The sequence below is a fragment of the Canis aureus genome, chromosome 10, assembly GCF_053574225.1.
Source record: "Canis aureus isolate CA01 chromosome 10, VMU_Caureus_v.1.0, whole genome shotgun sequence".
NCBI lineage: Eukaryota > Metazoa > Chordata > Mammalia > Carnivora > Canidae > Canis > Canis aureus.
Window position 1 is genome coordinate 444,550 of NC_135620.1, and position 71,494 is coordinate 516,043.

The following is a 71,494-nucleotide window of genomic DNA, read 5'->3' on the forward strand; positions in this document are numbered from 1 at the left end:
CAAGCTCAATCCAGCGATTTCCCAGTAATTCCTGGGGTAGACTGGTGCTACATACTAAGTTCCATAGGTGAGAAGGTAGCTGAACGCCTTGTCCAAAATCATCTTACTGCTGAGAGTTGAGCTCACCCTCAGTCCCTCACAGTTCCACACTGCCTGCAGAGTAGGTTTCCCACGTCTTCACCAGAGACTTTTGCCAGAGGCTTCTGAGACGCAAGTTAACAATGCAGACCTGGAGGGTATCTCCAGGTGCAGTAGAGTGGTAATCTGGGAACCTCCTTACTCAGAATACTGCTACCTTCACACTGTCATAAGAATGTAGCTAGTTGAGAGCTGGCTTCTAGGCATGCTTCCCTGTGAGAGCTGAGGACAGGGCAGAACCCTCCCGCACCCTGCCTGACTGTAGACGTACCTGCTAACCTCCTTATGTTAGTGGCTGGGATAGGTTGTGGGAAAAGCATGTGTAAGCATTGGGCCTGAACTCCCGTGTATCTGAGTTGAATACAGCGATTTCCAACATCCTTCTTCAATAAGAGTGTAGCTAGGTTCCAACTCCCATGTCCGAGTGGGTAGCAGATATCTGCCTCCCATGCATACACACTTCTGAGAGTTGAGCTTATGGCCTGTAACCCTACATCCTGCCTGCCACTACCTTTCGCTTCCAAAAGGCCTAGGCTCGCTGCTTGACGCAAGTGTTGGGAGAGGTAACTGGAATCTCCCGGCACACAAGACGAGTGCCTCCAAGCTCAATCAAGCGATTTCCTAGTAATTCCTGGGGTAGACTTGTGCTACGTACTAAGTTCCATACGTGAGTAGGTAGTTGAACGCCTTGTCCAAAAACATCTTACTTCTGAGAGTTGAGCTCACCCTCAGTCCCTCACAGTTCCACACTGCCTGCAGAGTGAGTTTCGCACGTCTTCACCAGAGGCGTTTGCCAGAGGCTTCTGAGACGAAAGTTAACAATGCAGACCTGGAGGGTATCTCCAGGTCAGTCGAGTGGTAATCTGGGAACCTCCTGTCTCAGAATACTGCTACCTTCACCCTGCCATAAGAATGCAGCTAGTTGACAGCTGGCTTCAAGGCATGCTTCCCTGTGAGAGCTAAGGACAGGGCACAACCCTCCCGCATCCTGCTTGACTGTAGAAGGAGCTGCTAACGTCCTCATGTTAGTGGCAGGGAAAGGTTGTGCGAAAAGCATGTGGAATCGTTGTGCCTGAACCCACGTGTGTCTGAGTTGAATACAGCGATTTCCAAAGTCCTTCTTCATCAGAGTGTAGCTAGGTTCCCACTAGCATGTACGAGTGGGTAGCAGACATCTGCCTCCCATGCATACCCACTTCTGAGAGTTGAGCTTATGGCCTGTAACCCTACCTCCTGCCTGCAGCTACCTTTCGCTTCCAAAAGGCCTAGGCTCGCTGCTTCACCGAAGTGTTGGGAGAGGTAACTGGAATCTCCCGGCACACAAGACGAGTGCCTCCAAGCTCAATCCAGCGATTTCCCAGTAATTCCTGGGGTAGACTGGTGCTACATACTAAGTTCCATATGTGAGAAGGTAGCTGAACGCCTTGTCCAAAATCATCTTACTGCTGAGAGTTGAGCTCACCCTCAGTCCCTCACAGTTCCACACTGCCTGCAGAGTAGGTTTCCCACGTCTTCACCAGAGACTTTTGCCAGAGGCTTCTGAGACGCAAGTTAACAATGCAGACCTGGAGGGTATCTCCAGATGCAGTAGAGTGGTAATCTGGGAACCTCCTTACTCAGAATATTGTAACCTTCACACTGTCATAAGAATGCAGCTAGTTGAGAGCTGGCTTCTAGGCATGATTCCCTGTGAGAGCTGAGGACAGGGCAGAACCTTCCCGCACCCTGCCTGACTGTAGACGTACCTGCTAACCTCCTTATGATAGTGGCTGGGATAGGTTGTGGGAAAAGCATGTGTAAGCATTGGGCCTGAACTCCCGTGTATCTGAGTTGAATACAGCGATTTCCAACATCCTTCTTCAATAGGAGTGTAGCTAGGTTCCAACTCCCATTTCCGAGTGGGTAGCAGATATTTGCCTCGCATGCATACACACTTCTGAAGGTTGAGCTTATGGCCTGTAACCCTACATCCTGCCTGCCGCTACCTTTCGCTTCCAAAAGGCCTAGGCTCGCTGCTTGACGCAAGTGTTGGGAGAGGTAACTGGAATCTCCCGGCACACAAGACAAGTGCCTCCAAGCTCAATCAAGCGATTTCCTAGTAATTCCTGGGGTAGACTGGTGCTACGTACTAAGTTCCATACGTGAGTAGGTAGTTGAACGCCTTGTCCAAAAACATCTTACTTCTGAGAGTTGAGCTCACCCTCAGTCCCTCACAGTTCCACACTGCCTGCAGAGTGAGTTTCGCACGTCTTCACCAGAGGCGTTTGCCAGAGGCTTCTGAGACGAAAGTTAACAATGCAGACCTGGAGGGTATCTCCAGGTCAGTCGAGTGGTAATCTGGGAACCTCCTGTCTCAGAATACTGCTACCTTCACCCTGCCATAAGAATGCAGCTAGTTGACAGCTGGCTTCAAGGCATGCTTCCCTGTGAGAGCTAAGGACAGGGCACAACCCTCCCGCATCCTGCTTGACTGTAGAAGGAGCTGCTAATGTCCTCATGTTACTGGCAGGGAAAGGTTGTGCGAAAAGCATGTGGAATCGTTGTGCCTGAACCCACGTGTGTCTGAGTTGAATACAGCGATTTCCAAAGTCCTTCTTCATCAGAGTGTAGCTAGGTTCCCACTCGCATGTACGAGTGGGTAGCAGACATCTGCCTCCCATGCATACCCACTTCTGAGAGTTGAGCTTATGGCCTATAACCCTACCTCCTGCCTGCAGCTACCTTTCGCTTCCAAAAGGCCTAGGCTCGCTGCTTCACCGAAGTGTTGGGAGAGGTAACTGGAATCTCCCGGCACACAAGACGAGTGCCTCCAAGCTCAATCCAGCGATTTCCCAGTAATTCCTGGGGTAGACTGGTGCTACATACTAAGTTCCATAGGTGAGAAGGTAGCTGAACGCCTTGTCCAAAATCATCTTACTGCTGAGAGTTGAGCTCACCCTCAGTCCCTCACAGTTCCACACTGCCTGCAGAGTAGGTTTCCCACGTCTTCACCAGAGACTTTTGCCAGAGGCTTCTGAGACGCAAGTTAACAATGCAGACCTGGAGGGTATCTCCAGGTGCAGTAGAGTGGTAATCTGGGAACCTCCTTACTCAGAATACTGCTACCTTCACACTGTCATAAGAATGTAGCTAGTTGAGAGCTGGCTTCTAGGCATGCTTCCCTGTGAGAGCTGAGGACAGGGCAGAACCCTCCCGCACCCTGCCTGACTGTAGACGTACCTGCTAACCTCCTTATGTTAGTGGCTGGGATAGGTTGTGGGAAAAGCATGTGTAAGCATTGGGCCTGAACTCCCGTGTATCTGAGTTGAATACAGCGATTTCCAACATCCTTCTTCAATAAGAGTGTAGCTAGGTTCCAACTCCCATGTCCGAGTGGGTAGCAGATATCTGCCTCCCATGCATACACACTTCTGAGAGTTGAGCTTATGGCCTGTAACCCTACATCCTGCCTGCCACTACCTTTCGCTTCCAAAAGGCCTAGGCTCGCTGCTTGACGCAAGTGTTGGGAGAGGTAACTGGAATCTCCCGGCACACAAGACGAGTGCCTCCAAGCTCAATCAAGCGATTTCCTAGTAATTCCTGGGGTAGACTTGTGCTACGTACTAAGTTCCATACGTGAGTAGGTAGTTGAACGCCTTGTCCAAAAACATCTTACTTCTGAGAGTTGAGCTCACCCTCAGTCCCTCACAGTTCCACACTGCCTGCAGAGTGAGTTTCGCACGTCTTCACCAGAGGCGTTTGCCAGAGGCTTCTGAGACGAAAGTTAACAATGCAGACCTGGAGGGTATCTCCAGGTCAGTCGAGTGGTAATCTGGGAACCTCCTGTCTCAGAATACTGCTACCTTCACCCTGCCATAAGAATGCAGCTAGTTGACAGCTGGCTTCAAGGCATGCTTCCCTGTGAGAGCTAAGGACAGGGCACAACCCTCCCGCATCCTGCTTGACTGTAGAAGGAGCTGCTAACGTCCTCATGTTAGTGGCAGGGAAAGGTTGTGCGAAAAGCATGTGGAATCGTTGTGCCTGAACCCACGTGTGTCTGAGTTGAATACAGCGATTTCCAAAGTCCTTCTTCATCAGAGTGTAGCTAGGTTCCCACTAGCATGTACGAGTGGGTAGCAGACATCTGCCTCCCATGCATACCCACTTCTGAGAGTTGAGCTTATGGCCTGTAACCCTACCTCCTGCCTGCAGCTACCTTTCGCTTCCAAAAGGCCTAGGCTCGCTGCTTCACCGAAGTGTTGGGAGAGGTAACTGGAATCTCCCGGCACACAAGACGAGTGCCTCCAAGCTCAATCCAGCGATTTCCCAGTAATTCCTGGGGTAGACTGGTGCTACATACTAAGTTCCATATGTGAGAAGGTAGCTGAACGCCTTGTCCAAAATCATCTTACTGCTGAGAGTTGAGCTCACCCTCAGTCCCTCACAGTTCCACACTGCCTGCAGAGTAGGTTTCCCACGTCTTCACCAGAGACTTTTGCCAGAGGCTTCTGAGACGCAAGTTAACAATGCAGACCTGGAGGGTATCTCCAGATGCAGTAGAGTGGTAATCTGGGAACCTCCTTACTCAGAATACTGTAACCTTCACACTGTCATAAGAATGCAGCTAGTTGAGAGCTGGCTTCTAGGCATGCTTCCCTGTGAGAGCTGAGGACAGGGCAGAACCTTCCCGCACCCTGCCTGACTGTAGACGTACCTGCTAACCTCCTTATGATAGTGGCTGGGATAGGTTGTGGGAAAAGCATGTGTAAGCATTGGGCCTGAACTCCCGTGTATCTGAGTTGAATACAGCGATTTCCAACATCCTTCTTCAATAGGAGTGTAGCTAGGTTCCAACTCCCATTTCCGAGTGGGTAGCAGATATTTGCCTCGCATGCATACACACTTCTGAGAGTTGAGCTTATGGCCTGTAACCCTACATCCTGCCTGCCGCTACCTTTCGCTTCCAAAAGGCCTAGGCTCGCTGCTTGACGCAAGTGTTGGGAGAGGTAACTGGAATCTCCCGGCACACAAGACAAGTGCCTCCAAGCTCAATCAAGCGATTTCCTAGTAATTCCTGGGGTAGACTGGTGCTACGTACTAAGTTCCATACGTGAGTAGGTAGTTGAACGCCTTGTCCAAAAACATCTTACTTCTGAGAGTTGAGCTCACCCTCAGTCCCTCACAGTTCCACACTGCCTGCAGAGTGAGTTTCGCACGTCTTCACCAGAGGCGTTTGCCAGAGGCTTCTGAGACGAAAGTTAACAATGCAGACCTGGAGGGTATCTCCAGGTCAGTCGAGTGGTAATCTGGGAACCTCCTGTCTCAGAATACTGCTACCTTCACCCTGCCATAAGAATGCAGCTAGTTGACAGCTGGCTTCAAGGCATGCTTCCCTGTGAGAGCTAAGGACAGGGCACAACCCTCCCGCATCCTGCTTGACTGTAGAAGGAGCTGCTAACGTCCTCATGTTACTGGCAGGGAAAGGTTGTGCGAAAAGCATGTGGAATCGTTGTGCCTGAACCCACGTGTGTCTGAGTTGAATACAGCGATTTCCAAAGTCCTTCTTCATCAGAGTGTAGCTAGGTTCCCACTAGCATGTACGAGTGGGTAGCAGACATCTGCCTCCCATGCATACCCACTTCTGAGAGTTGAGCTTATGGCCTGTAACCCTACCTCCTGCCTGCAGCTACCTTTCGCTTCCAAAAGGCCTAGGCTCGCTGCTTCACCGAAGTGTTGGGAGAGGTAACTGGAATCTCCCGGCACACAAGACGAGTGCCTCCAAGCTCAATCCAGCGATTTCCCAGTAATTCCTGGGGTAGACTGGTGCTACATACTAAGTTCCATATGTGAGAAGGTAGCTGAACGCCTTGTCCAAAATCATCTTACTGCTGAGAGTTGAGCTCACCCTCAGTCCCTCACAGTTCCACACTGCCTGCAGAGTAGGTTTCCCACGTCTTCACCAGAGACTTTTGCCAGAGGCTTCTGAGACGCAAGTTAACAATGCAGACCTGGAGGGTATCTCCAGATGCAGTAGAGTGGTAATCTGGGAACCTCCTTACTCAGAATACTGTAACCTTCACACTGTCATAAGAATGCAGCTAGTTGAGAGCTGGCTTCTAGGCATGCTTCCCTGTGAGAGCTGAGGACAGGGCAGAACCTTCCCGCACCCTGCCTGACTGTAGACGTACCTGCTAACCTCCTTATGATAGTGGCTGGGATAGGTTGTGGGAAAAGCATGTGTAAGCATTGGGCCTGAACTCCCGTGTATCTGAGTTGAATACAGCGATTTCCAACATCCTTCTTCAATAGGAGTGTAGCTAGGTTCCAACTCCCATTTCCGAGTGGGTAGCAGATATTTGCCTCGCATGCATACACACTTCTGAGAGTTGAGCTTATGGCCTGTAACCCTACATCCTGCCTGCCGCTACCTTTCGCTTCCAAAAGGCCTAGGCTCGCTGCTTGACGCAAGTGTTGGGAGAGGTAACTGGAATCTCCCGGCACACAAGACAAGTGCCTCCAAGCTCAATCAAGCGATTTCCTAGTAATTCCTGGGGTAGACTGGTGCTACGTACTAAGTTCCATACGTGAGTAGCTAGTTGAACGCCTTGTCCAAAAACATCTTACTTCTGAGAGTTGAGCTCACCCTCAGTCCCTCACAGTTCCACACTGCCTGCAGAGTGAGTTTCGCACGTCTTCACCAGAGACGTTTGCCAGAGGCTTCTGAGACGCAAGTTAACAATGCAGACCTGGAGGGTATCTCCAGGTGCAGTAGAGTGGTAATCTGGGAACCTCCTGTCTCAGAATACTGCTACCTTCACCCTGCCATAAGAATGCAGCTAGTTGACAGCTGGCTTCAAGGCATGCTTCCCTGTGAGAGCTAAGGACAGGGCACAACCCTCCCGCATCCTGCTTGACTGTAGAAGGAGCTGCTAACGTCCTCATGTTACTGGCAGGGAAAGGTTGTGCGAAAAGCATGTGGAATCGTTGTGCCTGAACCCACGTGTGTCTGAGTTGAATACAGCGATTTCCAAAGTCCTTCTTCATCAGAGTGTAGCTAGGTTCCCACTCGCATGTACGAGTGGGTAGCAGACATCTGCCTCCCATGCATACCCACTTCTGAGAGTTGAGCTTATGGCCTATAACCCTACCTCCTGCCTGCAGCTACCTTTCGCTTCCAAAAGGCCTAGGCTCGCTGCTTCACCGAAGTGTTGGGAGAGGTAACTGGAATCTCCCGGCACACAAGACGAGTGCCTCCAAGCTCAATCCAGCGATTTCCCAGTAATTCCTGGGGTAGACTGGTGCTACATACTAAGTTCCATATGTGAGAAGGTAGCTGAACGCCTTGTCCAAAATCGTCTTACTGCTGAGAGTTGAGCTCACCCTCAGTCCCTCACAGTTCCACACTGCCTGCAGAGTAGGTTTCCCACGTCTTCACCAGAGACTTTTGCCAGAGGCTTCTGAGACGCAAGTTAACAATGCAGACCTGGAGGGTATCTCCAGGGGCAGTAGAGTGGTAATCTGGGAACCTCCTTACTCAGAATACTGCTACCTTCACACTGTCATAAGAATGCAGCTAGTTGAGAGCTGGCTTCTAGGCATGCTTCCCTGTGAGAGCTGAGGACAGGGCAGAACCCTCCCACACCCTGCCTGACTGTAGACGTACCTGCTAACCTCCTTATGTTAGTGGCTGGGATAGGTTGTGGGAAAAGCATGTGTAAGCATTGGGCCTGAACTCCCGTGTATCTGAGTTGAATACAGCGATTTCCAACATCCTTCTTCAATAGGAGTGTAGCTAGGTTCCAACTCCCATGTCCGAGTGGGTAGCAGATATCTGCCTCCCATGCATACACACTTCTGAGAGTTGAGCTTATGGCCTGTAACCCTACATCCTGCCTGCCGCTACCTTTCGCTTCCAAAAGGCCTAGGCTCGCTGCTTGACGCAAGTGTTGGGAGAGGTAACTGGAATCTCCCGGCACACAAGACGAGTGCCTCCAAGCTCAATCAAGCGATTTCCTAGTAATTCCTGGGGTAGACTAGTGCTACGTACTAAGTTCCATACGTGAGTAGGTAGTTGAACGCCTTGTCCAAAAACATCTTACTTCTGAGAGTTGAGCTCACCCTCAGTCCCTCACAGTTCCACACTGCCTGCAGAGTGAGTTTCGCACGTCTTCACCAGAGACGTTTGCCAGAGGCTTCTGAGACGCAAGTTAACAATGCAGACCTGGAGGGTATCTCCAGGTGCAGTAGAGTGGTAATCTGGGAACCTCCTGTCTCAGAATACTGCTACCTTCACACTGTCATAAGAATGCAGCTAGTTGAGAGCTGGCTTCTAGGCATGCTTCCCTGTGAGAGCTGAGGACAGGGCAGAACCCTCCCGCACCCTGCCTGATTGTAGACGTACCTGCTACCCTCCTTATGTTAGTGGCTGGGATAGGTTGTGGGAAAAGCATGTGTAAGCATTGGGCCTGAACTCCCGTGTATCTGAGTTGAATACAGCGATTTCCAACATCCTTCTTCAATAGGAGTGTAGCTAGGTTCCAACTCCCATGTCCGAGTGGGTAGCAGATATCTGCCTCCCATGCATACACACTTCTGAGAGTTGAGCTTATGGCCTGTAACCCTATATCCTGCCTGCCGCTACCTTTCGCTTCCAAAAGGCCTAGGCTCGCTGCTTGACGCAAGTGTTGGGAGAGGTAACTGGAATCTCCCGGCACACAAGACGAGTGCCTCCGAGCTCAATCAAGCGATTTCCTAGTAATTCCTGGGGTAGACTGGTGCTACTTACTAAGTTCCATACTTGAGTAGGTAGTTGAACGCCTTGTCCAAAAACATCTTACTTCTGAGAGTTGAGCTCACCCTCAGTCCCTCACAGTTCCACACTGCCTGCAGAGTGAGTTTCGCACGTCTTCACCAGAGACGTTTGCCAGAGGCTTCTGAGACGAAAGTTAACAATGCAGACCTGGAAGGTATCTCCAGGTGCAGTAGAGTGGTAATCAAGGAACCTCCTGTCTCAGAATACTGCTACCTTCACCCTGCCATAAGAATGCAGCTAGTTGACAGCTGGCTTCAAGGCATGCTTCCCTGTGAGAGCTAAGGACAGGGCACAACCCTCCCGCATCCTGCTTGACTGTAGAAGGAGCTGCTAACGTCCTCATGTTAGTGGCAGGGAAAGGTTGTGAGAAAAGCATGTGGAATCGTTGTGCCTGAACCCACGTGTGTCTGAGTTGAATACAGCGATTTCCAAAGTCCTTCTTCATCAGAGTGTAGCTAGGTTCCCACTCGCATGTACGAGTGGGTAGCAGACATCTGCCTCCCATGCATACCCAATTCTGAGAGTTGAGCTTATGGCCTGTAACCCTACCTCCTGCTTGCAGCTACCTTTCGCTTCCAAAAGGCCTAGGCTCGCTGCTTCACCGAAGTGTTGGGAGAGGTAACTGGAATCTCCCGTCACACAAGACGAGTGCCTCCAAGCTCAATCCAGCGATTTCCCAGTAATTCCTGGGGTAGACTGGTGCTACATACTAAGTTCCATATGTGAGAAGGTAGCTGAACGCCTTGTCCAAAATCATCTTACTGCTGAGAGTTGAGCTCACCCGCAGTCCCTCACAGTTCCACACTGCCTGCAGAGTAGGTTTCCCACGTCTTCACCAGAGACTTTTGCCAGAGGCTTCTGAGACGCAAGTTAACAATGCAGACATGGAGGGTATCTCCAGGTGCAGTAGAGTGGTAATCTGGGAACCTCCTTACTCAGAATACTGCTACCTTCACACTGTCATAAGAATGCAGCTAGTTGAGAGCTGGCTTCTAGGCATGCTTCCCTGTGAGAGCTGAGGACAGGGCAGAACCCTCCCGCACCCTGCCTGACTGTAGACGTACCTGCTAACCTCCTTATGTTAGTGGCTGGGATAGGTTGTGGGAAAAGCATGTGTAAGCATTGGGCCTGAACTCCCGTGTATCTGAGTTGAATACAGCGATTTCCAACATCCTTCTTCAATAAGAGTGTAGCTAGGTTCCAACTCCCATGTCCGAGTGGGTAGCAGATATCTGCCTCCCATGCATACACACTTCTGAGAGTTGAGCTTATGGCCTGTAACCCTACATCCTGCCTGCCGCTACCTTTCGCTTCCAAAAGGCCTAGGCTCGCTGCTTGACGCAAGTGTTGGGAGAGGTAACTGGAATCTCCCGGCACACAAGACGAGTGCCTCCAAGCTCAATCAAAGCGATTTCCTAGTAATTCCTGGGGTAGACTGGTGCTACGTACTAAGTTCCATACGTGAGTAGGTAGTTGAACGCCTTGTCCAAAAACATCTTACTTCTGAGAGTTGAGCTCACCCTCAGTCCCTCACAGTTCCACACAGCCTGCAGAGTGAGTTTCGCACGTCTTCACCAGAGACGTTTGCCAGAGGCTTCTGAGACGAAAGTTAACAATGCAGACCTGGAGGGTATCTCCAGGTGCAGTAGAGTGGTAATCTGGGAACCTCCTGTCTCAGAATACTGCTACCTTCACCCTGCCATAAGAATGCAGCTAGTTGACAGCTGGCTTCAAGGCATGCTTCCCTGTGAGAGCTAAGGACAGGGCACAACCCTCCCGCATCCTGCTTGACTGTAGAAGGAGCTGCTAACGTCCTCATGTTACTGGCAGGGAAAGGTTGTGCGAAAAGCATGTGGAATCGTTGTGCCTGAACCCACGTGTGTCTGAGTTGAATACAGCGATTTCCAAAGTCCTTCTTCATCAGAGTGTAGCTAGGTTCCCACTCGCATGTACGAGTGGGTAGCAGACATCTGCCTCCCATGCATACCCACTTCTGAGAGTTGAGCTTATGGCCTATAACCCTACCTCCTGCCTGCAGCTACCTTTCGCTTCCAAAAGGCCTAGGCTCGCTGCTTCACCGAAGTGTTGGGAGAGGTAACTGGAATCTCCCGGCACACAAGACGAGTGCCTCCAAGCTCAATCCAGCGATTTCCCAGTAATTCCTGGGGTAGACTGGTGCTACATACTAAGTTCCATAGGTGAGAAGGTAGCTGAACGCCTTGTCCAAAATCATCTTACTGCTGAGAGTTGAGCTCACCCTCAGTCCCTCACAGTTCCACACTGCCTGCAGAGTAGGTTTCCCACGTCTTCACCAGAGATGTTTGCCAGAGGCTTCTGAGACGCAAGTTAACAATGCAGACCTGGAGGGTATCTCCAGGTGCAGTAAAGTGGTAATCTGGAACCTCCTTACTCAGAATACTGCTACCTTCACACTGTCATAAGAATGCAGCTAGTTGAGAGCTGGCTTCTAGGCATGCTTCCCTGTGAGAGCTGAGGACAGGGCAGAACCCTCCCGCACCCTGCCTGACTGTAGACGTACCTGCTAACCTCCTTATGTTAGTGTCTGGGATAGGTTGTGGGAAAAGCATGTGTAAGCATTGGGCCTGAACTCCCGTGTATCTGAGTTGAATACAGCGATTTCCAACATCCTTCTTCAATAGGAGTGTAGCTAGGTTCCACTCCCATGTCCGAGTGGGTAGCAGATATCTGCCTCCCATGCATACACACTTCTGAGAGTTGAGCTTATGGCCTGTAACCCTACATCCTGCCTGCCGCTACCTTTCGCTTCCAAAAGGCCTAGGCTCGCTGCTTGACGCAAGTATTGGGAGAGGTAACTGGAATCTCCCGGCACACAAGACGAGTGCCTCCAAGCTCAATCAAGCGATTTCCTAGTAATTCCTGGGGTAGACTGGTGCTACGTACTAAGTTCCATACTTGAGTAGGTAGTTGAACGCCTTGTCCAAAAACATCTTACTTCTGAGAGTTGAGCTCACCCTCAGTCCCTCACAGTTCCACACTGCCTGCAGAGTGAGTTTCGCACGTCTTCACCAGAGACGTTTGCCAGAGGCTTCTGAGACGAAAGTTAACAATGCAGACCTGGAGGGTATCTCCAGGTGCAGTAGAGTGGTAATCTGGGAACCTCCTGTCTCAGAATACTGCTACCTTCACCTTGCCATAAGAATGCAGCTAGTTGACAGCTGGCTTCAAGGCATGCTTCCCTGTGAGAGCTAAGGACAGGGCACAACCCTCCCGCATCCTGCTTGACTGTAGAAGGAGCTGCTAACGTCCTCATGTTAGTGGCAGGGAAAGGTTGTGCGAAAAGCATGTGGAATCGTTGTGCCTGAACCCACGTGTGTCTGAGTTGAATACAGCGATTTCCAAAGTCCTTCTTCATCAGAGTGTAGCTAGGTTCCCACTCGCATGTCCGAGTGGGTAGCAGACATCTGCCTCCCATGCATACCCACTTCTGAGAGTTGAGCTTATGGCCTGTAACCCTACCTCCTGCCTGCAGCTACCTTTCGCTTCCAAAAGGCCTAGGCTCGCTGCTTCACCGAAGTGTTGGGAGAGGTAACTGGAATCTCCCGGCACACAAGACGAGTGCCTCCAAGCTCAATCCAGCGATTTCCCAGTAATTCCTGGGGTAGACTGGTGCTACATACTAAGTTCCATATGTGAGAAGGTAGCTGAACGCCTTGTCCAAAATCATCTTACTGCTGAGAGTTGAGCTCACCCTCAGTCCCTCACAGTTCCACACTGCCTGCAGAGTAGGTTTCCCACGTCTTCACCAGAGACTTTTGCCAGAGGCTTCTGAGACGCAAGTTAACAATGCAGACCTGGAGGGTATCTCCAGGTGCAGTAGAGTGGTAATCTGGGAACCTCCTTACTCAGAATACTGCTACCTTCACACTGTCATAAGAATGCAGCTAGTTGAGAGCTGGCTTCTAGGCATGCTTCCCTCTGAGAGCTGAGGACAGGGCAGAACCCTCCCGCACCCTGCCTGACTGTAGACGTACCTGCTAACCTCCTTATGTTAGTGGCTGGGATAGGTTGTGGGAAAAGCATGTGTATGCATTGGGCCTGAACTCCCGTGTATCTGAGTTGAATACAGCGATTTCCAACATCCTTCTTCAATAGGAGTGTAGCTAGGTTCCAACTCCCATGTCCGAGTGGGTAGCAGATATCTGCCTCCCATGCATACACACTTCTGAGAGTTGAGCTTATGGCCTGTAACCCTACATCCTGCCTGCCGCTACCTTTCGCTTCCAAAAGGCCTAGGCTCGCTGCTTGACGCAAGTGTTGGGAGAGGTAACTGGAATCTCCCGGCACACAAGACGAGTGCCTCCAAGCTCAATCAAGCGATTTCCTAGTACTTCCTGGGGTAGACTGGTGCTACGTACTAAGTTCCATACGTGAGTAGGTAGTTGAACGCCTTGTCCAAAAACATCTTACTTCTGAGAGTTGAGCTCACCCTCAGTCCCTCACAGTTCCACACTGCCTGCAGAGTGAGTTTCGCACGTCTTCACCAGAGACGTTTGCCAGAGGCTTCTGAGACGCAAGTTAACAATGCAGACCTGGAGGGTATCTCCAGGTGCAGTAGAGTGGTAATCTGGGAACCTCCTCTCTCAGAATACTGCTACCTTCACACTGTCATAAGAATGCAGCTAGTTGAGAGCTGGCTTCTAGGCATGCTTCCCTGTGAGAGCTGAGGACAGGGCAGAACCCTCCCGCACCCTGCCTGACTGTAGACGTACCTGCTAACCTCCTTATGTTAGTGGCGGGACAGGTTGTGGGAAAAGCATGTGTAAGCATTGGGCCTGAACTCCCGTGTATCTGAGTTGAATACAGCGATTTCCAACATCCTTCTTCAATAGGAGTGTAGCTAGGTTCCAACTCCCATGTCCGAGTGGGTAGCAGATATCTGCCTCCCATGCATACACACTTCTGAGACTTGAGCTTATGGCCTGTAACCCTACATCCTGCCTGCCGCTACCTTTCGCTTCCAAAAGGCCTAGGCTCGCTGCTTGACGCAAGTGTTGGGAGAGGTAACTGGAATCTCCCGGCACACAAGACGAGTGCCTCCAAGCTCAATCAAGCGATTTCCTAGTAATTCCTGGGGTAGACTGGTGCTACGTACTAAGTTCCATACTTGAGTAGGTAGTTGAACGCCTTGTCCAAAAACATCTTACTTCTGAGAGTTGAGCTCACCCTCAGTCCATCACAGTTCCACACTGCCTGCAGAGTGAGTTTCGCACGTCTTCACCAGAGACGTTTGCCAGAGGCTTCTGAGACGAAAGTTAACAATGCAGACCTGGAAGGTATCTCCAGGTGCAGTAGAGTGGTAATCAAGGAACCTCCTGTCTCAGAATACTGCTACCTTCACCCTGCCATAAGAATGCAGCTAGTTGACAGCTGGCTTCAAGGCATGCTTCCCTGTGAGAGCTAAGGACAGGGCACAACCCTCCCGCATCCTGCTTGACTGTAGAAGGAGCTGCTAACGTCCTCATGTTAGTGGCAGGGAAAGGTTGTGCGAAAAGCATGTGGAATCGTTGTGCCTGAACCCACGTGTGTCTGAGTTGAATACAGCGATTTCCAAAGTCCTTCTTCATCAGAGTGTAGCTAGGTTCCCACTCGCATGTCCGAGTGGGTAGCAGACATCTGCCTCCCATGCATACCCACTTCTGAGAGTTGAGCTTATGGCCTGTAACCCTACCTCCTGCCTGCAGCTACCTTTCGCTTCCAAAAGGCCTAGGCTCGCTGCTTCACCGAAGTGTTGGGAGAGGTAACTGGAATCTCCCGGCACACAAGACGAGTGCCTCCAAGCTCAATCCAGCGATTTCCCAGTAATTCCTGGGGTAGACTGGTGCTACATACTAATTTCCATATGTGAGAAGGTAGCTGAACGCCTTGTCCAAAATCATCTTACTGCTGAGAGTTGAGCTCACCCTCAGTCCCTCACAGTTCCACACTGCCTGCAGAGTAGGTTTCCCACGTCTTCACCAGAGACTTTTGCCAGAGGCTTCTGAGACGCAAGTTAACAATGCAGACCTGGAGGGTATCTCCAGGTGCAGTAGAGTGGTAATCTGGGAACCTCCTTACTCAGAATACTGCTACCTTCACACTGTCATAAGAATGCAGCTAGTTGAGAGCTGGCTTCTAGGCATGCTTCCCTGTGAGACCTGAGGACAGGGCAGAACCCTCCCGCACCCTGCCTGACTGTAGACGTACCTGCTAACTTCCTTATGTTAGTGGCTTGGATAGGTTGTGGGAAAAGCATGTGTAAGCATTGGGCCTGAACTCCCGTGTATCTGAGTTGAATACAGCGATTTCCAACATCCTTCTTCAATAGGAGTGTAGCTAGGTTCCAACTCCCATTTCCGAGTGGGTAGCAGATATCTGCCTCCCATGCATACACACTTCTGAGAGTTGAGCTTATGGCCTGTAACCCTACATCCTGCCTGCCGCTACCTTTCGCTTCCAAAAGGCCTAGGCTCGCTGCTTGACGCAAGTGTTGGGAGAGGTAACTGGAATCTCCCGGCACACAAGACGAGTGCCTCCAAGCTCAATCCAGCGATTTCCCAGGAATTCCTGGGGTAGACTGGTGCTACATACTAAGTTCCATAGGTGAGAAGGTAGCTGAACGCCTTGTCCAAAATCATCTTACTGCTGAGAGTTGAGCTCACCCTCAGTCCCTCACAGTTCCACGCTGCCTGCAGAGTAGGTTTCCCACGTCTTCACCAGAGATGTTTGCCAGAGGCTTCTGAGACGCAAGTTAACAATGCAGACCTGGAGGGTATCTCCAGGTGCAGTAGAGTGGTAATCTGGGAACCTCCTTACTCAGAATACTGCTACCTTCACACTGTCATAAGAATGCAGCTAGTTGAGAGCTGGCTTCTAGGCATGCTTCCCTGTGAGAGCTGAGGACAGGGCAGAACCCTCCCGCACCCTGCCTGACTGTAGACGTACCTGCTAACCTCCTTATGTTAGTGGCTGGGATAGGTTGTGGGAAAAGCATGTGTAAGCATTGGGCCTGAACTCCCGTGTGTCTGAGTTGAATACAGCGATTTCCAAAGTCCTTCTTCATCAGAGTGTAGCTAGGATCCCACTCGCATGTACGAGTGGGTAGCAGACATCTGCCTCCCATGCATACCCACTTCTGAGAGTTGAGCTTATGGCCTATAACCCTACCTCCTGCCTGCAGCTACCTTTCGCTTCCAAAAGGCCTAGGCTCGCTGCTTCACCGAAGTGTTGGGAGAGGTAACTGGAATCTCCCGGCACACAAGACGAGTGCCTCCAAGCTCAATCCAGCGATTTCCCAGGAATTCCTGGGGTAGACTGGTGCTACATACTAAGTTCCATAGGTGAGAAGGTAGCTGAACGCCTTGTCCAAAATCATCTTACTGCTGAGAGTTGAGCTCACCCTCAGTCCCTCACAGTTCCACACTGCCTGCAGAGTAGGTTTCCCACGTCTTCACCAGAGATGTTTGCCAGAGGCTTCTGAGACGCAAGTTAACAATGCAGACCTGGAGGGCATCTCCAGGTGCAGTAAAGTGGTAATCTGGAACCTCCTTACTCAGAATACTGCTACCTTCACACTGTCATAAGAATGCAGCTAGTTGAGAGCTGGCTTCTAGGCATGCTTCCCTGTGAGAGCTGAGGACAGGGCAGAACCCTCCCGCACCCTGCCTGACTGTAGACGTACCTGCTAACCTCCTTATGTTAGTGGCTGGGATAGGTTGTGGGAAAAGCATGTGTAAGCATTGGGCCTGAACTCCCGTGTATCTGAGTTGAATACAGCGATTTCCAACATCCTTCTTCAATAGGAGTGTAGCTAGGTTCCAACTCCCATGTCCGAGTGGGTAGCAGATATCTGCCTCCCATGCATACACACTTCTGAGAGTTGAGCTTATGGCCTGTAACCCTACATCCTGCCTGCCGCTACCTTTCGCTTCCAAAAGGCCTAGGCTCGCTGCTTGACGCAAGTGTTGGGAGAGGTAACTGGAATCTCCCGGCACACAAGACGAGTGCCTCCAAGCTCAATCAAGCGATTTCCTAGTAATTCCTTGGGTAGACTGGTGCTACGTACTAAGTTCCATACGTGAGTAGGTAGTTGAACGCCTTGTCCAAAAACATCTAACTTCTGAGAGTTGAGCTCACCCTCAGTCCCTCACAGTTCCACACTGCCTGCAGAGTGAGTTTCGCACGTCTTCACCAGAGACGTTTGCCAGAGGCTTCTGAGACGCAAGTTAACAATGCAGACCTGGAGGGTATCTCCAGGTGCAGTAGAGTGGTAATCTGGGAACCTCCTGTCTCAGAATACTGCTACCTTCACCCTGCCATAAGAATGCAGCTAGTTGACAGCTGGCTTCAAGGCATGCTTCCCTATGAGAGCTAAGGACAGGGCACAACCCTCCCGCATCCTGCTTGACTGTAGAAGGAGCTGCTAACGTCCTCATGTTAGTGGCAGGGAAAGGTTGTGAGAAAAGCATGTGGAATCGTTGTGCCTGAACCCACGTGTGTCTGACTTGAATACAGCGATTTCCAAAGTACTTCTTCATCAGAGTGTAGCTAGGTTCCCACTCGCATGTACGAGTGGGTAGCAGACATCTGCCTCCCATGCATACCCACTTCTGAGAGTTGAGCTTATGGCCTGTAACCCTACATCCTGCCTGCCGCTACTTTTCGCTTCCAAAAGGCCTAGGCTCGCTGCTTGACGCAAGTGTTGGGAGAGGTAACTGGAATCTCCCGGCACACAAGACGAGTGCCTCCAAGCTCAATCCAGCGATTTCCCAGTAATTCCTGGGGTAGACTGGTGCTACATACTAAGTTCCATATGTGAGAAGGTAGCTGAACGCCTTGTCCAAAATCATCTTACTGCTGAGAGTTGAGCTCACCCTCAGTCCCTCACAGTTCCACACTGCCTGCAGAGTAGGTTTCCCACGTCTTCACCAGAGATGTTTGCCAGAGGCTTCTGAGACGCAAGTTAACAATGCAGACCTGGAGGGTATCTCCAGGTGCAGTAGAGTGGTAATCTGGGAACCTCCTTACTCAGAATACTGCTACCTTCTCACTGTCATAAGAATGCAGCTAGTTGAGAGCTGGCTTCTAGGCATGCTTCCCTGTGAGAGCTGAGGACAGGGCAGAACCCTCCCGCACCCTGCCTGACTGTAGACGTACCTGCTAACCTCCTTATGTTAGTGGCTGGGATAGGTTGTGGGAAAAGCATGTGTAAGCATTGGGCCTGAACTCCCGTGTATCTGAGTTGAATACAGCGATTTCCAACATCCTTCTTCAATAGGAGTGTAGCTAGGTTCCAACTCCCATGTCCGAGTGGGTAGCAGATATCTGCCTCCCATGCATACACACTTCTGAGAGTTGAGCTTATGGCCTGTAACCCTACATCCTGCCTGCCGCTACCTTTCGCTTCCAAAAGGCCTAGGCTCGCTGCTTACGCAAGTGTTGGGAGAGGTAACTGGAATCTCCCGGCACACAAGACGAGTGCCTCCAAGCTCAATCAAGCGATTTCCTAGTAATTCCTGGGGTAGACTGGTGCTACGTACTAAGTTCCATACGTGAGTAGGTAGTTGAACGCCTTGTCCAAAAACATCTTACTTCTGAGAGTTGAGCTCACCCTCAGTCCCTCACAGTTCCACACTGCCTGCAGAGTGAGTTTCGCACTTCTTCACCAGAGACGTTTGCCAGAGGCTTCTGAGACGCAAGTTAACAATGCAAACCCGGAGGGTATCTCCAGGTGCAGTAGAGTGGTAATCTGGGAACCTCCAGTCTCAGAATACTGCTACCTTCACCCTGCCATAAGAATGCAGCTAGTTGACAGCTGGCTTCAAGGCATGCTTCCCTGTGAGAGCTAAGGACAGGGCACAACCCTCCCGCATCCTGCTTGACTGTAGAAGGAGCTGCTAACGTCCTCATGTTAGTGGCAGGGAAAGGTTGTGCGAAAAGCATGTGGAATCGTTGTGCCTGAACCCACGTGTGTCTGAGTTGAATACAGCGATTTCCAAAGTCCTTCTTCATCAGAGTGTAGCTAGGTTCCCACTCGCATGTCCGAGTGGGTAGCAGACATCTGCCTCCCATGCATACCCACTTCTGAGAGTTGAGCTTATGGCCTATAACCCTACCTCCTGCCTGCACTACATTTCGCTTCCAAAAGGCCTAGGCTCGCTGCTTCACCGAAGTGTTGGGAGAGGTAACTGGAATCTCCCGGCACACAAGACGAGTGCCTCCAAGCTCAATCCAGCGATTTCCCAGTAATTCCTGGGGTAGACTGGTGCTACATACTAAGTTCCATATGTGAGAAGGTAGCTGAACGCCTTGTCCAAAATCATCTTACTGCTGAGAGTTGAGCTCACCCTCAGTCCCTCACAGTTCCACACTGCCTGCAGAGTGAGTTTCGCACTTCTTCACCAGAGACGTTTGCCAGAGGCTTCTGAGACGCAAGTTAACAATGCAAACCTGGAGGGTATCTCCAGGTGCAGTAGAGTGGTAATCTGGGAACCTCCTGTCTCAGAATACTGCTACCTTCACCCTGCCATAAGAATGCAGCTAGTTGACAGCTGGCTTCAAGGCATGCTTCCCTGTGAGAGCTAAGGACAGGGCACAACCCTCCCGCATCCTGCTTGACTGTAGAAGGAGCTGTTAACGTCCACATGTTAGTGGCATTGAAAGGTTGTGCGAAAAGCATGTGGAATCGTTGTGCCTGAACCCACGTGTGTGTGAGTTGAATACAGCGATTTCCAAAGTCCTTCTTCATCAGAGTGTAGCTAGGTTCCCACTCGCATGTCCGAGTGGGTAGCAGACATCTGCCTCCCTTGCATACCCACTTCTGAGAGTTGAGCTTATGGCCTATAACCCTACCTCCTGCCTGCACTACCTTTCGCTTCCAAAAGGCCTAGGCTCGCTGCTTCACCGAAGTGTTGGGAGAGGTAACTGGAATCTCCCGGCACACAAGACGAGTGCCTCCAAGCTCAATCCAGCGATTTCCCAGTAATTCCTGGGGTAGACTGTTGCTACATACTAAGTTCCATAGGTGAGAAAGTAGCTGAACGCCTTGTCCAAAATCATCTTACTGCTGAGAGTTGAGCTCACCCTCAGTCCCTCACAGTTCCACACTGCCTGCAGAGTAGGTTTCCCACGTCTTCACCAGAGACTTTTGCCAGAGGCTTCTGAGACGCAAGTTAACAATGCAGATCTGGAGGGTATCTCCAGGTGCAGTAGAGTGGTAATCTGGGAACCTCCTTACTCAGAATACTGCTACCTTCACACTGTCATAAGAATGCAGCTAGTTGAGAGCTGGCTTCTAGGCATGCTTCCCTGTGAGAGCTGAGGACAGGGCAGAACCCTCCCGCACCCTGCCTGACTGTAGACGTACCTGCTAACCTCCTTATGTTAGTGGCTGGGTTAGGTTGTGGGAAAAGCATGTGTAAGCATTGGGCCTGAACTCCCGTGTATCTGAGTTGAATACAGCGATTTCCAACATCCTTCTTCAATAGGAGTGTAGCTAGGTTCCAACTCCCATGTCCGAGTGGGTAGCAGATATCTGCCTCCCATGCATACACACTTCTGAGAGTTGAGCTTATGGCCTGTAACCCTACATCCTGCCTGCCGCTACCTTTCGCTTCCAAAAGGCCTAGGCTCGCTGCTTGACGCAAGTGTTGGGAGAGGTAACTGGAATCTCCCGGCACACAAGACGAGTGCCTCCAAGCTCAATCAAGCGATTTCCTAGTAATTCCTGGGGTAGACTGGTGCTACGTACTAAGTTCCATACGTGAGTAGGTAGTTGAACGCCTTGTCCAAAAACATCTTACTTCTGAGAGTTGAGCTCACCCTCAGTCCCTCACAGTTCCACACTGCCTGCAGAGTGAGTTTCGCACGTCTTCACCAGAGACGTTTGCCAGAGGCTTCTGAGACGCAAGTTAACAATGCAGACCTGGAGGGTATCTCCAGGTGCAGTAGAGTGGTAATCTGGGAACCTCCTGTCTCAGAATACTGCTACCTTCACCCTGCCATAAGAATGCAGCTAGTTGACAGCTGGCTTCAAGGCATGCTTCCCTGTGAGAGCTAAGGACAGGGCACAACCCTCCCGCATCCTGCTTGACTGTAGAAGGAGCTGCTAACGTCCTCATGTTACTGGCAGGGAAAGGTTGTGCGAAAAGCATGTGGAATCGTTGTGCCTGAACCCACGTGTGTCTGAGTTGAATACAGCGATTTCCAAAGTCCTTCTTCATCAGAGTGTAGCTAGGTTCCCACTCGCATGTACGAGTGGGTAGCAGACATCTGCCTCCCATGCATACCCACTTCTGAGTGTTGAGCTTATGGCCTATAACCCTACCTCCTGCCTGCAGCTACCTTTCGCTTCCAAAAGGCCTAGGCTCGCTGTTTCACCGAAGTGTTGGGAGAGGTAACTGGAATCTCCCGGCACACAAGACTAGTGCCTCCAAGCTCAATCCAGCGATTTCCCAGTAATTCCTGGGGTAGACTGGTGCTACATACTAAGTTCCATAGGTGAGAAGGTAGCTGAACGCCTTGTCCAAAATCATCTTACTGCTGAGAGTTGAGCTCACCCTCAGTCCCTCACAGTTCCACACTGCCTGCAGAGTAGGTTTCCCACGTCTTCACCAGAGATGTTTGCCAGAGGCTTCTGAGACGCAAGTTAACAATGCAGACCTGGAGGGTATCTCCAGGTGCAGTAGAGTGGTAATCTGGGAACCTCCTTACTCAGAATACTGCTACCTTCTCACTGTCATAAGAATGCAGCTAGTTGAGAGCTGGCTTCTAGGCATGCTTCCCTGTGAGAGCTGAGGACAGGGCAGAACCCTCCCGCACCCTGCCTGACTGTAGACGTACCTGCTAACCTCCTTATGTTAGTGGCTGGGATAGGTTGTGGGAAAAGCATGTGTAAGCATTGGGCCTGAACTCCCGTGTATCTGAGTTGAATACAGCGATTTCCAACATCCTTCTTCAATAGGAGTGTAGCTAGGTTCCAACTCCCATGTCCGAGTGGGTAGCAGATATCTGCCTCGCATGCATACACACTTCTGAGAGTTGAGCTTATGGCCTGTAACCCTACATCCTGCCTGCCGCTACCTTTCGCTTCCAAAAGGCCTAGGCTCGCTGCTTGACGCAAGTGTTGGGAGAGGTAACTGGAATCTCCCGGCACACAAGACGAGTGCCTCCAAGCTCAATCAAGCGATTTCCTAGTAATTCCTGGGGTAGACTGGTGCTACGTACTAAGTTCCATACGTGAGTAGGTAGTTGAACGCCTTGTCCAAAAACATCTTACTTCTGAGAGTTGAGCTCACCCTCAGTCCCTCACAGTTCCACACTGCCTGCAGAGTGAGTTTCGCACTTCTTCACCAGAGACGTTTGCCAGAGGCTTCTGAGACGCAAGTTAACAATGCAGACCTGGAGGGTATCTCCAGGTGCAGTAGAGTGGTAATCTGGGAACCTCCTGTCTCAGAATACTGCTACCTTCACCCTGCCATAAGAATGCAGCTAGTTGACAGCTGGCTTCAAGTCATGCTTCCCTGTGAGAGCTAAGGACAGGGCACAACCCTCCCGCATCCTGCTTGACTGTAGAAGGAGCTGCTAACGTCCTCATGTTACTGGCAGGGAAAGGTTGTGCGAAAAGCAAGTGGAATCGTTGTGCCTGAACCCACGTGTGTGTGAGTTGAATACAGCGATTTCCAAAGTCCTTCTTCATCAGAGTGTAGCTAGGTTCCCACTCGCATGTACGAGTGGGTAGCAGACATCTGCCTCCCATACATACCCACTTCTGAGAGTTGAGCTTATGGCCTATAACCCTACCTCCTGCCTGCAGCTACCTTTCGCTTCCAAAAGGCCTAGGCTCGCTGTTTCACCGAAGTGTTGGGAGAGGTAACTGGAATCTCCCGGCACACAAGACTAGTGCCTCCAAGCTCAATCCAGCGATTTCCCAGTAATTCCTGGGGTAGACTGGTGCTACATACTAAGTTCCATAGGTGAGAAGGTAGCTGAACGCCTTGTCCAAAATCATCTTACTGCTGAGAGTTGAGCTCACCCTCAGTCCCTCACAGTTCCACACTGCCTGCAGAGTAGGTTTCCCACGTCTTCACCAGAGATGTTTGCCAGAGGCTTCTGAGACGCAAGTTAACAATGCAGACCTGGAGGGTATCTCCAGGTGCAGTAGAGTGGTAATCTGGGAACCTCCTTACTCAGAATACTGCTACCTTCTCACTGTCATAAGAATGCAGCTAGTTGAGAGCTGGCTTCTAGGCATGCTTCCCTGTGAGAGCTGAGGACAGGGCAGAACCCTCCCGCACCCTGCCTGACTGTAGACGTACCTGCTAACCTCCTTATGTTAGTGGCTGGGATAGGTTGTGGGAAAAGCATGTGTAAGCATTGGGCCTGAACTCCCGTGTATCTGAGTTGAATACAGCGATTTCCAACATCCTTCTTCAATAGGAGTGTAGCTAGGTTCCAACTCCCATGTCCGAGTGGGTAGCAGATATCTGCCTCGCATGCATACACACTTCTGAGAGTTGAGCTTATGGCCTGTAACCCTACATCCTGCCTGCCGCTACCTTTCGCTTCCAAAAGGCCTAGGCTCGCTGCTTGACGCAAGTGTTGGGAGAGGTAACTGGAATCTCCCGGCACACAAGACGAGTGCCTCCAAGCTCAATCCAGCGATTTCCTAGTAATTCCTGGGGTAGACTGGTGCTACGTACTAAGTTCCATACGTGAGTAGGTAGTTGAACGCCTTGTCCAAAAACATCTTACTTCTGAGAGTTGAGCTCACCCTCAGTCCCTCACAGTTCCACACTGCCTGCAGAGTGAGTTTCGCACTTCTTCACCAGAGACGTTTGCCAGAGGCTTCTGAGACGCAAGTTAACAATGCAAACCTGGAGGGTATCTCCAGGTGCAGTAGAGTGGTAATCTGGGAACCTCCAGTCTCAGAATACTGCTACCTTCACCCTGCCATAAGAATGCAGCTAGTTGACAGCTGGCTTCAAGGCATGCTTCCCTGTGAGAGCTAAGGACAGGGCACAACCCTCCCGCATCCTGCTTGACTGTAGAAGGAGCTGCTAACGTCCTCATGTTAGTGGCAGGGAAAGGTTGTGCGAAAAGCATGTGGAATCGTTGTGCCTGAACCCACGTGTGTCTGAGTTGAATACAGCGATTTCCAAAGTCCTTCTTCATCAGAGTGTAGCTAGGTTCCCACTCGCATGTCCGAGTGGGTAGCAGATATCTGCCTCCCATGCATACCCACTTCTGAGAGTTGAGCTTATGGCCTATAACCCTACCTCCTGCCTGCACTACCTTTCGCTTCCAAAAGGCCTAGGCTCGCTGCTTCACCGAAGTGTTGGGAGAGGTAACTGGAATCTCCCGGCACACAAGACGAGTGCCTCCAAGCTCAATCCAGCGATTTCCCAGTAATTCCTGGGGTAGACTGGTGCTACATACTAAGTTCCATATGTGAGAAGGTAGCTGAACGCCTTGTCCAAAATCATCTTACTGCTGAGAGTTGAGCTCACCCTCAGTCCCTCACAGTTCCACACTGCCTACAGAGTGAGTTTCGCACTTCTTCACCAGAGACGTTTGCCAGAGGCTTCTGAGACGCAAGTTAACAATGCAAACCTGGAGGGTATCTCCAGGTGCAGTAGAGTGGTAATCTGGGAACCTCCTGTCTCAGAATACTGCTACCTTCACCCTGCCATAAGAATGCAGCTAGTTGACAGCTGGCTTCAAGGCATGCTTCCCTGTGAGAGCTAAGGACAGGGCACAACCCTCCCGCATCCTGCTTGACTGTAGAAGGAGCTGTTAACGTCCACATGTTAGTGGCATTGAAAGGTTGTGCGAAAAGCATGTGGAATCGTTGTGCCTGAACCCACGTGTGTGTGAGTTGAATACAGCGATTTCCAAAGTCCTTCTTCATCAGAGTGTAGCTAGGTTCCCACTCGCATGTCCGAGTGGGTAGCAGACATCTGCCTCCCTTGCATACCCACTTCTGAGAGTTGAGCTTATGGCCTATAACCCTACCTCCTGCCTGCACTACCTTTCGCTTCCAAAAGGCCTAGGCTCGCTGCTTCACCGAAGTGTTGGGAGAGGTAACTGGAATCTCCCGGCACACAAGACGAGTGCCTCCAAGCTCAATCCAGCGATTTCCCAGTAATTCCTGGGGTAGACTGGTGCTACATACTAAGTTCCATATGTGAGAAGGTAGCTGAACGCCTTGTCCAAAATCATCTTACTGCTGAGAGTTGAGCTCACCCTCAGTCCCTCACAGTTCCACACTGCCTGCAGAGTAGGTTTCCCACGTCTTCACCAGAGACTTTTGCCAGAGGCTTCTGAGACGCAAGTTAACAATGCAGACCTGGAGGGTATCTCCAGGTGCAGTAGAGTGGTAATCTGGGAACCTCCTTACTCAGAATACTGCTACCTTCACTCTGTCATAAGAATGTAGCTAGTTGAGAGCTGGCTTCTAGGCATGCTTCCATGTGAGAGCTGAGGACAGGGCAGAACCCTCCCGCACCCTGCCTGACTGTAGACGTACCTGCTAACCTCCTTATGTTAGTGGCTGGGATAGGTTGTGGGAAAAGCATGTGTAAGCATTGGGCCTGAACTCCCGTGTATCTGAGTTGAATACAGCGATTTCCAACATCCTTCTTCAATAGGAGTGTAGCTAGGTTCCAACTCCCATGTCCGAGTGGGTAGCAGATATCTGCCTCCCATGCATACACACTTCTGAGAGTTGAGCTTATGGCCTGTAACCCTACATCCTGCCTGCCGCTACCTTTCGCTTCCAAAAGGCCTAGGCTCGCTGCTTGACGCAAGTGTTGGGAGAGGTAACTGGAATCTCCCGGCACACAAGACGAGTGCCTCCAAGCTCAATCAAGCGATTTCCTAGTAATTCCTGGGGTAGACTGGTGCTACGTACTAAGTTCCATACGTGAGTAGGTAGTTGAACGCCTTGTCCAAAAACATCTTACTTCTGAGAGTTGAGCTCACCCTCAGTCCCTCACAGTTCCACACTGCCTGCAGAGTGAGTTTCGCACGTCTTCACCAGAGACGTTTGCCAGAGGCTTCTGAGACGCAAGTTAACAATGCAAACCTGGAGGGTATCTCCAGGTGCAGTAGAGTGGTAATCTGGGAACCTCCTGTCTCAGAATACTGCTACCTTCACCCTGCCATAAGAATGCAGCTAGTTGACAGCTGGCTTCAAGGCATGCTTCCCTGTGAGAGCTAAGGACAGGGCACAACCCTCCCGCATCCTGCTTGACTGTAGAAGGAGCTGCTAACGTCCTCATGTTAGTGGCAGGGAAAGGTTGTGCGAAAAGCATGTGGAATCGTTGTGCCTGAACCCACGTGTGTCTGAGTTGAATACAGCGATTTCCAAAGTCCTTCTTCATCAGAGTGTAGCTAGGTTCCCACTCGCATGTCCGAGTGGGTAGCAGACATCTGCCTCCCATGCATACCCACTTCTGAGAGTTGAGCTTATGGCCTATAACCCTACCTCCTGCCTGCACTACCTTTCGCTTCCAAAAGGCCTAGGCTCGCTGCTTCACCGAAGTGTTGGGAGAGGTAACTGGAATCTCCCGGCACACAAGACGAGTGCCTCCAAGCTCAATCCAGCGATTTCCCAGTAATTCCTGGGGTAGACTGGTGCTACATACTAAGTTCCATATGTGAGAAGGTAGCTGAACGCCTTGTCCAAAATCATCTTACTGCTGAGAGTTGAGCTCACCCTCAGTCCCTCACAGTTCCACACTGCCTGCAGAGTAGGTTTCCCACGTCTTCACCAGAGACTTTTGCCAGAGGCTTCTGAGACGCAAGTTAACAATGCAGACCTGGAGGGTATCTCCAGGTGCAGTAGAGTGGTAATCTGGGAACCTCCAGTCTCAGAATACTGCTACCTTCACCCTGCCATAAGAATGCAGCTAGTTGACAGCTGGCTTCAAGGCATGCTTCCCTGTGAGAGCTAAGGACAGGGCACAACCCTCCCGCATCCTGCTTGACTGTAGAAGGAGCTGCTAACGTCCTCATGTTAGTGGCAGGGAAAGGTTGTGCGAAAAGCATGTGGAATCGTTGTGCCTGAACCCACGTGTGTCTGAGTTGAATACAGCGATTTCCAAAGTCCTTCTTCATCAGAGTGTAGCTAGGTTCCCACTCGCATGTCCGAGTGGGTAGCAGACATCTGCCTCCCATGCATACCCACTTCTGAGAGTTGAGCTTATGGCCTATAACCCTACCTCCTGCCTGCACTACATTTCGCTTCCAAAAGGCCTAGGCTCGCTGCTTCACCGAAGTGTTGGGAGAGGTAACTGGAATCTCCCGGCACACAAGACGAGTGCCTCCAAGCTCAATCCAGCGATTTCCCAGTAATTCCTGGGGTAGACTGGTGCTACATACTAAGTTCCATATGTGAGAAGGTAGCTGAACGCCTTGTCCAAAATCATCTTACTGCTGAGAGTTGAGCTCACCCTCAGTCCCTCACAGTTCCACACTGCCTGCAGAGTGAGTTTCGCACTTCTTCACCAGAGACGTTTGCCAGAGGCTTCCGAGACGCAAGTTAACAATGCAAACCTGGAGGGTATCTCCAGGTGCAGTAGAGTGGTAATCTGGGAACCTCCTGTCTCAGAATACTGCTACCTTCACCCTGCCATAAGAATGCAGCTAGTTGACAGCTGGCTTCAAGGCATGCTTCCCTGTGAGAGCTAAGGACAGGGCACAACCCTCCCGCATCCTGCTTGACTGTAGAAGGAGCTGTTAACGTCCACATGTTAGTGGCATTGAAAGGTTGTGCGAAAAGCATGTGGAATCGTTGTGCCTGAACCCACGTGTGTGTGAGTTGAATACAGCGATTTCCAAAGTCCTTCTTCATCAGAGTGTAGCTAGGTTCCCACTCGCATGTCCGAGTGGGTAGCAGACATCTGCCTCCCTTGCATACCCACTTCTGAGAGTTGAGCTTATGGCCTATAACCCTACCTCCTGCCTGCACTACCTTTCGCTTCCAAAAGGCCTAGGCTCGCTGCTTCACCGAAGTGTTGGGAGAGGTAACTGGAATCTCCCGGCACACAAGACGAGTGCCTCCAAGCTCAATCCAGTGATTTCCCAGTAATTCCTGGGGTAGACTGGTGCTACATACTAAGTTCCATATGTGAGAAGGTAGCTGAACGCCTTGTCCAAAATCATCTTACTGCTGAGAGTTGAGCTCACCCTCAGTCCCTCACAGTTCCACACTGCCTGCAGAGTAGGTTTCCCACGTCTTCACCAGAGACTTTTGCCAGAGGCTTCTGAGACGCAAGTTAACAATGCAGACCTGGAGGGTATCTCCAGGTGCAGTAGAGTGGTAATCTGGGAACCTCCTTACTCAGAATACTGCTACCTTCACTCTGTCATAAGAATGTAGCTAGTTGAGAGCTGGCTTCTAGGCATGCTTCCATGTGAGAGCTGAGGACAGGGCAGAACCCTCCCGCACCCTGCCTGACTGTAGACGTACCTGCTAACCTCCTTATGTTAGTGGCTGGGATAGGTTGTGGGAAAAGCATGTGTAAGCATTGGGCCTGAACTCCCGTGTATCTGAGTTGAATACAGCGATTTCCAACATCCTTCTTCAATAGGAGTGTAGCTAGGTTCCAACTCCCATGTCCGAGTGGGTAGCAGATATCTGCCTCCCATGCATACACACTTCTGAGAGTTGAGCTTATGGCCTGTAACCCTACATCCTGCCTGCCGCTACCTTTCGCTTCCAAAAGGCCTAGGCTCGCTGCTTGACGCAAGTGTTGGGAGAGGTAACTGGAATCTCCCGGCACACAAGACGAGTGCCTCCAAGCTCAATCAAGCGATTTCCTAGTAATTCCTGGGGTAGACTGGTGCTACGTACTAAGTTCCATACGTGAGTAGGTAGTTGAACGCCTTGTCCAAAAACATCTTACTTCTGAGAGTTGAGCTCACCCTCAGTCCCTCACAGTTCCACACTGCCTGCAGAGTGAGTTTCGCACGTCTTCACCAGAGACGTTTGCCAGAGGCTTCTGAGACGCAAGTTAACAATGCAAACCTGGAGGGTATCTCCAGGTGCAGTAGAGTGGTAATCTGGGAACCTCCTGTCTCAGAATACTGCTACCTTCACCCTGCCATAAGAATGCAGCTAGTTGACAGCTGGCTTCAAGGCATGCTTCCCTGTGAGAGCTAAGGACAGGGCACAACCCTCCCGCATCCTGCTTGACTGTAGAAGGAGCTGCTAACGTCCTCATGTTAGTGGCAGGGAAAGGTTGTGCGAAAAGCATGTGGAATCGTTGTGCCTGAACCCACGTGTGTCTGAGTTGAATACAGCGATTTCCAAAGTCCTTCTTCATCAGAGTGTAGCTAGGTTCCCACTCGCATGTCCGAGTGGGTAGCAGACATCTGCCTCCCATGCATACCCACTTCTGAGAGTTGAGCTTATGGCCTATAATCCTACCTCCTGCCTGCACTACCTTTCGCTTCCAAAAGGCCTAGGCTCGCTGCTTCACCGAAGTGTTGGGAGAGGTAACTGGAATCTCCCGGCACACAAGACGAGTGCCTCCAAGCTCAATCCAGCGATTTCCCAGTAATTCCTGGGGTAGACTGGTGCTACATACTAAGTTCCATATGTGAGAAGGTAGCTGAACGCCTTGTCCAAAATCATCTTACTGCTGAGAGTTGAGCTCACCCTCAGTCCCTCACAGTTCCACACTGCCTGCAGAGTAGGTTTCCCACGTCTTCACCAGAGACTTTTGCCAGAGGCTTCTGAGACGCAAGTTAACAATGCAGACCTGGAGGGTATCTCCAGGTGCAGTAGAGTGGTAATCTGGGAACCTCCTGTCTCAGAATACTGCTACCTTCACCCTGCCATAAGAATGCAGCTAGTTGACAGCTGGCTTCAAGGCATGCTTCCCTGTGAGAGCTAAGGACAGGGCACAACCCTCCCGCATCCTGCTTGACTGTAGAAGGAGCTGCTAACGTCCTCATGTTAGTGGCAGGGAAAGGTTGTGCGAAAAGCATGTGGAATCGTTGTGCCTGAACCCACGTGTGTCTGAGTTGAATACAGCGATTTCCAAAGTCCTTCTTCATCAGAGTGTAGCTAGGTTCCCACTCGCATGTCCGAGTGGGTAGCAGACATCTGCCTCCAATGCATACCCACTTCTGAGAGTTGAGCTTATGGCCTGTAACCCTACATCCTGCCTGCCGCTACCTTTCGCTTCCAAAAGGCCTAGGCTCGCTGCTTGACGCAAGTGTTGGGAGAGGTAACTGGAATCTCCCGGCACACAAGACGAGTGCCTCCAAGCTCAATCCAGCGATTTCCCAGTAATTCCTGGGGTAGACTGGTGCTACATACTAAGTTCCATAGGTGAGAAGGTAGCTGAACGCCTTGTCCAAAATCATCTTACTGCTGAGAGTTGAGCTCACCCTCAGTCCCTCACAGTTCCACACTGCCTGCAGAGTAGGTTTCCCACGTCTTCACCAGAGATGTTTGCCAGAGGCTTCTGAGACGCAAGTTAACAATGCAGACCTGGAGGGTATCTCCAGGTGCAGTAGAGTGGTAATCTGGGAACCTCCTTACTCAGAATACTGCTACCTTCACACTGTCATAAGAATGCAGCTAGTTGAGAGCTGGCTTCTAGGCATGATCCCTGTGAGAGCTGAGGACAGGGCAGAACCCTCCCGCACCCTGCCTGACTGTAGACGTACCTGCTAACCTCCTTATGTTAGTGGCTGGGATAGGTTGTGGGAAAAGCATGTGTAAGCATTGGGCCTGAACTCCCGTGTATCTGAGTTGAATACAGCGATTTCCAACATCCTTCTTCAATAGGAGTGTAGCTAGGTTCCAACTCCCATGTCCAAGTGGGTAGCAGATATCTGCCTCCCATGCATACACACTTCTGAGAGTTGAGCTTATGGCCTGTAACCCTACATCCTGCCTGCCGCTACCTTTCGCTTCCAAAAGGCCTAGGCTCGCTGCTTGACGCAAGTGTTGGGAGAGGTAACTGGAATCTCCCGGCACACAAGACGAGTACCTCCAGCTCAATCAAGCGATTTCCAAGTAATTCCTGGGGTAGACTGGTGCTACGTACTAAGTTCCATAGTGAGTAGGTAGTTGAACGCCTTGTCCAAAAACATCTTACTTCTGAGAGTTGAGCTCACCCTCAGTCCCTCACAGTTCCACACTGCCTGCAGAGTGAGTTTCGCACTTCTTCACCAGAGACGTTTGCCAGAGGCTTCTGAGACGCAAGTTAACAATGCAGACCTGGAGGGTATCTCCAGGTGCAGTAGAGTGGTAATCTGGGAACCTCCTGTCTCAGAATACTGCTACCTTCACCCTGCCATAAGAATGCAGCTAGTTGACAGCTGGCTTCAAGTCATGCTTCCCTATGAGAGCTAAGGACAGGGCACAACCCTCCCGCATCCTGCTTGACTGTAGAAGGAGCTGCTAACGTCCTCATGTTAGTGGCAGGGAAAGGTTGTGAGAAAAGCATGTGGAATCGTTGTGCCTGAACCCACGTGTGTCTGAGTTGAATACAGCGATTTCCAAAGTACTTCTTCATCAGAGTGTAGCTAGGTTCCCACTCGCATGTACGAGTGGGTAGCAGACATCTGCCTCCCATGCATACCCACTTCTGAGAGTTGAGCTTATGGCCTGTAACCCTACATCCTGCCTGCCGCTACCTTTCGCTTCCAAAAGGCCTAGGCTCGCTGCTTGACGCAAGTGTTGGGAGAGGTAACTGGAATCTCCCGGCACACAAGACGAGTGCCTCCAAGCTCAATCAAGCGATTTCCTAGTAATTCCTGGGGTAGACTGGTGCTACGTACTAAGTTCCATACGTGAGTAGGTAGTTGAACGCCTTGTCCAAAACATCTTACTTCTGAGAGTTGAGCTCACCCTCAGTCCCTCACAGTTCCACACTGCCTGCAGAGCGAGTTTGGCACGTCTTCACCAGAGACGTTTGCCAGAGGCTTCTGAGACGCAAGTTAACAATGCAGACCTGGAGGGTATCTCCAGGTGCAGTAGAGTGGTAATCTGGGAACCTCCTGTCTCAGAATACTGCTACCTTCACCCTGCCATAAGAATGCAGCTAGTTGACAGCTGGCTTCAAGGCATGCTTCCCTGTGAGAGCTAAGGACAGGGCACAACCCTCCCGCATCCTGCTTGACTGTAGAAGGAGCTGCTAACGTCCTCATGTTACTGGCAGGGAAAGGTTGTGCGAAAAGCATGTGGAATCGTTGTGCCTGAACCCACGTGTGTCTGAGTTGAATACAGCGATTTCCAAAGTCCTTCTTCATCAGAGTGTAGCTAGGTTCCCACTCGCATGTACGAGTGGGTAGCAGACATCTGCCTCCCATCCATACCCACTTCTGAGAGTTGAGCTTATGGCCTATAACCCTACCTCCTGCCTGCAGCTACCTTTCGCTTCCAAAAGGCCTAGGCTCGCTGCTTCACCGAAGTGTTGGGAGAGGTAACTGGAATCTCCCGTCACACAAGACGAGTGCCTCCAAGCTCAATCCAGCGATTTCCCAGTAATTCCTGGGGTAGACTGGTGCTACATACTAAGTTCCATAGGTGAGAAGGTAGCTGAACGCCTTGTCCAAAATCATCTTACTGCTGAGAGTTGAGCTCACCCTCAGTCCCTCACAGTTCCACACTGCCTGCAGAGTAGGTTTCCCACGTCTTCACCAGAGATGTTTGCCAGAGGCTTCTGAGACGCAAGTTAACAATGCAGACCTGGAGGGTATCTCCAGGTGCAGTAGAGTGGTAATCTGGGAACCTCCTTACTCAGAATACTGCTACCTTCACACTGTCATAAGAATGTAGCTAGTTGAGAGCTGGCTTCTAGGCATGCTTCCCTGTGAGAGCTGAGGACAGGGCAGAACCCTCCCGCACCCTGCCTGACTGTAGACGTACCTGCTAACCTCCTTATGTTAGTGGCTGGGATAGGTTGTGGGAAAAGCATGTGTAAGCATTGGGCCTGAACTCCCGTGTATCTGAGTTGAATACAGCGATTTCCAACATCCTTCTTCAATAGGAGTGTAGCTAGGTTCCAACTCCCATGTCCGAGTGGGTAGCAGATATCTGCCTCCCATGCATACACACTTCTGAGAGTTGAGCTTATGGCCTGTAACCCTACATCCTGCCTGCCGCTACCTTTCGCTTCCAAAAGGCCTAGGCTCGCTGCTTGACGCAAGTGTTGGGAGAGGTAACTGGAATCTCCCGGCACACAAGACGAGTGCCTCCAAGCTCAATCAAGCGATTTCCTAGTAATTCCTGGGGTAGACTGGTGCTACGTACTAAGTTCCATACGTGAGTAGGTAGTTGAACGCCTTGTCCAAAAACATCTTACTTCTGAGAGTTGAGCTCACCCTCAGTCCCTCACAGTTCCACACTGCCTGCAGAGTGAGTTTCGCACGTCTTCACCAGAGACGTTTGCCAGAGGCTTCTGAGACGCAAGTTAACAATGCAGACCTGGAGGGTATCTCCAGGTGCAGTAGAGTGGTAATCTGGGAACCTCCTGTCTCAGAATACTGCTACCTTCACCCTGCCATAAGAATGCAGCTAGTTGACAGCTGGCTTCAAGGCATGCTTCCCTGTGAGAGCTAAGGACAGGGCACAACCCTCCCGCATCCTGCTTGACTGTAGAAGGAGCTGCTAACGTCCTCATGTTAGTGGCAGGGAAAGGTTGTGAGAAAAGCATGTGGAATCGTTGTGCCTGAACCCACGTGTATCTGAGTTGAATACAGCGATTTCCAAAGTACTTCTTCATCAGAGTGTAGCTAGGTTCCCACTCGCATGTACGAGTGGGTAGCAGACATCTGCCTCCCATGCATACCCACTTCTGAGAGTTGAGCTTATGGCCTGTAACCCTACATCCTGCCTGCCGCTACCTTTCGCTTCCAAAAGGCCTAGGCTCGCTGCTTGACGCAAGTGTTGGGAGAGGTAACTGGAATCTCCCGGCACACAAGACGAGTGCCTCCATGCTCAATCAAGCGATTTCCTAGTAATTCCTGGGGTAGACTGGTGCTAAGTACTAAGTTCCATACGTGAGTAGGTAGTTGAACGCCTTGTCCAAAAACATCTTACTTCTGAGAGTTGAGCTCACCCTCAGTCCCTCACAGTTCCACACTGCCTGCAGAGTGAGTTTCGCACGTCTTCACCAGAGACGTTTGCCAGAGGCTTCTGAGACGCAAGTTAACAATGCAGACCTGGAGGGTATCTCCAGGTGCAGTAGAGTGGTAATCTGGCAACCTCCTGTCTCAGAATACTGCTACCTTCCCCCTGCCATAAAAATGCAGCTAGTTGACAGCTGGCTTCAAGGCATGCTTCCCTGTGAGAGCTAAGGACAGGGCACAACCCTCCCGCATCCTGCTTGACTGTAGAAGGAACTGCTAACGTCCTCATGTTACTGGCAGGGAAAGGTTGTGCGAAAAGCATGTGGAATCGTTGTGCCTGAACCCACGTGTGTCTGAGTTGAATACAGCTATTTCCAAAGTCCTTCTTCATCAGAGTGTAGCTAGGTTCCCACTCGCATGTACGAGTGGGTAGCTGACATCTGCCTCCCATGCATACCCACTTCTGAGAGTTGAGCTTATGGCCTATAACCCTACCTCCTGCCTGCAGCTACCTTTCGCTTCCAAAAGGCCTAGGCTCGCTGCTTCACCGAAGTGTTGGGAGAGGTAACTGGAATCTCCCGGCACACAAGACTAGTGCCTCCAAGCTCAATCCAGCGATTTCCCAGTAATTCCTGGGGTAGACTGGTGCTACATACTAAGTTCCATAGGTTAGAAGGTAGCTGAACGCCTTGTCCAAAATCATCTTACTGCTGAGAGTTGAGCTCACCCTCAGTCCCTCAAAGTTCCACACTGCCTGCAGAGTAGGTTTCCCACGTCTTCACCAGAGACTTTTGCCAGAGGCTTCTGAGACGCAAGTTAACAATGCAGACCTGGAGGGTATCTCCAGGTGCAGTAGAGTGGTAATCTGGGAACCTCCTTACTCAGAATACTGCTACCTTCACACTGTCATAAGAATGCAGCTAGTTGAGAGCTGGCTTCAAGGCATGCTTCCCTGTGAGAGCTGAGGACAGGGCAGAACCCTCCCGCACCCTGCCTGACTGTAGACGTACCTGCTAACCTCCTTATGTTAGTGGCTGGGATAGGTTGTGGGAAAAGCATGTGTAAGCATTGGGCCTGAACTCCCGTGTATCTGAGTTGAATACAGCGATTTCCAACATCCTTCTTCAATAGGAGTGTAGCTAGGTTCCAACTCCCATGTCCGAGTGGGTAGCAGATATCTGCCTCCCATGCATACACACTTCTGAGAGTTGAGCTTATGGTCTGTAACCCTACATCCTGCCTGCCGCTACCTTTCGCTTCCAAAAGGCCTAGGCTCGCTGCTTGACGCAAGTGTTGGGAGAGGTAACTGGAATCTCCCGGCACACAAGACGAGTGCCTCCAAGCTCAATCAAGCGATTTCCTAGTAATTCCTGGGGTAGACTGGTGCTACGTACTAAGTTCCATACGTGAGTAGGTAGTTGAACGCCTTGTCCAAAAACATCTTACTTCTGAGAGTTGAGCTCACCCTCAGTCCCTCACAGTTCCACACTGCCTGCAGAGTGAGTTTCGCACGTCTTCACCAGAGACGTTTGCCAGAGGCTTCTGAGACGCAAGTTAACAATGCAGACCTGGAGGGTATCTCCAGGTGCAGTAGAGTGGTAATCTGGGAACCTCCTGTCTCAGAATACTGCTACCTTCACCCTGCCATAAGAATGCAGCTAGTTGACAGCTGGCTTCAAGGCATGCTTCCCTGTGAGAGCTAAGGACAGGGCACAACCCTCCCGCATCCTGCTTGACTGTAGAAGGAGCTGCTAACGTCCTCATGTTAGTGGCAGGGAAAGGTTGTGCGAAAAGCATGTGGAATCGTTGTGCCTGAACCCACGTGTGTCTGAGTTGAATACAGCGATTTCCAAAGTCCTTCTTCATCAGAGTGTAGCTAGGTTCCCACTCGCATGTACGAGTGGGTAGCAGACATCTGCCTCCCATGCATACCCAATTCTGAGAGTTGAGCTTATGGCCTGTAACCCTACCTCCTGCCTGCAGCTACCTTTCGCTTCCAAAAGGCCTAGGCTCGCTGCTTCACCGAAGTGTTGGGAGAGGTAACTGGAATCTCCCGTCACACAAGACGAGTGCCTCCAAGCTCAATCCAGCGATTTCCCAGTAATTCCTGGGGTAGACTGGTGCTACATACTAAGTTCCATATGTGAGAAGGTAGCTGAACGCCTTGTCCAAAATCATCTTACTGCTGAGAGTTGAGCTCACCCGCAGTCCCTCACAGTTCCACACTGCCTGCAGAGTAGGTTTCCCACGTCTTCACCAGAGACTTTTGCCAGAGGCTTCTGAGACGCAAGTTAACAATGCAGACATGGAGGGTATCTCCAGGTGCAGTAGAGTGGTAATCTGGGAACCTCCTTACTCAGAATACTGCTACCTTCACACTGTCATAAGAATGCAGCTAGTTGAGAGCTGGCTTCTAGGCATGCTTCCCTGTGAGAGCTGAGGACAGGGCAGAACCCTCCCGCACCCTGCCTGACTGTAGACGTACCTGCTAACCTCCTTATGTTAGTGGCTGGGATAGGTTGTGGGAAAAGCATGTGTAAGCATTGGGCCTGAACTCCCGTGTATCTGAGTTGAATACAGCGATTTCCAACATCCTTCTTCAATAAGAGTGTAGCTAGGTTCCAACTCCCATGTCCGAGTGGGTAGCAGATATCTGCCTCCCATGCATACACACTTCTGAGAGTTGAGCTTATGGCCTGTAACCCTACATCCTGCCTGCCGCTACCTTTCGCTTCCAAAAGGCCTAGGCTCGCTGCTTGACGCAAGTGTTGGGAGAGGTAACTGGAATCTCCCGGCACACAAGACGAGTGCCTCCAAGCTCAATCAAAGCGATTTCCTAGTAATTCCTGGGGTAGACTGGTGCTACGTACTAAGTTCCATACGTGAGTAGGTAGTTGAACGCCTTGTCCAAAAACATCTTACTTCTGAGAGTTGAGCTCACCCTCAGTCCCTCACAGTTCCACACAGCCTGCAGAGTGAGTTTCGCACGTCTTCACCAGAGACGTTTGCCAGAGGCTTCTGAGACGAAAGTTAACAATGCAGACCTGGAGGGTATCTCCAGGTGCAGTAGAGTGGTAATCTGGGAACCTCCTGTCTCAGAATACTGCTACCTTCACCCTGCCATAAGAATGCAGCTAGTTGACAGCTGGCTTCAAGGCATGCTTCCCTGTGAGAGCTAAGGACAGGGCACAACCCTCCCGCATCCTGCTTGACTGTAGAAGGAGCTGCTAACGTCCTCATGTTACTGGCAGGGAAAGGTTGTGCGAAAAGCCTGTGGAATCGTTGTGCCTGAACCCACGTGTGTCTGAGTTAAATACAGCGATTTCCAAAGTCCTTCTTCATCAGAGTGTAGCTAGGTTCCCACTCGCATGTACGAGTGGGTAGCAGACATCTGCCTCCCATGCATACCCACTTCTGAGAGTTGAGCTTATGGCCTATAACCCTACCTCCTGCCTGCAGCTACCTTTCGCTTCCAAAAGGCCTAGGCTCGCTGCTTCACCGAAGTGTTGGGAGAGGTAACTGGAATCTCCCGGCACACAAGACGAGTGCCTCCAAGCTCAATCCAGCGATTTCCCAGTAATTCCTGGGGTAGACTGGTGCTACATACTAAGTTCCATAGGTGAGAAGGTAGCTGAACGCCTTGTCCAAAATCATCTTACTGCTGAGAGTTGAGCTCACCCTCAGTCCCTCACAGTTCCACACTGCCTGCAGAGTAGGTTTCCCACGTCTTCACCAGAGATGTTTGCCAGAGGCTTCTGAGACGCAAGTTAACAATGCAGACCTGGAGGGTATCTCCAGGTGCAGTAAAGTGGTAATCTGGAACCTCCTTACTCAGAATACTGCTACCTTCACACTGTCATAAGAATGCAGCTAGTTGAGAGCTGGCTTCTAGGCATGCTTCCCTGTGAGAGCTGAGGACAGGGCAGAACCCTCCCGCACCCTGCCTGACTGTAGACGTACCTGCTAACCTCCTTATGTTAGTGTCTGGGATAGGTTGTGGGAAAAGCATGTGTAAGCATTGGGCCTGAACTCCCGTGTATCTGAGTTGAATACAGCGATTTCCAACATCCTTCTTCAATAGGAGTGTAGCTAGGTTCCAACTCCCATGTCCGAGTGGGTAGCAGATATCTGCCTCCCATGCATACACACTTCTGAGAGTTGAGCTTATGGCCTGTAACCCTACATCCTGCCTGCCGCTACCTTTCGCTTCCAAAAGGCCTAGGCTCGCTGCTTGACGCAAGTATTGGGAGAGGTAACTGGAATCTCCCGGCACACAAGACGAGTGCCTCCAAGCTCAATCAAGCGATTTCCTAGTAATTCCTGGGGTAGACTGGTGCTACGTACTAAGTTCCATACTTGAGTAGGTAGTTGAACGCCTTGTCCAAAAACATCTTACTTCTGAGAGTTGAGCTCACCCTCAGTCCCTCACAGTTCCACACTGCCTGCAGAGTGAGTTTCGCACGTCTTCACCAGAGACGTTTGCCAGAGGCTTCTGAGACGAAAGTTAACAATGCAGACCTGGAGGGTATCTCCAGGTGCAGTAGAGTGGTAATCAAGGAACCTCCTGTCTCAGAATACTGCTACCTTCACCCTGCCATAAGAATGCAGCTAGTTGACAGCTGGCTTCAAGGCATGCTTCCCTGTGAGAGCTAAGGACAGGGCACAACCCTCCCGCATCCTGCTTGACTGTAGAAGGAGCTGCTAACGTCCTCATGTTAGTGGCAGGGAAAGGTTGTGCGAAAAGCATGTGGAATCGTTGTGCCTGAACCCACGTGTGTCTGAGTTGAATACAGCGATTTCCAAAGTCCTTCTTCATCAGAGTGTAGCTAGGTTCCCACTCGCATGTCCGAGTGGGTAGCAGACATCTGCATCCCATGCATACCCACTTCTGAGAGTTGAGCTTATGGCCTGTAACCCTACCTCCTGCCTGCAGCTACCTTTCGCTTCCAAAAGGCCTAGGCTCGCTGCTTCACCGAAGTGTTGGGAGAGGTAACTGGAATCTCCCGGCACACAAGACGAGTGCCTCCAAGCTCAATCCAGCGATTTCCCAGTAATTCCTGGGGTAGACTGGTGCTACATACTAAGTTCCATATGTGAGAAGGTAGCTGAACGCCTTGTCCAAAATCATCTTACTGCTGAGAGTTGAGCTCACCCTCAGTCCCTCACAGTTCCACACTGCCTGCAGAGTAGGTTTCCCACGTCTTCACCAGAGACTTTTGCCAGAGGCTTCTGAGACGCAAGTTAACAATGCAGACCTGGAGGGTATCTCCAGGTGCAGTAGAGTGGTAATCTGGGAACCTCCTTACTCAGAATACTGCTATCTTCACACTGTCATAAGAATGCAGCTAGTTGAGAGCTGGCTTCTAGGCATGCTTCCCTCTGAGAGCTGAGGACAGGGCAGAACCCTCCCGCACCCTGCCTGACTGTAGACGTACCTGCTAACCTCCTTATGTTAGTGGCTGGGATAGGTTGTGGGAAAAGCATGTGTATGCATTGGGCCTGAACTCCCGTGTATCTGAGTTGAATACAGCGATTTCCAACATCCTTCTTCAATAGGAGTGTAGCTAGGTTCCAACTCCCATGTCCGAGTGGGTAGCAGATATCTGCCTCCCATGCATACACACTTCTGAGAGTTGAGCTTATGGCCTGTAACCCTACATCCTGCCTGCCGCTACCTTTCGCTTCCAAAAGGCCTAGGCTCGCTGCTTGACGCAAGTGTTGGGAGAGGTAACTGGAATCTCCCGGCACACAAGACGAGTGCCTCCAAGCTCAATCAAGCGATTTCCTAGTAATTCCTGGGGTAGACTGGTGCTACGTACTAAGTTCCATACGTGAGTAGGTAGTTGAACGCCTTGTCCAAAAACATCTTACTTCTGAGAGTTGAGCTCACCCTCAGTCCCTCACAGTTCCACACTGCCTGCAGAGTGAGTTTCGCACGTCTTCACCAGAGACGTTTGCCAGAGGCTTCTGAGACGCAAGTTAACAATGCAGACCTGGAGGGTATCTCCAGGTGCAGTAGAGTGGTAATCTGGGAACCTCCTGTCTCAGAATACTGCTACCTTCACACTGTCATAAGAATGCAGCTAGTTGAGAGCTGGCTTCTAGGCATGCTTCCCTGTGAGAGCTGAGGACAGGGCAGAACCCTCCCGCACCCTGCCTGACTGTAGACGTACCTGCTACCCTCCTTATGTTAGTGGCGGGATAGGTTGTGGGAAAAGCATGTGTAAGCATTGGGCCTGAACTCCCGTGTATCTGAGTTGAATACAGCGATTTCCAACATCCTTCTTCAATAGGAGTGTAGCTAGGTTCCAACTCCCATGTCCGAGTGGGTAGCAGATATCTGCCTCCCATGCATACACACTTCTGAGAGTTGAGCTTATGGCCTGTAACCCTACATCCTGCCTGCCGCTACCTTTCGCTTCCAAAAGGCCTAGGCTCGCTGCTTGACGCAAGTGTTGGGAGAGGTAACTGGAATCTCCCGGCACACAAGACGAGTGCCTCCAAGCTCAATCAAGCGATTTCCTAGTAATTCCTGGGGTAGACTGGTGCTACGTACTAAGTTCCATACGTGAGTAGCTAGTTGAACGCCTTGTCCAAAAACATCTTACTTCTGAGAGTTGAGCTCACCCTCAGTCCCTCACAGTTCCACACTGCCTGCAGAGTGAGTTTCGCACGTCTTCACCAGAGACGTTTGCCAGAGGCTTCTGAGACGCAAGTTAACAATGCAGACCTGGAGGGTATCTCCAGGTGCAGTAGAGTGGTAATCTGGGAACCTCCTGTCTCAGAATACTGCTACCTTCACCCTGCCATAAGAATGCAGCTAGTTGACAGCTGGCTTCAAGGCATGCTTCCCTGTGAGAGCTAAGGACAGGGCACAACCCTCCCGCATCCTGCTTGACTGTAGAAGTAGCTGCTAACGTCCTGATGTTACTGGCAGGGAAAGGTTGTGCGAAAAGCATGTGGAATCGTTGTGCCTGAACCCACGTGTGTCTGAGTTGAATACAGCGATTTCCAAAGTCCTTCTTCATCAGAGTGTAGCTAGGTTCCCACTCGCATGTACGAGTGGGTAGCAGACATCTGCCTCCCATGCATACCCACTTCTGAGAGTTGAGCTTATGGCCTATAACCCTACCTCCTGCCTGCAGCTACCTTTCGCTTCCAAAAGGCCTAGGCTCGCTGCTTCACCGAAGTGTTGGGAGAGGTAACTGGAATCTCCCGGCACACAAGACGAGTGCCTCCAAGCTCAATCCAGCGATTTCCCAGTAATTCCTGGGGTAGACTGGTGCTACATACTAAGTTCCATATGTGAGAAGGTAGCTGAACGCCTTGTCCAAAATCGTCTTACTGCTGAGAGTTGAGCTCACCCTCAGTCCCTCACAGTTCCACACTGCCTGCAGAGTAGGTTTCCCACGTCTTCACCAGAGACTTTTGCCAGAGGCTTCTGAGACGCAAGTTAACAATGCAGACCTGGAGGGTATCTCCAGGGGCAGTAGAGTGGTAATCTGGGAACCTCCTTACTCAGAATACTGCTACCTTCACACTGTCATAAGAATGCAGCTAGTTGAGAGCTGGCTTCTAGGCATGCTTCCCTGTGAGAGCTGAGGACAGGGCAGAACCCTCCCACACCCTGCCTGACTGTAGACGTACCTGCTAACCTCCTTATGTTAGTGGCTGGGATAGGTTGTGGGAAAAGCATGTGTAAGCATTGGGCCTGAACTCCCGTGTATCTGAGTTGAATACAGCGATTTCCAACATCCTTCTTCAATAGGAGTGTAGCTAGGTTCCAACTCCCATGTCCGAGTGGGTAGCAGATATCTGCCTCCCATGCATACACACTTCTGAGAGTTGAGCTTATGGCCTGTAACCCTACATCCTGCCTGCCGCTACCTTTCGCTTCCAAAAGGCCTAGGCTCGCTGCTTGACGCAAGTGTTGGGAGAGGTAACTGGAATCTCCCGGCACACAAGACGAGTGCCTCCAAGCTCAATCAAGCGATTTCCTAGTAATTCCTGGGGTAGACTAGTGCTACGTACTAAGTTCCATACGTGAGTAGGTAGTTGAACGCCTTGTCCAAAAACATCTTACTTCTGAGAGTTGAGCACACCCTCAGTCCCTCACAGTTCCACACTGCCTGCAGAGTGAGTTTCGCTCGTCTTCACCAGAGACGTTTGCCAGAGGCTTCTGAGACGCAAGTTAACAATGCAGACCTGGAGGGTATCTCCAGGTGCAGTAGAGTGGTAATCTGGGAACCTCCTGTCTCAGAATACTGCTACCTTCACACTGTCATAAGAATGCAGCTAGTTGAGAGCTGGCTTCTAGGCATGCTTCCCTGTGAGAGCTGAGGACAGGGCAGAACCCTCCCGCACCCTGCCTGACTGTAGACGTACCTGCTACCCTCCTTATGTTAGTGGCTGGGATAGGTTGTGGGAAAAGCATGTGTAAGCATTGGGCCTGAACTCCCGTGTATCTGAGTTGAATACAGCGATTTCCAACATCCTTCTTCAATAGGAGTGTAGCTAGGTTCCAACTCCCATGTCCGAGTGGGTAGCAGATATCTGCCTCCCATGCATACACACTTCTGAGAGTTGAGCTTATGGCCTGTAACCCTATATCCTGCCTGCCGCTACCTTTCGCTTCCAAAAGGCCTAGGCTCGCTGCTTGACGCAAGTGTTGGGAGAGGTAACTGGAATCTCCCGGCACACAAGACGAGTGCCTCCGAGCTCAATCAAGCGATTTCCTAGTAATTCCTGGGGTAGACTGGTGCTACTTACTAAGTTCCATACTTGAGTAGGTAGTTGAACGCCTTGTCCAAAAACATCTTACTTCTGAGAGTTGAGCTCACCCTCAGTCCCTCACAGTTCCACACTGCCTGCAGAGTGAGTTTCGCACGTCTTCACCAGAGACGTTTGCCAGAGGCTTCTGAGACGAAAGTTAACAATGCAGACCTGGAAGGTATCTCCAGGTGCAGTAGAGTGGTAATCAAGGAACCTCCTGTCTCAGAATACTGCTACCTTCACCCTGCCATAAGAATGCAGCTAGTTGACAGCTGGCTTCAAGGCATGCTTCCCTGTGAGAGCTAAGGACAGGGCACAACCCTCCCGCATCCTGCTTGACTGTAGAAGGAGCTGCTAACGTCCTCATGTTAGTGGCAGGGAAAGGTTGTGAGAAAAGCATGTGGAATCGTTGTGCCTGAACCCACGTGTGTCTGAGTTGAATACAGCGATTTCCAAAGTCCTTCTTCATCAGAGTGTAGCTAGGTTCCCACTCGCATGTACGAGTGGGTAGCAGACATCTGCCTCCCATGCATACCCAATTCTGAGAGTTGAGCTTATGGCCTGTAACCCTACCTCCTGCCTGCAGCTACCTTTCGCTTCCAAAAGGCCTAGGCTCGCTGCTTCACCGAAGTGTTGGGAGAGGTAACTGGAATCTCCCGTCACACAAGACGAGTGCCTCCAAGCTCAATCCAGCGATTTCCCAGTAATTCCTGGGGTAGACTGGTGCTACATACTAAGTTCCATATGTGAGAAGGTAGCTGAACGCCTTGTCCAAAATCATCTTACTGCTGAGAGTTGAGCTCACCCGCAGTCCCTCACAGTTCCACACTGCCTGCAGAGTAGGTTTCCCACGTCTTCACCAGAGACTTTTGCCAGAGGCTTCTGAGACGCAAGTTAACAATGCAGACATGGAGGGTATCTCCAGGTGCAGTAGAGTGGTAATCTGGGAACCTCCTTACTCAGAATACTGCTACCTTCACACTGTCATAAGAATGCAGCTAGTTGAGAGCTGGCTTCTAGGCATGCTTCCCTGTGAGAGCTGAGGACAGGGCAGAACCCTCCCGCACCCTGCCTGACTGTAGACGTACCTGCTAACCTCCTTATGTTAGTGGCTGGGATAGGTTGTGGGAAAAGCATGTGTAAGCATTGGGCCTGAACTCCCGTGTATCTGAGTTGAATACAGCGATTTCCAACATCCTTCTTCAATAAGAGTGTAGCTAGGTTCCAACTCCCATGTCCGAGTGGGTAGCAGATATCTGCCTCCCATGCATACACACTTCTGAGAGTTGAGCTTATGGCCTGTAACCCTACATCCTGCCTGCCGCTACCTTTCGCTTCCAAAAGGCCTAGGCTCGCTGCTTGACGCAAGTGTTGGGAGAGGTAACTGGAATCTCCCGGCACACAAGACGAGTGCCTCCAAGCTCAATCAAAGCGATTTCCTAGTAATTCCTGGGGTAGACTGGTGCTACGTACTAAGTTCCATACGTGAGTAGGTAGTTGAACGCCTTGTCCAAAAACATCTTACTTCTGAGAGTTGAGCTCACCCTCAGTCCCTCACAGTTCCACACAGCCTGCAGAGTGAGTTTCGCACGTCTTCACCAGAGACGTTTGCCAGAGGCTTCTGAGACGAAAGTTAACAATGCAGACCTGGAGGGTATCTCCAGGTGCAGTAGAGTGGTAATCTGGGAACCTCCTGTCTCAGAATACTGCTACCTTCACCCTGCCATAAGAATGCAGCTAGTTGACAGCTGGCTTCAAGGCATGCTTCCCTGTGAGAGCTAAGGACAGGGCACAACCCTCCCGCATCCTGCTTGACTGTAGAAGGAGCTGCTAACGTCCTCATGTTACTGGCAGGGAAAGGTTGTGCGAAAAGCATGTGGAATCGTTGTGCCTGAACCCACGTGTGTCTGAGTTGAATACAGCGATTTCCAAAGTCCTTCTTCATCAGAGTGTAGCTAGGTTCCCACTCGCATGTACGAGTGGGTAGCAGACATCTGCCTCCCATGCATACCCACTTCTGAGAGTTGAGCTTATGGCCTATAACCCTACCTCCTGCCTGCAGCTACCTTTCGCTTCCAAAAGGCCTAGGCTCGCTGCTTCACCGAAGTGTTGGGAGAGGTAACTGGAATCTCCCGGCACACAAGACGAGTGCCTCCAAGCTCAATCCAGCGATTTCCCAGTAATTCCTGGGGTAGACTGGTGCTACATACTAAGTTCCATAGGTGAGAAGGTAGCTGAACGCCTTGTCCAAAATCATCTTACTGCTGAGAGTTGAGCTCACCCTCAGTCCCTCACAGTTCCACACTGCCTGCAGAGTAGGTTTCCCACGTCTTCACCAGAGATGTTTGCCAGAGGCTTCTGAGACGCAAGTTAACAATGCAGACCTGGAGGGTATCTCCAGGTGCAGTAAAGTGGTAATCTGGAACCTCCTTACTCAGAATACTGCTACCTTCACACTGTCATAAGAATGCAGCTAGTTGAGAGCTGGCTTCTAGGCATGCTTCCCTGTGAGAGCTGAGGACAGGGCAGAACCCTCCCGCACCCTGCCTGACTGTAGACGTACCTGCTACCCTCCTTATGTTAGTGGCTGGGATAGGTTGTGGGAAAAGCATGTGTAAGCATTGGGCCTGAACTCCCGTGTATCTGAGTTGAATACAGCGATTTCCAACATCCTTCTTCAATAGGAGTGTAGCTAGGTTCCAACTCCCATGTCCGAGTGGGTAGCAGATATCTGCCTCCCATGCATACACACTTCTGAGAGTTGAGCTTATGGCCTGTAACCCTATATCCTGCCTGCCGCTACCTTTCGCTTCCAAAAGGCCTAGGCTCGCTGCTTGACGCAAGTGTTGGGAGAGGTAACTGGAATCTCCCGGCACACAAGACGAGTGCCTCCGAGCTCAATCAAGCGATTTCCTAGTAATTCCTGGGGTAGACTGGTGCTACTTACTAAGTTCCATACTTGAGTAGGTAGTTGAACGCCTTGTCCAAAAACATCTTACTTCTGAGAGTTGAGCTCACCCTCAGTCCCTCACAGTTCCACACTGCCTGCAGAGTGAGTTTCGCACGTCTTCACCAGAGACGTTTGCCAGAGGCTTCTTAGACGAAAGTTAACAATGCAGACCTGGAAGGTATCTCCAGGTGCAGTAGAGTGGTAATCAAGGAACCTCCTGTCTCAGAATACTGCTACCTTCACCCTGCCATAAGAATGCAGCTAGTTGACAGCTGGCTTCAAGGCATGCTTCCCTGTGAGAGCTAAGGACAGGGCACAACCCTCCCGCATCCTGCTTGACTGTAGAAGGAGCTGCTAACGTCCTCATGTTAGTGGCAGGGAAAGGTTGTGAGAAAAGCATGTGGAATCGTTGTGCCTGAACCCACGTGTGTCTGAGTTGAATACAGCGATTTCCAAAGTCCTTCTTCATCAGAGTGTAGCTAGGTTCCCACTCGCATGTACGAGTGGGTAGCAGACATCTGCCTCCCATGCATACCCAATTCTGAGAGTTGAGCTTATGGCCTGTAACCCTACCTCCTGCCTGCAGCTACCTTTCGCTTCCAAAAGGCCTAGGCTCGCTGCTTCACCGAAGTGTTGGGAGAGGTAACTGGAATCTCCCGTCACACAAGACGAGTGCCTCCAAGCTCAATCCAGCGATTTCCCAGTAATTCCTGGGGTAGACTGGTGCTACATACTAAGTTCCATATGTGAGAAGGTAGCTGAACGCCTTGTCCAAAATCATCTTACTGCTGAGAGTTGAGCTCACCCGCAGTCCCTCACAGTTCCACACTGCCTGCAGAGTAGGTTTCCCACGTCTTCACCAGAGACTTTTGCCAGAGGCTTCTGAGACGCAAGTTAACAATGCAGACATGGAGGGTATCTCCAGGTGCAGTAGAGTGGTAATCTGGGAACCTCCTTACTCAGAATACTGCTACCTTCACACTGTCATAAGAATGCAGCTAGTTGAGAGCTGGCTTCTAGGCATGCTTCCCTGTGAGAGCTGAGGACAGGGCAGAACCCTCCCGCACCCTGCCTGACTGTAGACGTACCTGCTAACCTCCTTATGTTAGTGGCTGGGATAGGTTGTGGGAAAAGCATGTGTAAGCATTGGGCCTGAACTCCCGTGTATCTGAGTTGAATACAGCGATTTCCAACATCCTTCTTCAATAAGAGTGTAGCTAGGTTCCAACTCCCATGTCCGAGTGGGTAGCAGATATCTGCCTCCCATGCATACACACTTCTGAGAGTTGAGCTTATGGCCTGTAACCCTACATCCTGCCTGCCGCTACCTTTCGCTTCCAAAAGGCCTAGGCTCGCTGCTTGACGCAAGTGTTGGGAGAGGTAACTGGAATCTCCCGGCACACAAGACGAGTGCCTCCAAGCTCAATCAAAGCGATTTCCTAGTAATTCCTGGGGTAGACTGGTGCTACGTACTAAGTTCCATACGTGAGTAGGTAGTTGAACGCCTTGTCCAAAAACATCTTACTTCTGAGAGTTGAGCTCACCCTCAGTCCCTCACAGTTCCACACAGCCTGCAGAGTGAGTTTCGCACGTCTTCACCAGAGACGTTTGCCAGAGGCTTCTGAGACGCAAGTTAACAATGCAGACCTGGAGGGTATCTCCAGGTGCAGTAGAGTGGTAATCTGGGAACCTCCTGTCTCAGAATACTGCTACCTTCACCCTGCCATAAGAATGCAGCTAGTTGACAGCTGGCTTCAAGGCATGCTTCCCTGTGAGAGCTAAGGACAGGGCACAACCCTCCCGCATCCTGCTTGACTGTAGAAGGAGCTGCTAACGTCCTCATGTTACTGGCAGGGAAAGGTTGTGCGAAAAGCATGTGGAATCGTTGTGCCTGAACCCACGTGTGTCTGAGTTGAATACAGCGATTTCCAAAGTCCTTCTTCATCAGAGTGTAGCTAGGTTCCCACTCGCATGTACGAGTGGGTAGCAGACATCTGCCTCCCATGCATACCCACTTCTGAGAGTTGAGCTTATGGCCTATAACCCTACCTCCTGCCTGCAGCTACCTTTCGCTTCCAAAAGGCCTAGGCTCGCTGCTTCACCGAAGTGTTGGGAGAGGTAACTGGAATCTCCCGGCACACAAGACGAGTGCCTCCAAGCTCAATCCAGCGATTTCCCAGTAATTCCTGGGGTAGACTGGTGCTACATACTAAGTTCCATAGGTGAGAAGGTAGCTGAACGCCTTGTCCAAAATCATCTTACTGCTGAGAGTTGAGCTCACCCTCAGTCCCTCACAGTTCCACACTGCCTGCAGAGTAGGTTTCCCACGTCTTCACCAGAGATGTTTGCCAGAGGCTTCTGAGACGCAAGTTAACAATGCAGACCTGGAGGGTATCTCCAGGTGCAGTAAAGTGGTAATCTGGAACCTCCTTACTCAGAATACTGCTACCTTCACACTGTCATAAGAATGCAGCTAGTTGAGAGCTGGCTTCTAGGCATGCTTCCCTGTGAGAGCTGAGGACAGGGCAGAACCCTCCCGCACCCTGCCTGACTGTAGACGTACCTGCTACCCTCCTTATGTTAGTGGCTGGGATAGGTTGTGGGAAAAGCATGTGTAAGCATTGGGCCTGAACTCCCGTGTATCTGAGTTGAATACAGCGATTTCCAACATCCTTCTTCAATAGGAGTGTAGCTAGGTTCCAACTCCCATGTCCGAGTGGGTAGCAGATATCTGCCTCCCATGCATACACACTTCTGAGAGTTGAGCTTATGGCCTGTAACCCTATATCCTGCCTGCCGCTACCTTTCGCTTCCAAAAGGCCTAGGCTCGCTGCTTGACGCAAGTGTTGGGAGAGGTAACTGGAATCTCCCGGCACACAAGACGAGTGCCTCCGAGCTCAATCAAGCGATTTCCTAGTAATTCCTGGGGTAGACTGGTGCTACTTACTAAGTTCCATACTTGAGTAGGTAGTTGAACGCCTTGTCCAAAAACATCTTACTTCTGAGAGTTGAGCTCACCCTCAGTCCCTCACAGTTCCACACTGCCTGCAGAGTGAGTTTCGCACGTCTTCACCAGAGACGTTTGCCAGAGGCTTCTGAGACGAAAGTTAACAATGCAGACCTGGAAGGTATCTCCAGGTGCAGTAGAGTGGTAATCAAGGAACCTCCTGTCTCAGAATACTGCTACCTTCACCCTGCCATAAGAATGCAGCTAGTTGACAGCTGGCTTCAAGGCATGCTTCCCTGTGAGAGCTAAGGACAGGGCACAACCCTCCCGCATCCTGCTTGACTGTAGAAGGAGCTGCTAACGTCCTCATGTTAGTGGCAGGGAAAGGTTGTGAGAAAAGCATGTGGAATCGTTGTGCCTGAACCCACGTGTGTCTGAGTTGAATACAGCGATTTCCAAAGTCCTTCTTCATCAGAGTGTAGCTAGGTTCCCACTCGCATGTACGAGTGGGTAGCAGACATCTGCCTCCCATGCATACCCAATTCTGAGAGTTGAGCTTATGGCCTGTAACCCTACCTCCTGCCTGCAGCTACCTTTCGCTTCCAAAAGGCCTAGGCTCGCTGCTTCACCGAAGTGTTGGGAGAGGTAACTGGAATCTCCCGGCACACAAGACGAGTGCCTCCAAGCTCAATCCAGCGATTTCCCAGTAATTCCTGGGGTAGACTGGTGCTACATACTAAGTTCCATATGTGAGAAGGTAGCTGAACGCCTTGTCCAAAATCATCTTACTGCTGAGAGTTGAGCTCACCCGCAGTCCCTCACAGTTCCACACTGCCTGCAGAGTAGGTTTCCCACGTCTTCACCAGAGACTTTTGCCAGAGGCTTCTGAGACGCAAGTTAACAATGCAGACATGGAGGGTATCTCCAGGTGCAGTAGAGTGGTAATCTGGGAACCTCCTTACTCAGAATACTGCTACCTTCACACTGTCATAAGAATGCAGCTAGTTGAGAGCTGGCTTCTAGGCATGCTTCCCTGTGAGAGCTGAGGACAGGGCAGAACCCTCCCGCACCCTGCCTGACTGTAGACGTACCTGCTAACCTCCTTATGTTAGTGGCTGGGATAGGTTGTGGGAAAAGCATGTGTAAGCATTGGGCCTGAACTCCCGTGTATCTGAGTTGAATACAGCGATTTCCAACATCCTTCTTCAATAAGAGTGTAGCTAGGTTCCAACTCCCATGTCCGAGTGGGTAGCAGATATCTGCCTCCCATGCATACACACTTCTGAGAGTTGAGCTTATGGCCTGTAACCCTACATCCTGCCTGCCGCTACCTTTCGCTTCCAAAAGGCCTAGGCTCGCTGCTTGACGCAAGTGTTGGGAGAGGTAACTGGAATCTCCCGGCACACAAGACGAGTGCCTCCAAGCTCAATCAAAGCGATTTCCTAGTAATTCCTGGGGTAGACTGGTGCTACGTACTAAGTTCCATACGTGAGTAGGTAGTTGAACGCCTTGTCCAAAAACATCTTACTTCTGAGAGTTGAGCTCACCCTCAGTCCCTCACAGTTCCACACTGCCTGCAGAGTGAGTTTCGCACGTCTTCACCAGAGACGTTTGCCAGAGGCTTCTGAGACGAAAGTTAACAATGCAGACCTGGAGGGTATCTCCAGGTGCAGTAGAGTGGTAATCTGGGAACCTCCTGTCTCAGAATACTGCTACCTTCACCCTGCCATAAGAATGCAGCTAGTTGACAGCTGGCTTCAAGGCATGCTTCCCTGTGAGAGCTAAGGACAGGGCACAACCCTCCCGCATCCTGCTTGACTGTAGAAGGAGCTGCTAACGTCCTCATGTTACTGGCAGGGAAAGGTTGTGCGAAAAGCATGTGGAATCGTTGTGCCTGAACCCACGTGTGTCTGAGTTGAATACAGCGATTTCCAAAGTCCTTCTTCATCAGAGTGTAGCTAGGTTCCCACTCGCATGTACGAGTGGGTAGCAGACATCTGCCTCCCATGCATACCCACTTCTGAGAGTTGAGCTTATGGCCTATAACCCTACCTCCTGCCTGCAGCTACCTTTCGCTTCCAAAAGGCCTAGGCTCGCTGCTTCACCGAAGTGTTGGGAGAGGTAACTGGAATCTCCCGGCACACAAGACGAGTGCCTCCAAGCTCAATCCAGCGATTTCCCAGTAATTCCTGGGGTAGACTGGTGCTACATACTAAGTTCCATAGGTGAGAAGGTAGCTGAACGCCTTGTCCAAAATCATCTTACTGCTGAGAGTTGAGCTCACCCTCAGTCCCTCACAGTTCCACACTGCCTGCAGAGTAGGTTTCCCACGTCTTCACCAGAGATGTTTGCCAGAGGCTTCTGAGACGCAAGTTAACAATGCAGACCTGGAGGGTATCTCCAGGTGCAGTAAAGTGGTAATCTGGAACCTCCTTACTCAGAATACTGCTACCTTCACACTGTCATAAGAATGCAGCTAGTTGAGAGCTGGCTTCTAGGCATGCTTCCCTGTGAGAGCTGAGGACAGGGCAGAACCCTCCCGCACCCTGCCTGACTGTAGACGTACCTGCTAACCTCCTTATGTTAGTGTCTGGGATAGGTTGTGGGAAAAGCATGTGTAAGCATTGGGCCTGAACTCCCGTGTATCTGAGTTGAATACAGCGATTTCCAACATCCTTCTTCAATAGGAGTGTAGCTAGGTTCCAACTCCCATGTCCGAGTGGGTAGCAGATATCTGCCTCCCATGCATACACACTTCTGAGAGTTGAGCTTATGGCCTGTAACCCTACATCCTGCCTGCCGCTACCTTTCGCTTCCAAAAGGCCTAGGCTCGCTGCTTGACGCAAGTATTGGGAGAGGTAACTGGAATCTCCCGGCACACAAGACGAGTGCCTCCAAGCTCAATCAAGCGATTTCCTAGTAATTCCTGGGGTAGACTGGTGCTACGTACTAAGTTCCATACTTGAGTAGGTAGTTGAACGCCTTGTCCAAAAACATCTTACTTCTGAGAGTTGAGCTCACCCTCAGTCCCTCACAGTTCCACACTGCCTGCAGAGTGAGTTTCGCACGTCTTCACCAGAGACGTTTGCCAGAGGCTTCTGAGACGAAAGTTAACAATGCAGACCTGGAGGGTATCTCCAGGTGCAGTAGAGTGGTAATCAAGGAACCTCCTGTCTCAGAATACTGCTACCTTCACCCTGCCATAAGAATGCAGCTAGTTGACAGCTGGCTTCAAGGCATGCTTCCCTGTGAGAGCTAAGGACAGGGCACAACCCTCCCGCATCCTGCTTGACTGTAGAAGGAGCTGCTAACGTCCTCATGTTAGTGGCAGGGAAAGGTTGTGCGAAAAGCATGTGGAATCGTTGTGCCTGAACCCACGTGTGTCTGAGTTGAATACAGCGATTTCCAAAGTCCTTCTTCATCAGAGTGTAGCTAGGTTCCCACTCGCATGTCCGAGTGGGTAGCAGACATCTGCCTCCCATGCATACCCACTTCTGAGAGTTGAGCTTATGGCCTGTAACCCTACCTCCTGCCTGCAGCTACCTTTCGCTTCCAAAAGGCCTAGGCTCGCTGCTTCACCGAAGTGTTGGGAGAGGTAACTGGAATCTCCCGGCACACAAGACGAGTGCCTCCAAGCTCAATCCAGCGATTTCCCAGTAATTCCTGGGGTAGACTGGTGCTACATACTAAGTTCCATATGTGAGAAGGTAGCTGAACGCCTTGTCCAAAATCATCTTACTGCTGAGAGTTGAGCTCACCCTCAGTCCCTCACAGTTCCACACTGCCTGCAGAGTAGGTTTCCCACGTCTTCACCAGAGACTTTTGCCAGAGGCTTCTGAGACGCAAGTTAACAATGCAGACCTGGAGGGTATCTCCAGGTGCAGTAGAGTGGTAATCTGGGAACCTCCTTACTCAGAATACTGCTACCTTCACACTGTCATAAGAATGCAGCTAGTTGAGAGCTGGCTTCTAGGCATGCTTCCCTCTGAGAGCTGAGGACAGGGCAGAACCCTCCCGCACCCTGCCTGACTGTAGACGTACCTGCTAACCTCCTTATGTTAGTGGCTGGGATAGGTTGTGGGAAAAGCATGTGTATGCATTGGGCCTGAACTCCCGTGTATCTGAGTTGAATACAGCGATTTCCAACATCCTTCTTCAATAGGAGTGTAGCTAGGTTCCAACTCCCATGTCCGAGTGGGTAGCAGATATCTGCCTCCCATGCATACACACTTCTGAGAGTTGAGCTTATGGCCTGTAACCCTACATCCTGCCTGCCGCTACCTTTCGCTTCCAAAAGGCCTAGGCTCGCTGCTTGACGCAAGTGTTGGGAGAGGTAACTGGAATCTCCCGGCACACAAGACGAGTGCCTCCAAGCTCAATCAAGCGATTTCCTAGTAATTCCTGGGGTAGACTGGTGCTACGTACTAAGTTCCATACGTGAGTAGGTAGTTGAACGCCTTGTCCAAAAACATCTTACTTCTGAGAGTTGAGCTCACCCTCAGTCCCTCACAGTTCCACACTGCCTGCAGAGTGAGTTTCGCACGTCTTCACCAGAGACGTTTGCCAGAGGCTTCTGAGACGCAAGTTAACAATGCAGACCTGGAGGGTATCTCCAGGTGCAGTAGAGTGGTAATCTGGGAACCTCCTGTCTCAGAATACTGCTACCTTCACACTGTCATAAGAATGCAGCTAGTTGAGAGCTGGCATCTAGGCATGCTTCCCTGTGAGAGCTGAGGACAGGGCAGAACCCTCCCGCACCCTGCCTGACTGTAGACGTACCTGCTAACCTCCTTATGTTAGTGGCGGGATAGGTTGTGGGAAAAGCATGTGTAAGCATTGGGCCTGAACTCCCGTGTATCTGAGTTGAATACAGCGATTTCCAACATCCTTCTTCAATAGGAGTGTAGCTAGGTTCCAACTCCCATGTCCGAGTGGGTAGCAGATATCTGCCTCCCATGCATACACACTTCTGAGACTTGAGCTTATGGCCTGTAACCCTACATCCTGCCTGCCGCTACCTTTCGCTTCCAAAAGGCCTAGGCTCGCTGCTTGACGCAAGTGTTGGGAGAGGTAACTGGAATCTCCCGGCACACAAGACGAGTGCCTCCAAGCTCAATCAAGCGATTTCCTAGTAATTCCTGGGGTAGACTGGTGCTACGTACTAAGTTCCATACTTGAGTAGGTAGTTGAACGCCTTGTCCAAAAACATCTTACTTCTGAGAGTTGAGCTCACCCTCAGTCCATCACAGTTCCACACTGCCTGCAGAGTGAGTTTCGCACGTCTTCACCAGAGACGTTTGCCAGAGGCTTCTGAGACGAAAGTTAACAATGCAGACCTGGAAGGTATCTCCAGGTGCAGTAGAGTGGTAATCAAGGAACCTCCTGTCTCAGAATACTGCTACCTTCACCCTGCCATAAGAATGCAGCTAGTTGACAGCTGGCTTCAAGGCATGCTTCCCTGTGAGAGCTAAGGACAGGTCACAACCCTCCCGCATCCTGCTTGACTGTAGAAGGAGCTGCTAACGTCCTCATGTTACTGGCAGGGAAAGGTTGTGCGAAAAGCATGTGGAATCGTTGTGCCTGAACCCACGTGTGTCTGAGTTGAATACAGCGATTTCCAAAGTCCTTCTTCATCAGAGTGTAGCTAGGTTCCCACTCGCATGTCCGAGTGGGTAGCAGACATCTGCCTCCCATGCATACCCACTTCTGAGAGTTGAGCTTATGGCCTGTAACCCTACCTCCTGCCTGCAGCTACCTTTCGCTTCCAAAAGGCCTAGGCTCGCTGCTTCACCGAAGTGTTGGGAGAGGTAACTGGAATCTCCCGGCACACAAGACGAGTGCCTCCAAGCTCAATCCAGCGATTTCCCAGTAATTCCTGGGGTAGACTGGTGCTACATACTAAGTTCCATATGTGAGAAGGTAGCTGAACGCCTTGTCCAAAATCATCTTACTGCTGAGAGTTGAGCTCACCCTCAGTCCCTCACAGTTCCACACTGCCTGCAGAGTAGGTTTCCCACGTCTTCACCAGAGACTTTTGCCAGAGGCTTCTGAGACGCAAGTTAACAATGCAGACCTGGAGGGTATCTCCAGGTGCAGTAGAGTGGTAATCTGGGAACCTCCTTACTCAGAATACTGCTACCTTCACACTGTCATAAGAATGCAGCTAGTTGAGAGCTGGCTTCTAGGCATGCTTCCCTGTGAGACCTGAGGACAGGGCAGAACCCTCCCGCACCCTGCCTGACTGTAGACGTACCTGCTAACCTCCTTATGTTAGTGGCTTGGATAGGTTGTGGGAAAAGCATGTGTAAGCATTGGGCCTGAACTCCCGTGTATCTGAGTTGAATACAGCGATTTCCAACATCCTTCTTCAATAGGAGTGTAGCTAGGTTCCAACTCCCATGTCCGAGTGGGTAGCAGATATCTGCCTCCCATGCATACACACTTCTGAGAGTTGAGCTTATGGCCTGTAACCCTACATCCTGCCTGCCGCTACCTTTCGCTTCCAAAAGGCCTAGGCTCGCTGCTTGACGCAAGTGTTGGGAGAGGTAACTGGAATCTCCCGGCACACAAGACGAGTGCCTCCAAGCTCAATCCAGCGATTTCCCAGGAATTCCTGGGGTAGACTGGTGCTACATACTAAGTTCCATAGGTGAGAAGGTAGCTGAACGCCTTGTCCAAAATCATCTTACTGCTGAGAGTTGAGCTCACCCTCAGTCCCTCACAGTTCCACGCTGCCTGCAGAGTAGGTTTCCCACGTCTTCACCAGAGATGTTTGCCAGAGGCTTCTGAGACGCAAGTTAACAATGCAGACCTGGAGGGTATCTCCAGGTGCAGTAGAGTGGTAATCTGGGAACCTCCTTACTCAGAATACTGCTACCTTCACACTGTCATAAGAATGCAGCTAGTTGAGAGCTGGCTTCTAGGCATGCTTCCCTGTGAGAGCTGAGGACAGGGCAGAACCCTCCCGCACCCTGCCTGACTGTAGACGTACCTGCTAACCTCCTTATGTTAGTGGCTGGGATAGGTTGTGGGAAAAGCATTTGTAAGCATTGGGCCTGAACTCCCGTGTGTCTGAGTTGAATACAGCGATTTCCAAAGTCCTTCTTCATCAGAGTGTAGCTAGGATCCCACTCGCATGTACGAGTGGGTAGCAGACATCTGCCTCCCATGCATACCCACTTCTGAGAGTTGAGCTTATGGCCTATAACCCTACCTCCTGCCTGCAGCTACCTTTCGCTTCCAAAAGGCCTAGGCTCGCTGCTTCACCGAAGTGTTGGGAGAGGTAACTGGAATCTCCCGGCACACAAGACGAGTGCCTCCAAGCTCAATCCAGCGATTTCCCAGGAATTCCTGGGGTAGACTGGTGCTACATACTAAGTTCCATAGGTGAGAAGGTAGCTGAACGCCTTGTCCAAAATCATCTTACTGCTGAGAGTTGAGCTCACCCTCAGTCCCTCACAGTTCCACACTGCCTGCAGAGTAGGTTTCCCACGTCTTCACCAGAGATGTTTGCCAGAGGCTTCTGAGACGCAAGTTAACAATGCAGACCTGGAGGGTATCTCCAGGTGCAGTAAAGTGGTAATCTGGAACCTCCTTACTCAGAATACTGCTACCTTCACACTGTCATAAGAATGCAGCTAGTTGAGAGCTGGCTTCTAGGCATGCTTCCCTGTGAGAGCTGAGGACAGGGCAGAACCCTCCTGCACCCTGCCTGACTGTAGACGTACCTGCTAACCTCCTTATGTTAGTGTCTGGGATAGGTTGTGGGAAAAGCATGTGTAAGCATTGGGCCTGAACTCCCGTGTATCTGAGTTGAATACAGCGATTTCCAACATCCTTCTTAAATAGGAGTGTAGCTAGGTTCCAACTCCCATGTCCGAGTGGGTAGCAGATATCTGCCTCCCATGCATACACACTTCTGAGAGTTGAGCTTATGGCCTGTAACCCTACATCCTGCCTGCCGCTACCTTTCGCTTCCAAAAGGCCTAGGCTCGCTGCTTGACGCAAGTATTGGGAGAGGTAACTGGAATCTCCCGGCACACAAGACGAGTGCCTCCAAGCTCAAATAAGCGATTTCCTAGTAATTCCTGGGGTAGACTGATGCTACGTACTAAGTTCCATACTTGAGTAGGTAGTTGAACGCCTTGTCCAAAAACATCTTACTTCTGAGAGTTGAGCTCACCCTCAGTCCCTCACAGTTCCACACTGCCTGCAGAGTGAGTTTCGCACGTCTTCACCAGAGACGTTTGCCAGAGGCTTCTGAGACGAAAGTTAACAATGCAGACCTGGAGGGTATCTCCAGGTGCAGTAGAGTGGTAATCAAGGAACCTCCTGTCTCAGAATACTGCTACCTTCACCCTGCCATAAGAATGCAGCTAGTTGACAGCTGGCTTCAAGGCATGCTTCCCTGTGAGAGCTAAGGACAGGGCACAACCCTCCCGCATCCTGCTTGACTGTAGAAGGAGCTGCTAACGTCCTCATGTTAGTGGCAGGGAAAGGTTGTGCGAAAAGCATGTGGAATCGTTGTGCCTGAACCCACGTGTGTCTGAGTTGAATACAGCGATTTCCAAAGTCCTTCTTCATCAGAGTGTAGCTAGGTTCCCACTCGCATGTACGAGTGGGTAGCAGACATCTGCCTCCCATGCATACCCACTTCTGAGAGTTGAGCTTATGGCCTGTAACCCTACCTCCTGCCTGCAGCTACCTTTCGCTTCCAAAAGGCCTAGGCTCGCTGCTTCACCGAAGTGTTGGGAGAGGTAACTGGAATCTCCCGGCACACAAGACGAGTGCCTCCAAGCTCAATCCAGCGATTTCCCAGTAATTCCTGGGGTAGACTGGTGCTACATACTAAGTTCCATATGTGAGAAGGTAGCTGAACGCCTTGTCCAAAATCATCTTACTGCTGAGAGTTGAGCTCACCCTCAGTCCCTCACAGTTCCACACTGCCTGCAGAGTAGGTTTCCCACGTCTTCACCAGAGACTTTTGCCAGAGGCTTCTGAGACGCAAGTTAACAATGCAGACCTGGAGGGTATCTCCAGGTGCAGTAGAGTGGTAATCTGGGAACCTCCTTACTCAGAATACTGCTACCTTCACACTGTCATAAGAATGCAGCTAGTTGAGAGCTGGCTTCTAGGCATGCTTCCCTGTGAGAGCTGAGGACAGGGCAGAACCCTCCCGCACCCTGCCTGACTGTAGACGTACCTGCTAACCTCCTTATGTTAGTGGCTGGGATAGGTTGTGGGAAAAGCATGTGTATGCATTGGGCCTGAACTCCCGTGTATCTGAGTTGAATACAGCGATTTCCAACATCCTTCTTCAATAGGAGTGTAGCTAGGTTCCAACTCCCATGTCCGAGTGGGTAGCAGATATCTGCCTCCCATGCATACACACTTCTGAGAGTTGAGCTTATGGCCTGTAACCCTACATCCTGCCTGCCGCTACCTTTCGCTTCCAAAAGGCCTAGGCTCGCTGCTTGACGCAAGTGTTGGGAGAGGTAACTGGAATCTCCCGGCACACAAGACGAGTGCCTCCAAGCTCAATCAAGCGATTTCCTAGTAATTCCTTGGGTAGACTGGTGCTACGTACTAAGTTCCATACGTGAGTAGGTAGTTGAACGTCTTGTCCAAAAACATCTTACTTCTGAGAGTTGAGCTCACCCTCAGTCCCTCACAGTTCCACACTGCCTGCAGAGTGAGTTTCGCACGTCTTCACCAGAGACGTTTGCCTGAGGCTTCTGAGACGAAAGTTAACAATGCAGACCTGGAGGGTATCTCCAGGTGCAGTAGAGTGGTAATCTGGGAACCTCCTGTCTCAGAATACTGCTACCTTCACACTGTCATAAGAATGCAGCTAGTTGAGAGCTGGCTTCTAGGCATGCTTCCCTGTGAGAGCTGAGGACAGGGCAGAACCCTCCCGCACCCTGCCTGACTGTAGACGTACCTGCTAACCTCCTTATGTTAGTGGCGGGATAGGTTGTGGGAAAAGCATGTGTAAGCATTGGGCCTGAACTCCCGTGTATCTGAGTTGAATACAGCGATTTCCAACATCCTTCTTCAATAGGAGTGTAGCTAGGTTCCAACTCCCATGTCCGAGTGGGTAGCAGATATCTGCCTCCCATGCATACACACTTCTGAGAGTTGAGCTTATGGCCTGTAACCCTACATCCTGCCTGCCGCTACCTTTCGCTTCCAAAAGGCCTAGGCTCGCTGCTTGACGCAAGTGTTGGGAGAGGTAACTGGAATCTCCCGGCACACAAGACGAGTGCCTCCAAGCTCAATCAAGCGATTTCCTAGTAATTCCTGGGGTAGACTGGTGCTACGTACTAAGTTCCATACTTGAGTAGGTAGTTGAACGCCTTGTCCAAAAACATCTTACTTCTGAGAGTTGAGCTCACCCTCAGTCCCTCACAGTTCCACACTGCCTGCAGAGTGAGTTTCGCACGTCTTCACCAGAGACGTTTGCCAGAGGCTTCTGAGACGAAAGTTAACAATGCAGACCTGGAAGGTATCTCCAGGTGCAGTAGAGTGGTAATCAAGGAACCTCCTGTCTCAGAATACTGCTACCTTCACCCTGCCATAAGAATGCAGCTAGTTGACAGCTGGCTTCAAGGCATGCTTCCCTGTGAGAGCTAAGGACAGGGCACAACCCTCCCGCATCCTGCTTGACTGTAGAAGGAGCTGCTAACGTCCTCATGTTAGTGGCAGGGAAAGGTTGTGCGAAAAGCATGTGGAATCGTTGTGCCTGAACCCACGTGTGTCTGAGTTGAATACAGCGATTTCCAAAGTCCTTCTTCATCAGAGTGTAGCTAGGTTCCCACTCGCATGTCCGAGTGGGTAGCAGACATCTGCCTCCCATGCATACCCACTTCTGAGAGTTGAGCTTATGGCCTGTAACCCTACCTCCTGCCTGCAGCTACCTTTCGCTTCCAAAAGGCCTAGGCTCGCTGCTTCACCGAAGTGTTGGGAGAGGTAACTGGAATCTCCCGGCACACAAGACGAGTGCCTCCAAGCTCAATCCAGCGATTTCCCAGTAATTCCTGGGGTAGACTGGTGCTACATACTAAGTTCCATATGTGAGAAGGTAGCTGAACGCCTTGTCCAAAATCATCTTACTGCTGAGAGTTGAGCTCACCCTCAGTCCCTCACAGTTCCACACTGCCTGCAGAGTAGGTTTCCCACGTCTTCACCAGAGACTTTTGCCAGAGGCTTCTGAGACGCAAGTTAACAATGCAGACCTGGAGGGTATCTCCAGGTGCAGTAGAGTGGTAATCTGGGAACCTCCTTACTCAGAATACTGCTACCTTCACACTGTCATAAGAATGCAGCTAGTTGAGAGCTGGCTTCTAGGCATGCTTCCCTGTGAGAGCTGAGGACAGGGCAGAACCCTCCCGCACCCTGCCTGACTGTAGACGTACCTGCTAACCTCCTTATGTTAGTGGCTGGGATAGGTTGTGGTAAAAGCATGTGTAAGCATTGGGCCTGAACTCCCGTGTATCTGAGTTGAATACAGCGATTTCCAACATCCTTCTTCAATTAGAGTGTAGCTAGGTTCCAACTCCCATGTCCGAGTGGGTAGCAGATATCTGCCTCCCATGCATACACACTTCTGAGAGTTGAGCTTATGGCCTGTAACCCTACATCCTGCCTGCCGCTACCTTTCGCTTCCAAAAGGCCTAGGCTCGCTGCTTGACGCAAGTGTTGGGAGAGGTAACTGGAATCTCCCGGCACACAAGACGAGTGCCTCCAAGCTCAATCAAGCGATTTCCTAGTAATTCCTGGGGTAGACTGGTGCTACGTACTAAGTTCCATACGTGAGTAGGTAGTTGAACGCCTTGTCCAAAAACATCTTACTGCTGAGAGTTGAGCTCACCCTCAGTCCCTCACAGTTCCACACTGCCTGCAGAGTGAGTTTCGCACGTCTTCACCAGAGACGTTTGCCAGAGGCTTCTGAGACGAAAGTTAACAATGCAGACCTGGAGGGTATCTCCAGGTGCAGTAGAGTGGTAATCTGGGAACCTCCTGTCTCAGAATACTGCTACCTTCACCCTGCCATAAGAATGCAGCTAATTGACAGCTGGCTTCAAGGCATGCTTCCCTGTGAGAGCTAAGGACAGGGCACAACCCTCCCGCATCCTGCTTGACTGTAGAAGGAGCTGCTAACGTCCTCATGTTAGTGGCAGGGAAAGGTTGTGCGAAAAGCATGTGGAATCGTTGTGCCTGAACCCACGTGCGTCTGAGTTGAATACAGCGATTTCCAAAGTCCTTCTTCATCAGAGTGTAGCTAGGTTCCCACTCGCATGTACGAGTGGGTAGCAGACATCTGCCTCCCATGCATACCCACTTCTGAGAGTTGAGCTTATGGCCTATAACCCTACCTCCTGCCTGCAGCTACCTTTCGCTTCCAAAAGGCCTAGGCTCGCTGCTTCACCGAAGTGTTGGGAGAGGTAACTGGAATCTCCCGGCACACAAGACTAGTGCCTCCAAGCTCAACCAGCGATTTCCCAGTAATTCCTGGGGTAGACTGGTGCTACATACTAAGTTCCATAGGTGAGAAGGTAGCTGAACGCCTTGTCCAAAATCATCTTACTGCTGAGAGTTGAGCTCACCCTCAGTCCCTCACAGTTCCACACTGCCTGCAGAGTAGGTTTCCCACGTCTTCACCAGAGACTTTTGCCAGAGGCTTCTGAGACGCAAGTTAACAATGCAGACCTGGAGGGTATCTCCAGGTGCAGTAGAGTGGTAATCTGGGAACCTCCTTACTCAGAATACTGCTACCTTCACACTGTCATAAGAATGCAGCTAGTTGAGAGCTGGCTTCTAGGCATGCTTCCCTGTGAGAGCTGAGGACAGGGCAGAACCCTCCCGCACCCTGCCTGACTGTAGACGTACCTGCTAACCTCCTTATGTTAGTGGCTGGGATAGGTTGTGGGAAAAGCATGTGTAAGCATTGGGCCTGAACTCCCGTGTATCTGAGTTGAATACAGCGATTTCCAACATCCTTCTTCAATAAGAGTGTAGCTAGGTTCCAACTCCCATGTCCGAGTGGGTAGCAGATATCTGCCTCCCATGCATACACACTTCTGAGAGTTGAGCTTATGGCCTGTAACCCTACATCCTGCCTGCCGCTACCTTTCGCTTCCAAAAGGCCTAGGCTCGCTGCTTGACGCAAGTGTTGGGAGAGGTAACTGGAATCTCCCGGCACACAAGACGAGTGCCTCCAAGCTCAATCAAGCGATTTCCTAGTAATTCCTGGGGTAGACTGGTGCTACGTACTAAGTTCCATACGTGAGTAGGTAGTTGAACGCCTTGTCCAAAAATATCTTACTTCTGAGAGTTGAGCTCACCCTCAGTCCCTCACAGTTCCACACTGCCTGCAGAGTGAGTTTCGCACGTCTTCACCAGAGACGTTTGCCAGAGGCTTCTGAGACGCAAGTTAACAATGCAGACCTGGAGGGTATCTCCAGGTGCAGTAGAGTGGTAATCTGGGAACCTCCTGTCTCAGAATACTGCTACCTTCACCCTGCCATAAGAATGCAGCTAGTTGACAGCTGGCTTCAAGGCATGCTTCCCTGTGAGAGCTAAGGACAGGGCACAACCCTCCCGCATCCTGCTTGACTGTAGAAGGAGCTGCTAACGTCCTCATGTTAGTGGCAGGGAAAGGTTGTGCAAAAACCATGTGGAATCATTGTGCCTGAACCCACGTGTGTCTGAGTTGAATGCAGCGATTTCCAAAGTCCTTCTTCATCAGAGTGTAGCTAGGTTCCCACTCGCATGTCCGAGTGGGTAGCAGACATCTGCCTCCCATGCATACCCACTTCTGAGAGTTGAGCTTATGGCCTGTAACCCTACCTCCTGCCTGCAGCTACCTTTCGCTTCCAAAAGGCCTAGGCTCGCTGCTTCACCGAAGTGTTGGGAGAGGTAACTTGAATCTCCCGGCACACAAGACTAGTGCCTCCAAGCTCAATCCAGCGATTTCCCAGTAATTCCTGGGGTAGACTGGTGCTACATACTAAGTTCCATAGGTGAGAAGGTAGCTGAACGCCTTGTCGAAAATCATCTTACTGCTGAGAGTTGAGCTCACCCTCAGTCCCTCACAGTTCCACACTGCCTGCAGAGTAGGTTTCCCACGTCTTCACCAGAGACTTTTGCCAGAGGCCTCTGAGACGCAAGTTAACAATGCAGACCTGGAGGGTATCTCCAGGTGCAGTAGAGTGGTAATCTGGGAACCTCCTGTCTCAGAATACTGCTACCTTCACACTGTCATAAGAATGCAGCTAGTTGAGAGCTGGCTTCTAGGCATGCTTCCCTGTGAGAGCTGAGGACAGGGCAGAACCCTCCCGCACCCTGCCTGACTGTAGACGTACCTGCTAACCTCCTTATGTTAGTGGCTGGGATAGGTTGTGGGAAAAGCATGTGTAAGCATTGGGCCTGAACTCACGTGTATCTGAGTTGAATACAGCGATTTCCAACATCCTTCTTCAATAGGAGTGTAGCTAGGTTCCAACTCCCATGTCCGAGTGGGTAGTAGATATCTGCCTCCCATGCATACACACTTCTGAGAGTTGAGCTTATGGCCTGTAACCCTACATCCTGCCTGCCGCTACCTTTCGCTTCCAAAAGGCCTAGGCTCGCTGCTTGACGCAAGTGTTGGGAGAGGTAACTGGAATCTCCCGGCACACAAGACGAGTGCCTCCAAGCTCAATCAAGCGATTTCCTAGTAATTCCTGGGGTAGACTGGTGCTACGTACTAAGTTCCATACGTGAGTAGGTAGTTGAACGCCTTGTCCAAAAACATCTTACTTCTGAGAGTTGAGCTCACCCTCAGTCCCTCACAGTTCCACACTGCCTGCAGAGTGAGTTTCGCACGTCTTCACCAGAGACGTTTGCCAGAGGCTTCTGAGACGCAAGTTAACAATGCAGACCTGGAGGGTATCTCCAGGTGCAGTAGAGTGGTAATCTGGGAACCTCCTGTCTCAGAATACTGCTACCTTCACCCTGCCAAAAGAATGCAGCTAGTTGACAGCTGGCTTCAAGGCCTGCTTCCCTGTGAGAGCTAAGGAGAGGGCACAACCCTCCCGCATCCTGCTTGACTGTAGAAGGAGCTGCTAACGTCTTGATGTTACTGGCAGGGAAAGGTTGTGAGAAAAGCATGTGGAATCGTTGTGCCTGAACCCACGTGAATCTGAGTTGAATACAGCGATTTCCAAAGTCCTTCTTCATCAGAGTGTAGCTAGGTTCCCACTCGCATGTACGAGTGGGTAGCAGACATCTGCCTCCCATGCATACCCACTTCTGAGAGTTGAGCTTATGGCCTATAACCCTACCTCCTGCCTGCAGCTACCTTTCGCTTCCAAAAGGCCTAGGCTCGCTGCTTCACCGAAGTGTTGGGAGAGGTAACTGGAATCTCCCGGCACACAAGACTAGTGCCTCCAAGCTCAATCCAGCGATTTCCCAGTAATTCCTGGGGTAGACTGGTGCTACATACTAAGTTCCATATGTGAGAAGGTAGCTGAACGACTTGTCCAAAATCATCTTACTGCTGAGAGTTGAGCTCACCCTCAGTCCCTCACAGTTCCACACTGCCTGCAGAGTAGGTTTCCCACGTCTTCACCAGAGACTTTTGCCAGAGGCTTCTGAGACGCAAGTTAACATTGCAGACCTGGAGGGTATCTCCAGGTGCAGTAGAGTGGTAATCTGGGAACCTCCTTACTCAGAATACTGCTACCTTCACCCTGCCATAAGAATGCAGCTAGTTGACAGCTGGCTTCAAGGCATGCTTCCCTGTGAGAGCTAAGGACAGGGCACAACCCTCCCGCATCCTGCTTGACTGTAGAAGGAGCTGCTAACGTCCTCATGTTAGTGGCAGGGAAAGGTTGTGCGAAAAGCATGTGGAATCGTTGTGCCTGAACCCACGTGTGTCTGAGTTGAATACAGCGATTTCCAAAGTCCTTCTTCATCAGAGTGTAGCTAGGTTCCCACTCGCATGTACGAGTGGGTAGCAGACATCTGCCTCCCATGCATAACCACTTCTGAGAGTTGAGCTTATGGCCTGTAACCCTACGTCCTGCCTGCAACTACCTTTCGCTTCCAAAAGGCCTAGGCTCGCTGCTTCACCGAAGTGTTGGGAGAGGTAACTGGAATCTCCCGGCACACAAGACTAGTGCCTCCAAGCTCAATCCAGCGATTTCCCAGTAATTCCTGGGGTAGACTGGTGCTACATACTAAGTTCCATAGGTGAGAAGGTAACTGAACGCCTTGTCCAAAATCATCTTACTGCTGAGAGTTGAGCTCACCCTCAGTCCCTCACAGTTCCACACTGCCTGCAGAGTAGGTTTCCCACGTCTTCACCAGAGACTTTTGCCAGAGGCCTCTGAGACGCAAGTTAACAATGCAGACCTGGAGGGTATCTCCAGGTGCAGTAGAGTGGTAATCTGGGAACCTCCTTACTCAGAATACTGCTACCTTCACACTGTCATAAGAATGCAGCTAGTTGAGAGCTGGCTTCTAGGCATGCTTCCCTGTGAGAGCTGAGGACAGGGCAGAACCCTCCCGCACCCTGCCTGACTGTAGACGTACCTGCTAACCTCCTTATGTTAGTGGCTGGGATAGGTTGTGGGAAAAGCATGTGTAAGCATTGGGCCTGAACTCCCGTGTATCTGAGTTGAATACAGCGATTTCCAATATCCTTCTTCAATAGGAGTGTAGCTAGGTTCCAACTCCCATGTCCGAGTGGGTAGCAGATATCTGCCTCCCATGCATACACACTTCTGAGAGTTGAGCTTATGGCCTGTAACCCTACATCCTGCCTGCCGCTACCTTTCGCTTCCAAAAGGCCTAGGCTCGCTGCTTCACCGAAGTGTTGGGAGAGGTAACTGGAATCTCCCGGCACACAAGACGAGTGCCTCCAAGCTCAATCAAGCGATTTCCTAGTAATTCCTGGGGTAGACTGGTGCTACGTACTAAGTTCCATACGTGAGTAGGTAGTTGAACGCCTTGTCCAAAAACATCTTACTGCTGAGAGTTGAGCTCACCCTCAGTCCCTCACAGTTCCACACTGCCTGCAGAGTAGGTTTCCCACGTCTTCACCAGAGACTTTTGCCAGAGGCTTCTGAGACGCAAGTTAACATTGCAGACCTGGAGGGTATCTCCAGGTGCAGTAGAGTGGTAATCTGGGAACCTCCTGTCTCAGAATACTGCTACCTTCACCCTGCCATAAGAATGCAGCTAGTTGACAGCTGGCTTCAAGGCATGCTTCCCTGTGAGAGCTAAGGACAGGGCACAACCCTCCCGCATCCTGCTTGACTGTAGAAGGAGCTGCTAACGTCCTCATGTTAGTGGCAGGGAAAGGTTGTGCGAAAAGCATGTGGAATCGTTGTGCCTGAACCCACGTGTGTCTGAGTTGAATACAGCGATTTCCAAAGTCCTTCTTCATCAGAGTGTAGCTAGGTTCCCACTCGCATGTACGAGTGGGTAGCAGACATCTGCCTCCCATGCATAACCACTTCTGAGAGTTGAGCTTATGGCCTGTAACCCTACCTCCTCCTGCAGCTACCTTTCGCTTCCAAAAGGCCTAGGCTCGCTGCTTCACCGAAGTGTTGGGAGAGGTAACTGGAATCTCCCGGCACACAAGACTAGTGCCTCCAAGCTCAATCCAGCGATTTCCCAGTAATTCCTGGGGTAGACTGGTGCTACATACTAAGTTCCATAGGTGAGAAGGTAGCTGAACGCCTTGTCCAAAATCATCTTACTGCTGAGAGTTGAGCTCACCCTCAGTCCCTCACAGTTCCACACTGCCTGCAGAGTAGGTTTCCCACGTCTTCACCAGAGACTTTTGCAGAGGCTTCTGAGACGCAAGTTAACAATGCAGACCTGGAGGGTATCTCCAGGTGCAGTAGAGTGGTAATCTGGGAACCTCCTTACTCAGAATACTGCTACCTTCACACTGTCATAAGAATGCAGCTAGTTGAGAGCTGGCTTCTAGGCATGCTTCCCTGTGAGAGCTGAGGACAGGGCAGAACCCTCCCGCACCCTGCCTGACTGTAGACGTACCTGCTAACCTCCTTATGTTAGTGGCTGGGATAGGTTGTGGGAAAAGCATGTGTAAGCATTGGGCCTGAACTCCCGTGTATCTGAGTTGAATACAGCGATTTCCAACATCCTTCTTCAATAGGAGTGTAGCTAGGTTCCAACTCCCATGTCCGAGTGGGTAGCAGATATCTGCCTCCCATGCATACACACTTCTGAGAGTTGAGCTTATGGCCTGTAACCCTACATCCTGCCTGCCGCTACCTTTCGCTTCCAAAAGGCCTAGGCTCGCTGCTTGACGCAAGTGTTGGGAGAGGTAACTGGAATCTCCCGGCACACAAGACGAGTGCCTCCAAGCTCAATCAAGCGATTTCCTAGTAATTCCTGGGGTAGACTGGTGCTACGTACTAAGTTCCATACGTGAGTAGGTAGTTGAACGCCTTGTCCAAAAACATCTTACTTCTGAGAGTTGAGCTCACCCTCAGTCCCTCACAGTTCCACACTGCCTGCAGAGTGAGTTTCGCACGTCTTCACCAGAGACGTTTGCCAGAGGCTTCTGAGACGCAAGTTAACAATGCAGACCTGGAGGGTATCTCCAGGTGCAGTAGAGTGGTAATCTGGGAACCTCCTGTCTCAGAATACTGCTACCTTCACCCTGCCATAAGAATGCAGCTAGTTGACAGCTGGCTTCAAGGCATGCTTCCCTGTGAGAGCTAAGGACAGGGCACAACCCTCCCGCATCCTGCTTGACTGTAGAAGGAGCTGCTAACGTACTCATGTTAGTGGCAGGGAAAGGTTGTGCGAAAAGCATGTGGAATCGTTGTGCCTGAACCCACGTGTGTCTGAGTTGAATACAGCGATTTCCAAAGTCCTTCTTCATCAGAGTGTAGCTAGGTTCCCACTCGCATGTACGAGTGGGTAGCAGACATCTGCCTCCCATGCATACCCACTTCTGAGAGTTGAGCTTATGGCCTGTAACCCTACCTCCTGCCTGCAGCTACCTTTCGCTTCCAAAAGGCCTAGGCTCGCTGCTTCACCGAAGTGTTGGGAGAGGTAACTTGAATCTCCCGGCACACAAGACGAGTGCCTCCAAGCTCAATCCAGCGATTTCCCAGTAATTCCTGGGGTAGACTGGTGCTACATACTAATTTCCATAGGTGAGAAGGTAGCTGAACGCCTTGTCCAAAATCATCTTACTGCTGAGAGTTGAGCTCACCCTCAGTCCCTCACAGTTCCACACTGCCTGCAGAGTAGGTTTCCCACGTCTTCACCAGAGACTTTTGCCAGAGGCTTCTGAGACGCAAGTTAACAATGCAGACCTGGAGGGTATCTCCAGGTGCAGTAGAGTGGTAATCTGGGAACCTCCTTACTCAGAATACTGCTACCTTCACACTGTCATAAGAATGCAGCTAGTTGAGAGCTGGCTTCTAGGCATGCTTCCCTGTGAGAGCTGAGGACAGGGCAGAACCCTCCCACACCCTGCCTGACTGTAGACGTACCTGCTAACCTCCTTATGTTAGTGGCTGGGATAGGTTGTGGGAAAAGCATGTGTATGCATTGGGCCTGAACTCCCGTGTATCTGAGTTGAATACAGCGATTTCCAACATCCTTCTTCAATAGGAGTGTAGCTAGGTTCCAACTCCCATGTCCGAGTGGGTAGCAGATATGTGCCTCCCATGCATACACACTTCTGAGAGTTGAGCTTATGGCCTGTAACCCTACATCCTGCCTGCCGCTACCTTTCGCTTCCAAAAGGCCTAGGCTCGCTGCTTGACGCAAGTGTTGGGAGAGGTAACTGGAATCTCCCGGCACACAAGACGAGTGCCTCCAAGCTCAATCAAGCGATTTCCTAGTAATTCCTGGGGTAGACTGGTGCTACGTACTAAGTTCCATACGTGAGTAGGTAGTTGAACGCCTTGTCCAAAAACATCTTACTTCTGAGAGTTGAGCTCACCCTCAGTCCCTCACAGTTCCACACTGCCTGCAGAGTGAGTTTCGCACGTCTTCACCAGAGACGTTTGCCAGAGGCTTCTGAGACGCAAGTTAACAATGCAGACCTGGAGGGTATCTCCAGGTGCAGTAGAGTGGTAATCTGGGAACCTCCTGTCTCAGAATACTGCTACCTTCACCCTGCCATAAGAATGCAGCTAGTTGACAGCTGGCTTCAAGGCATGCTTCCCTGTGAGAGCTAAGGACAGGGCACAACCCTCCCGCATCCTGCTTGACTGTAGAAGGAGCTGCTAACGTCCTCATGTTACTGGCAGGGAAAGGTTGTGCGAAAAGCATGTGGAATCGTTGTGCCTGAACCCACGTGTGTCTGAGTTGAATACAGCGATTTCCAAAGTCCTTCTTCATCAGAGTGTAGCTAGGTTCCCACTCGCATGTACGAGTGGGTAGCAGACATCTGCCTCCCATGCATAACCACTTCTGAGAGTTGAGCTTATGGCCTGTAACCCTACCTCCTCCTGCAGCTACCTTTCGCTTCCAAAAGGCCTAGGCTCGCTGCTTCACCGAAGTGTTGGGAGAGGTAACTGGAATCTCCCGGCACACAAGACTAGTGCCTCCAAGCTCAATCCAGCGATTTCCCAGTAATTCCTGGGGTAGACTGGTGCTACATACTAAGTTCCATAGGTGAGAAGGTAGCTGAACGCCTTGTCCAAAATCATCTTACTGCTGAGAGTTGAGCTCACCCTCAGTCCCTCACAGTTCCACACTGCCTGCAGAGTAGGTTTCCCACGTCTTCACCAGAGACTTTTGCAGAGGCTTCTGAGACGCAAGTTAACAATGCAGACCTGGAGGGTATCTCCAGGTGCAGTAGAGTGGTAATCTGGGAACCTCCTTACTCAGAATACTGCTACCTTCACACTGTCATAAGAATGCAGCTAGTTGAGAGCTGGCTTCTAGGCATGCTTCCCTGTGAGAGCTGAGGACAGGGCAGAACCCTCCCGCACCCTGCCTGACTGTAGACGTACCTGCTAACCTCCTTATGTTAGTGGCTGGGATAGGTTGTGGGAAAAGCATGTGTAAGCATTGGGCCTGAACTCCCGTGTATCTGAGTTGAATACAGCGATTTCCAACATCCTTCTTCAATAGGAGTGTAGCTAGGTTCCAACTCCCATGTCCGAGTGGGTAGCAGATATCTGCCTCCCATGCATACACACTTCTGAGAGTTGAGCTTATGGCCTGTAACCCTACATCCTGCCTGCCGCTACCTTTCGCTTCCAAAAGGCCTAGGCTCGCTGCTTGACGCAAGTGTTGGGAGAGGTAACTGGAATCTCCCGGCACACAAGACGAGTGCCTCCAAGCTCAATCAAGCGATTTCCTAGTAATTCCTGGGGTAGACTGGTGCTACGTACTAAGTTCCATACGTGAGTAGGTAGTTGAACGCCTTGTCCAAAAACATCTTACTTCTGAGAGTTGAGCTCACCCTCAGTCCCTCACAGTTCCACACTGCCTGCAGAGTGAGTTTCGCACGTCTTCACCAGAGACGTTTGCCAGAGGCTTCTGAGACGCAAGTTAACAATGCAGACCTGGAGGGTATCTCCAGGTGCAGTAGAGTGGTAATCTGGGAACCTCCTGTCTCAGAATACTGCTACCTTCACCCTGCCATAAGAATGCAGCTAGTTGACAGCTGGCTTCAAGGCATGCTTCCCTGTGAGAGCTAAGGACAGGGCACAACCCTCCCGCATCCTGCTTGACTGTAGAAGGAGCTGCTAACGTACTCATGTTAGTGGCAGGGAAAGGTTGTGCGAAAAGCATGTGGAATCGTTGTGCCTGAACCCACGTGTGTCTGAGTTGAATACAGCGATTTCCAAAGTCCTTCTTCATCAGAGTGTAGCTAGGTTCCCACTCGCATGTACGAGTGGGTAGCAGACATCTGCCTCCCATGCATACCCACTTCTGAGAGTTGAGCTTATGGCCTGTAACCCTACCTCCTGCCTGCAGCTACCTTTCGCTTCCAAAAGGCCTAGGCTCGCTGCTTCACCGAAGTGTTGGGAGAGGTAACTTGAATCTCCCGGCACACAAGACGAGTGCCTCCAAGCTCAATCCAGCGATTTCCCAGTAATTCCTGGGGTAGACTGGTGCTACATACTAATTTCCATAGGTGAGAAGGTAGCTGAACGCCTTGTCCAAAATCATCTTACTGCTGAGAGTTGAGCTCACCCTCAGTCCCTCACAGTTCCACACTGCCTGCAGAGTAGGTTTCCCACGTCTTCACCAGAGACTTTTGCCAGAGGCTTCTGAGACGCAAGTTAACAATGCAGACCTGGAGGGTATCTCCAGGTGCAGTAGAGTGGTAATCTGGGAACCTCCTTACTCAGAATACTGCTACCTTCACACTGTCATAAGAATGCAGCTAGTTGAGAGCTGGCTTCTAGGCATGCTTCCCTGTGAGAGCTGAGGACAGGGCAGAACCCTCCCACACCCTGCCTGACTGTAGACGTACCTGCTAACCTCCTTATGTTAGTGGCTGGGATAGGTTGTGGGAAAAGCATGTGTATGCATTGGGCCTGAACTCCCGTGTATCTGAGTTGAATACAGCGATTTCCAACATCCTTCTTCAATAGGAGTGTAGCTAGGTTCCAACTCCCATGTCCGAGTGGGTAGCAGATATGTGCCTCCCATGCATACACACTTCTGAGAGTTGAGCTTATGGCCTGTAACCCTACATCCTGCCTGCCGCTACCTTTCGCTTCCAAAAGGCCTAGGCTCGCTGCTTGACGCAAGTGTTGGGAGAGGTAACTGGAATCTCCCGGCACAC